Source organism: Heterodontus francisci, chromosome 5, assembly GCF_036365525.1.
Source record: "Heterodontus francisci isolate sHetFra1 chromosome 5, sHetFra1.hap1, whole genome shotgun sequence".
In the NCBI taxonomy this organism is placed as follows: Eukaryota; Metazoa; Chordata; class Chondrichthyes; order Heterodontiformes; family Heterodontidae; genus Heterodontus; species Heterodontus francisci.
Genome location: NC_090375.1, coordinates 207,315,960 through 207,388,048, shown reverse-complemented (window position 1 = coordinate 207,388,048; position 72,089 = coordinate 207,315,960).

Genomic DNA, 72,089 nt, shown 5'->3' with positions numbered 1-72,089 from the left:
GGCCTCGCTGCCGTAGAGCAAGGTACTGAGGACACAGGCCTGATACACTCGGACTTTTGTGTTCCGTGTCAGTGCGCCATTTTCCCACACTCTCTTGGCCAGTCTGAACATAGCAGTGGAAGCCTTACCCATGCACTTGTTGATTTCTGCATCTAGAGACAGGTTACTGGTGATAGTTGAGCCTAGGTAGGTGAACTCTTGAACCACTTCCAGAGCGTGGTCGCCAATATTGATGGATGGAGCATTTCTGACATCCTGCCCCATGATGTTCGTTTTCTTGAGGCTGATGGTTAGGCCAAATTCATTGCAGGCAGACGCAAACCTGTCGATGAGACTCTGCAGGCATTCTTCAGTGTGAGATGTTAAAGCAGCATCGTCAGCAAAGAGGAGTTCTCTGATGAGGACTTTCCGTACTTTGGACTTCGCTCTTAGACGGGCAAGGTTGAACAACCTGCCCCCTGATCTTGTGTGGAGGAAAATTCCTTCTTCAGAGGATTTGAACGCATGTGAAAGCAGCAGGGAGAAGAAAATCCCAAAAAGTGTGGGTGCGAGAACACAGCCCTGTTTCACACCACTCAGGATAGGAAAGGGCTCTGATGAGGAGCCACCATGTTGAATTGTGCCTTTCATATTGTCATGGAATGAGGTGATGATACTTAGTAGCTTTGGTGGACATCCGATGGAACACTGCACTCTCAGAGGATCAGTACTGAAGGAACACTGCACTCTCAGAGGATGAGTACTGATGGAACACTGCTCTCTCAGATGATGAGTACTGATGGAACACTGCACTGTTAGATGTTCGGTACTGATGGAACACTGCTCTCTCAGAGGATCAGTACTGATGGAACACTGCACTCTCAGAGGATGAGTACTGATGGAACACAGCAATGTCAGATGATCAGTACTAATGGAACACTGCTCTCTCAGAGAATCAGGACTGATGGAACACAGCACTGATAGAGGATCATTACTGATGGAACACAGCAATGTCAGTTGATCAGTACTGATGGAACACTGCTCTCTCAGAGGATCAGGACTGATGGAATACTGCACTCTCAGAGGATCAGGACTGATGGAACACTGCACTCTCAGAGGATGAGTACTGATGGAACACTGCTCTCTCAGAGGATGAGTAATGATGGAACACTGCACTCTCAGAGGATCAGTACTGATGGAACACTGCACTGTCAGAGGATCAGTACTGTTGGAAAACTGCACTGTCAGAGGATCAGTACTGATGGAACAGTGCACTCTCAGAGGATCAGTACTGATGGAAAACTGCACTGTCAGAGGATCAGTACTGATGGAACACAGCAATGTCAGAGGATCAGGACTGATGGAACACTGCACTCTCAGAGGATGAGTACTGATGGAACACAGCAATGTCAGCTGATCAGTACTGATGGAACACTGCTCTCTCAGAGGATCAGTACTGATGGAACACAGCAATGTCAGATGATCAGTACTGATGGAACACTGCACTGATAGAGGATCATTACTGATGGAACACTGCACTCTCAGAGGATCAGTACTGATGGAACACTGCACTGTCAGAGGATCAGTACTGTTGGAAAACTGCACTGTCAGAGGATCAGTACTGATGGAACACTGCACTCTCAGAGGATCAGTCCTGATGGAACACTGCACTGTCAGAGGATCAGTACTGATGGAAAACTGCACTCTCAGAGGATGAGTACTGATGGAACACTGCACTGTTAGAGGATCAGTACTGATGGAACACTGCACTCTCAGAGGATCAGTACTGAAGGAACACTGCACTCTCAGAGGATGAGTACTGATGGAACACTGCTCTCTCAGATGATGAGTACTGATGGAACACTGCACTGTTAGATGTTCGGTACTGATGGAACACTGCTCTCTCAGAGGATCAGTACTGATGGAACACTGCACTCTCAGAGGATGAGTACTGATGGAACACAGCAATGTCAGATGATCAGAACTAATGGAACACTGCTCTCTCAGAGAATCAGGACTGAGGGAACACTGCACTGATAGAGGATCATTACTGATGGAACACAGCAATGTCAGTTGATCAGTACTGATGGAACACTGCTCTCTCAGAGGATCAGGACTGATGGAATACTGCACTCTCAGAGGATCAGGACTGATGGAACACTGCACTCTCAGAGGATGAGTACTGATGGAACACTGCTCTCTCAGAGGATGAGTACTGATGGAACACTGCACTCTCAGAGGATCAGTACTGATGGAACACTGCACTGTCAGAGGATCAGTACTGTTGGAAAACTGCACTGTCAGAGGATCAGTACTGATGGAACAGTGCACTCTCAGAGGATCAGTACTGATGGAAAACTGCACTGTCAGAGGATCAGTACTGATGGAACACAGCAATGTCAGAGGATCAGTACTGATGGAACACTGCACTCTCAGAGGATGAGTACTGATGGAACACAGCAATGTCAGCTGATCAGTACTGATGGAACACTGCTCTCTCAGAGGATCAGTACTGATGGAACACAGCAATGTCAGATGATCAGTACTGATGGAACACTGCACTGATAGAGGATCATTACTGATGGAACACTGCACTCTCAGAGGATCAGTACTGATGGAACACTGCACTGTCAGAGGATCAGTACTGTTGGAAAACTGCACTGCCAGAGGATCAGTACTGATGGAACACTGCACTCTCAGAGGATCAGTACTGATGGAACACTGCACTGTCAGAGGATCAGTACTGATGGAACACTGCACTCTCAGAGAATCAGTACTGATGGAACACAGCAATGTGAGAGGATCAGTACTGTTGGAACACTGCACTCTCAGAGGATCAGTACTGATGGAACACTGCACTCTCAGAGGATCAGTACTGATGGAAAACTGCACTCTCAGAGGATCAGTACTGATGGAACACAGCAATGTCAGATGATCAGTACTGATGGAACACTGCTCTCTCAGAGGATCAGTACTGATGGAAAACTGCACTCTCAGAGGATGAGTACTGATGGAACACTGCACTGTTAGAGGATCTTTTGGGCCTCCTTATCTCGAGAGACAATGGATACGCGCCTGGAGGTGGTCAGTGGTTTGTGAAGCAGCGCCTGGAGTGGCTATAAAGGCCAATTCTGGAGTGACAGGCTCTTCCACAGGTGCTGCAGAGAAATTTGTTTGTTGGGGCTGTTGCACAGTTGGCTCTCCCCTTGCGCCTCTGTCTTTTTTCCTGCCAACTACTAAGTCTCTTCGACTCGCCACAATTTAGCCCTGTCTTTATGGCTGCCCGCCAGCTCTGGCGAATGCTGGCAACTGACTCCCACGACTTGTGATCAATGTCACACGATTTCATGTCGCGTTTGCAGACGTCTTTATAACGGAGACATGGACGGCCGGTGGGTCTGATACCAGTGGCGAGCTCGCTGTACAATGTGTCTTTGGGGATCCTGCCATCTTCCATGCGGCTCACATGGCCAAGCCATCTCAAGCGCCGCTGACTCAGTAGTGTGTATAAGCTGGGGATGTTGGCCGCTTCAAGGACTTCTGTGTTGGAGATATAGTCCTGCCACCTGATGCCAAGTATTCTCCGAAGGCAGCGAAGATGGAATGAATTGAGACGTCGCTCTTGGCTGGCATACGTTGTCCAGGCCTCGCTGCCGTAGAGCAAGGTACTGAGGACACAGGCCTGATACACTCGGACTTTTGTGTTCCGTGTCAGTGCGCCATTTTCCCACACTCTCTTGGCCAGTCTGAACATAGCAGTGGAAGCCTTACCCATGCACTTGTTGATTTCTGCATCTAGAGACAGGTTACTGGTGATAGTTGAGCCTAGGTAGGTGAACTCTTGAACCACTTCCAGAGCGTGGTCGCCAATATTGATGGATGGAGCATTTCTGACATCCTGCCCCATGATGTTCGTTTTCTTGAGGCTGATGGTTAGGCCAAATTCATTGCAGGCAGACGCAAACCTGTCGATGAGACTCTGCAGGCATTCTTCAGTGTGAGATGTTAAAGCAGCATCGTCAGCAAAGAGGAGTTCTCTGATGAGGACTTTCCGTACTTTGGACTTCGCTCTTAGACGGGCAAGGTTGAACAACCTGCCCCCTGATCTTGTGTGGAGGAAAATTCCTTCTTCAGAGGATTTGAACGCATGTGAAAGCAGCAGGGAGAAGAAAATCCCAAAAAGTGTGGGTGCGAGAACACAGCCCTGTTTCACACCACTCAGGATAGGAAAGGGCTCTGATGAGGAGCCACCATGTTGAATTGTGCCTTTCATATTGTCATGGAATGAGGTGATGATACTTAGTAGCTTTGGTGGACATCCGATGGAACACTGCACTCTCAGAGGATCAGTACTGAAGGAACACTGCACTCTCAGAGGATGAGTACTGATGGAACACTGCTCTCTCAGATGATGAGTACTGATGGAACACTGCACTGTTAGATGTTCGGTACTGATGGAACACTGCTCTCTCAGAGGATCAGTACTGATGGAACACTGCACTCTCAGAGGATGAGTACTGATGGAACACAGCAATGTCAGATGATCAGTACTAATGGAACACTGCTCTCTCAGAGAATCAGGACTGATGGAACACAGCACTGATAGAGGATCATTACTGATGGAACACAGCAATGTCAGTTGATCAGTACTGATGGAACACTGCTCTCTCAGAGGATCAGGACTGATGGAATACTGCACTCTCAGAGGATCAGGACTGATGGAACACTGCACTCTCAGAGGATGAGTACTGATGGAACACTGCTCTCTCAGAGGATGAGTAATGATGGAACACTGCACTCTCAGAGGATCAGTACTGATGGAACACTGCACTGTCAGAGGATCAGTACTGTTGGAAAACTGCACTGTCAGAGGATCAGTACTGATGGAACAGTGCACTCTCAGAGGATCAGTACTGATGGAAAACTGCACTGTCAGAGGATCAGTACTGATGGAACACAGCAATGTCAGAGGATCAGGACTGATGGAACACTGCACTCTCAGAGGATGAGTACTGATGGAACACAGCAATGTCAGCTGATCAGTACTGATGGAACACTGCTCTCTCAGAGGATCAGTACTGATGGAACACAGCAATGTCAGATGATCAGTACTGATGGAACACTGCACTGATAGAGGATCATTACTGATGGAACACTGCACTCTCAGAGGATCAGTACTGATGGAACACTGCACTGTCAGAGGATCAGTACTGTTGGAAAACTGCACTGTCAGAGGATCAGTACTGATGGAACACTGCACTCTCAGAGGATCAGTCCTGATGGAACACTGCACTGTCAGAGGATCAGTACTGATGGAAAACTGCACTCTCAGAGGATGAGTACTGATGGAACACTGCACTGTTAGAGGATCAGTACTGATGGAACACTGCACTCTCAGAGGATCAGTACTGAAGGAACACTGCACTCTCAGAGGATGAGTACTGATGGAACACTGCTCTCTCAGATGATGAGTACTGATGGAACACTGCACTGTTAGATGTTCGGTACTGATGGAACACTGCTCTCTCAGAGGATCAGTACTGATGGAACACTGCACTCTCAGAGGATGAGTACTGATGGAACACAGCAATGTCAGATGATCAGAACTAATGGAACACTGCTCTCTCAGAGAATCAGGACTGAGGGAACACTGCACTGATAGAGGATCATTACTGATGGAACACAGCAATGTCAGTTGATCAGTACTGATGGAACACTGCTCTCTCAGAGGATCAGGACTGATGGAATACTGCACTCTCAGAGGATCAGGACTGATGGAACACTGCACTCTCAGAGGATGAGTACTGATGGAACACTGCTCTCTCAGAGGATGAGTACTGATGGAACACTGCACTCTCAGAGGATCAGTACTGATGGAACACTGCACTGTCAGAGGATCAGTACTGTTGGAAAACTGCACTGTCAGAGGATCAGTACTGATGGAACAGTGCACTCTCAGAGGATCAGTACTGATGGAAAACTGCACTGTCAGAGGATCAGTACTGATGGAACACAGCAATGTCAGAGGATCAGTACTGATGGAACACTGCACTCTCAGAGGATGAGTACTGATGGAACACAGCAATGTCAGCTGATCAGTACTGATGGAACACTGCTCTCTCAGAGGATCAGTACTGATGGAACACAGCAATGTCAGATGATCAGTACTGATGGAACACTGCACTGATAGAGGATCATTACTGATGGAACACTGCACTCTCAGAGGATCAGTACTGATGGAACACTGCACTGTCAGAGGATCAGTACTGTTGGAAAACTGCACTGCCAGAGGATCAGTACTGATGGAACACTGCACTCTCAGAGGATCAGTACTGATGGAACACTGCACTGTCAGAGGATCAGTACTGATGGAACACTGCACTCTCAGAGAATCAGTACTGATGGAACACAGCAATGTGAGAGGATCAGTACTGTTGGAACACTGCACTCTCAGAGGATCAGTACTGATGGAACACTGCACTCTCAGAGGATCAGTACTGATGGAAAACTGCACTCTCAGAGGATCAGTACTGATGGAACACAGCAATGTCAGATGATCAGTACTGATGGAACACTGCTCTCTCAGAGGATCAGTACTGATGGAACACAGCAATGTCAGATGATCAGTACTGATGGAACACTGCACTCTCAGAGGATCAGTACTGATGGAACACTGCACTCTCAGAGGATCAGTACTGATGGAACACTGCACCGTCAGAGGATCAGTACTGATGGAAAACTGCACTCTCAGAGGATCAGTACTGATGGAACACAGCAATGTCAGATGATCAGTACTGATGGAACACTGCTCTCTCAGAGGATCAGGACTGATGGAACAATGAACTTCTAGAGGATCATTACTGATGGAACACTGCACTCTCAGAGGATCAGTACTGCTGGAACACTGCACTCTCAGATGATCAGGACTGATGGAGCACTGCACTGTTAGATGGTCAGTACTGATGGAACACTGTACTGTTAGAGGATTTGTACTGATGGAACACTGCACTGTCAGAGGATGAGTACTGATGGAACACTGCACTGATAGATGATCAGGACTGATGGAGCACTGCACTGTTAGATGGTCAGTACTGATGGAACACTGTACTGTTAGAGGATTAGTACTGATGGAACACTGCACTGTCAGATGATCAGTACTGATGGAACACTGCACTGTCAGAGGATTAGTACTGATGGAACACTGCACTGTCAGAGGATCAGTACTGATGGAACACTGTACTGTTAGAGGATCTGTACTGATGGAACACTGCACTCTCAGAGGATCAGTACTGATGGAACACTGCACTGTCAGAGGATCAGTACTGATGGAACACTGCACTGTCAGAGGATCAGTACTGATAGAACACTGCACAGTCAGAGGATCAGTACTGATGGAACACTGCACTGTTAGAGGATCAGTGCTGATGGACCACTGCACTGTGACAGGATCTGTACTGATGGAAGACGGCACTATCAGAGGATCAGTACTGATGGAACACTGCACTGTGACAGGATCAGTACTGATGGAAAACTGCACTCTCAGAGGATCAGTACTGATGGAACACTGCACTGTGACAGGATCTGTACTGATGGATCACTGCACTGTCAGAGGATCAGTACTGATGGAACACTGCACTGTCAGACGATCAGTACTAATGGAACACTGCACTGTCAGAGGATCAGTACTGATGGAACACTGCACTGTGACAGGATCTGTACTGATGGATCACTGCACTGTCAGAGGATCAGTACTGATGGAACACTGCACTGTCAGACGATCAGTACTAATGGAACACTGCACTGTCAGAGAATCAGTACTAATGGAACACTGCACTCTCAGAGGATGAGTACTGATGGAACACTGCTCTCTCAGATGATGAGTACTGATGGAACACTGCACTGTTAGATGTTCGGTACTGATGGAACACTGCTCTCTCAGAGGATCAGTACTGATGGAACACTGCACTCTCAGAGGATGAGTACTGATGGAACACAGCAATGTCAGATGATCAGAACTAATGGAACACTGCTCTCTCAGAGAATCAGGACTGAGGGAACACTGCACTGATAGAGGATCATTACTGATGGAACACAGCAATGTCAGTTGATCAGTACTGATGGAACACTGCTCTCTCAGAGGATCAGGACTGATGGAATACTGCACTCTCAGAGGATCAGGACTGATGGAACACTGCACTCTCAGAGGATGAGTACTGATGGAACACTGCTCTCTCAGAGGATGAGTACTGATGGAACACTGCACTCTCAGAGGATCAGTACTGATGGAACACTGCACTGTCAGAGGATCAGTACTGTTGGAAAACTGCACTGTCAGAGGATCAGTACTGATGGAACAGTGCACTCTCAGAGGATCAGTACTGATGGAAAACTGCACTGTCAGAGGATCAGTACTGATGGAACACAGCAATGTCAGAGGATCAGTACTGATGGAACACTGCACTCTCAGAGGATGAGTACTGATGGAACACAGCAATGTCAGCTGATCAGTACTGATGGAACACTGCTCTCTCAGAGGATCAGTACTGATGGAACACAGCAATGTCAGATGATCAGTACTGATGGAACACTGCACTGATAGAGGATCATTACTGATGGAACACTGCACTCTCAGAGGATCAGTACTGATGGAACACTGCACTGTCAGAGGATCAGTACTGTTGGAAAACTGCACTGCCAGAGGATCAGTACTGATGGAACACTGCACTCTCAGAGGATCAGTACTGATGGAACACTGCACTGTCAGAGGATCAGTACTGATGGAACACTGCACTCTCAGAGAATCAGTACTGATGGAACACAGCAATGTGAGAGGATCAGTACTGTTGGAACACTGCACTCTCAGAGGATCAGTACTGATGGAACACTGCACTCTCAGAGGATCAGTACTGATGGAAAACTGCACTCTCAGAGGATCAGTACTGATGGAACACAGCAATGTCAGATGATCAGTACTGATGGAACACTGCTCTCTCAGAGGATCAGTACTGATGGAACACAGCAATGTCAGATGATCAGTACTGATGGAACACTGCACTCTCAGAGGATCAGTACTGATGGAACACTGCACTCTCAGAGGATCAGTACTGATGGAACACTGCACCGTCAGAGGATCAGTACTGATGGAAAACTGCACTCTCAGAGGATCAGTACTGATGGAACACAGCAATGTCAGATGATCAGTACTGATGGAACACTGCTCTCTCAGAGGATCAGGACTGATGGAACAATGAACTTCTAGAGGATCATTACTGATGGAACACTGCACTCTCAGAGGATCAGTACTGCTGGAACACTGCACTCTCAGATGATCAGGACTGATGGAGCACTGCACTGTTAGATGGTCAGTACTGATGGAACACTGTACTGTTAGAGGATTTGTACTGATGGAACACTGCACTGTCAGAGGATGAGTACTGATGGAACACTGCACTGATAGATGATCAGGACTGATGGAGCACTGCACTGTTAGATGGTCAGTACTGATGGAACACTGTACTGTTAGAGGATTAGTACTGATGGAACACTGCACTGTCAGATGATCAGTACTGATGGAACACTGCACTGTCAGAGGATTAGTACTGATGGAACACTGCACTGTCAGAGGATCAGTACTGATGGAACACTGTACTGTTAGAGGATTTGTACTGATGGAACACTGCACTCTCAGAGGATCAGTACTGATGGAACACTGCACTGTCAGAGGATCAGTACTGATGGAACACTGCACTGTCAGAGGATCTGTACTGATGGAACACAGCAATGTCAGATGATCAGTACTGATGGAACACTGCACTGTTAGAGGATCAGTACTGATGGACCACTGCACTGTGACAGGATCAGTACTGATGGAACACTGCACTGTCAGAGGATCAGTCCTGATGGAACACTGCACTGTTAGAGGATCAGTACTGATAGAACACTGCACTGTCAGATGATCAGTACTGATGGAATACTGCACTGTCAGAGCATCAGTGCTGATGGAACACTGCACTGTCAGATTATCAGTACAGATAGAGCACTGCACTGTCAGAGGATCAGGACTGATGGAACACGGCACTTTCAGAGGATCAGTACTGATGGAACACTGCACTCTCAGAGGATCAGTACTGATGGAACATAGCACTGTCATAGGATCAGTCCTGATGGAATACTGCACTGGTAGAGGATCAGTACTAATGGAAAACTGCACTGTCAGAGGATCAGTACTGATGGAACACTGCACTCTCAGAGGATCAGTACTGAAGGAACACTGCACTCTCAGAGGATGAGTACTGATGGAACACTGCTCTCTCAGATGATGAGTACTGATGGAACACTGCACTGTTAGATGTTCAGTACTGATAGAACACTGCACTGTCAGAGGATCAGTACTGATAGAACACTGCACTGTGAGAAGATCAGTACTGATAGAACACTGCACTGTGAGAGGATCAGTACTGATAGAACACTGCACTGTGAGAGGATCAGTCCTGATGGAACACTGCACTGTGAGAGGATCAGTACTGATGGAACACTGCACTGTCAGATGATCAGTACTGATGGAACACTGCACTGTTAGAGGATCAGTACTGATGAAACACTGCACTCACAGAGGATCAGTACTGATGGTGCTATGCACTTTTAGAGGATCAGTACTGATGGACCACTGCACTGTTAGAGGATCAGTACTGATGGAACACTGCACTGTTGGATGATCAGGACTGAAGGAACACTGCACTCACAGAGCATCAATACTGGTGGAGCTATGCACTGTTAGAGGATCAGTACTGATGGACCACTGCACTGTTAGAGGATTAGTACTGAGGGAACACTGCACTGTTGGATGATAAGTACTGAGGGAACACAGCAATGTCAGAAGATCAGTCCTGATGGACCACTGCACTCTCAGAGGATGAGTACTGATGGAACACTGCTCTCTCAGAGGATCAGGACTGATGGAGCACTGCACTGATAGAGGATCAGTACTGAAGGAAAACTGCACTCTCAGAGGATCAGTACTGATGGAACACTGCACTCTCAGAGGATCAGTACTGATGGAAAACTGCACTGTCAGAGGATCTGTACTTATGGAACACTGCACCATCAGAAGATCTGTACTGATGGAGCAATGCACTGTTAGATGATCAGTACTGATGGAGCAATGCACTGTTAGAGGATCAGTACTGATGGAACACAACAATGTCAGAGCCTCAGTCCTGATGGAACACTGCACTGTCAGAGGATCAGTACTGATGGAACACTGCACTCTCAGAGGATCAGTACTGATGGAACACTGCACTGTTCGAGGATCAGTACTGATGGAACACTGCACTCTCAGAGGATCAGTACTGAAGGAACACTGCACTCTCAGAGGATGAGTACTGATGGAACACTGCTCTCTCAGATGATGAGTACTGATGGAACATTGCACTGTTAGATGTTCAGTACTGATAGAACACTGCACTGTCAGAGGATCAGTACTGATAGAACACTGCACTGTGAGCAGATCAGTACTGATAGAACACTGCACTGTGAGAGGATAAGTACTGATAGAACACTGCACTGTGAGAGGATCAGTCCTGATGGAACACTGCACTGTGAGAGGATCAGTACTGATGGAACACTGCACTGTCAGATGATCAGTACTGATGGAACACTGCACTGTCAGAGGATCAGTACTGATGGAACACTGCACTGTCAGAGGATCAGTACTGATGGAACACTGCGATGGCAGAGGATCAGTCCTGATGGAACAGTGCACTGTTAGAGGATCAGTACTGATGGAAAACTGCGATGGCAGAGGATCATTCCTGATGGAACACTGCACGGTTAGAGGAACAGTACTGATGGAACACTGCACTCTCAGAGGATCAGTACTGATGGAGCAATGCACTGTTAGATGATCAGTACTGATGGAGCAATGCACTGTTAGAGTATCAGTACTGATGGAACACTGCACTGTTAGAAGATCAGTACTGATGGAACACAACAATGTCAGAGGATCAGTCCTGATGGAACACTGCACTGTCAGAGGATCAGTACTGATGGAAAACTGCACTCTCAGAGGATGAGTACTGATGGAACACTGCACTGTTAGAGGATCAGTACTGATGGAACACTGCACTCTCAGAGGATCAGTACTGAAGGAACACTGCACTCTCAGAGGATGAGTACTGATGGAACACTGCTCTCTCAGATGATGAGTACTGATGGAACACTGCACTGTTAGATGTTCGGTACTGATGGAACACTGCTCTCTCAGAGGATCAGGACTGATGGAGCACTGCACTGATAGAGGATCAGTACTGAAGGAAAACTGCACTCTCAGAGGATCAGTACTGATGGAACACTGCACTCTCAGAGGATCAGTACTGATGGAAAACTGCACTGTCAGAGGATCTGTACTTATGGAACACTGCACCATCAGAAGATCTGTACTGATGGAGCAATGCACTGTTAGATGATCAGTACTGATGGAGCAATGCACTGTTAGAGGATCAGTACTGATGGAACACAACAATGTCAGAGCCTCAGTCCTGATGGAACACTGCACTGTCAGAGGATCAGTACTGATGGAACACTGCACTCTCAGAGGATCAGTACTGATGGAACACTGCACTGTTCGAGGATCAGTACTGATGGAACACTGCACTCTCAGAGGATCAGTACTGAAGGAACACTGCACTCTCAGAGGATGAGTACTGATGGAACACTGCTCTCTCAGATGATGAGTACTGATGGAACATTGCACTGTTAGATGTTCAGTACTGATAGAACACTGCACTGTCAGAGGATCAGTACTGATAGAACACTGCACTGTGAGCAGATCAGTACTGATAGAACACTGCACTGTGAGAGGATAAGTACTGATAGAACACTGCACTGTGAGAGGATCAGTCCTGATGGAACACTGCACTGTGAGAGGATCAGTACTGATGGAACACTGCACTGTCAGATGATCAGTACTGATGGAACACTGCACTGTCAGAGGATCAGTACTGATGGAACACTGCACTGTCAGAGGATCAGTACTGATGGAACACTGCGATGGCAGAGGATCAGTCCTGATGGAACAGTGCACTGTTAGAGGATCAGTACTGATGGAAAACTGCGATGGCAGAGGATCATTCCTGATGGAACACTGCACGGTTAGAGGAACAGTACTGATGGAACACTGCACTCTCAGAGGATCAGTACTGATGGAGCAATGCACTGTTAGATGATCAGTACTGATGGAGCAATGCACTGTTAGAGTATCAGTACTGATGGAACACTGCACTGTTAGAAGATCAGTACTGATGGAACACAACAATGTCAGAGGATCAGTCCTGATGGAACACTGCACTGTCAGAGGATCAGTACTGATGGAAAACTGCACTCTCAGAGGATGAGTACTGATGGAACACTGCACTGTTAGAGGATCAGTACTGATGGAACACTGCACTCTCAGAGGATCAGTACTGAAGGAACACTGCACTCTCAGAGGATGAGTACTGATGGAACACTGCTCTCTCAGATGATGAGTACTGATGGAACACTGCACTGTTAGATGTTCGGTACTGATGGAACACTGCTCTCTCAGAGGATCAGTACTGATGGAACACAGCAATGTCAGATGATCAGTACTAATGGAACACTGCTCTCTCAGAGAATCAGGACTGATGGAACACTGCACTGATAGAGGATCATTACTGATGGAACACAGCAATGTCAGTTGATCAGTACTGATGGAACATTGCTCTCTCAGAGGATCAGGACTGATGGAATACTGCACTCTCAGAGGATCAGGACTGATGGAACACTGCACTCTCAGAGGATGAGTACTGATGGAACACTGCTCTCTCAGAGGATGAGTACTGATGGAACACTGCACTCTCAGAGGATCAGTACTGTTGGAAAACTGCACTGTCAGAGGATCAGTACTGATGGAACAGTGCACTCTCAGAGGATCAGTACTGATGGAAAACTGCACTGTCAGAGGATCAGTACTGATGGAACACAGCAATGTCAGAGGATCAGTACTGATGGAACACTGCACTCTCAGAGGATGAGTACTGATGGAACACAGCAGTGTCAGCTGATCAGTACTGATGGAACACTGCTCTCTCAGAGGATCAGTACTGATGGAACACAGCAATGTCAGATGATCAGTACTGATGGAACACTGCACTGATAGAGGATCATTACTGATGGAACACTGCACTCTCAGAGGATCAGTACTGATGGAACACTGCACTGTCAGAGGATCAGTACTGTTGGAAAACTGCACTGTCAGAGGATCAGTACTGATGGAACACTGCACTCTCAGAGGATCAGTACTGATGGAACACTGCACTGTCAGAGGATCAGTACTGATGGAACACTGCACTCTCAGAGAATCAGTACTGAAGGAACACAGCAATGTGAGAGGATCAGTACTGTTGGAACACTGCACTCTCAGAGGATCAGTACTGATGGAACACTGCACTCGCAGAGGGTCAGTACTGATGGAAAACTGCACTCTCAGAGGATCAGTACTGATGGAACACAGCAATGTCAGAGGATCAGTACTGATGGAACACTGCTCTCTCAGAGGATCAGTACTGATGGAACACAGCAATGTCAGATGATCAGTACTGATGGAACACTGCACTCTCAGAGGATCAGTACTGATGGAACACTGCACTCTCAGAGGATCAGTACTGATGGAACACTGCACTCTCAGAGGATCAGTACTGATGGAACACAGCAATGTCAGATGATCAGTACTGATGGTACACTGCTCTCTCAGAGGATCAGGACTGATGTAACAATGAACTTCTAGAGGATCATTACTGATGGAACACTGCACTCTCAGAGGATCAGTACTGCTGGAACACTGCACTCTCAGATGATCAGGACTGATGGAGCACTGCACTGTTAGATGGTCAGTACTGATGGAACACTGTACTGTTAGAGGATTTGTACTGATGGTACACTGCACTGTCAGAGGATTAGTACTGATGGAACACTGCACTGATAGATGATCAGGACTGATGGAGCACTGCACTGTTAGATGGTCAGTACTGATGGAACACTGTACTGTTAGAGGATTAGTACTGATGGAACACTGCACTGTCAGATGATCAGTACTGATGGAACACTGCACTGTCAGAGGATCAGTACTGATGGAACACTGCACTGTTAGAGGATCTGTACTGATGGAACACTGCACTCTCAGAGGATCAGTACTGATGGAACACTGCACTGTCAGAGGATCAGTACTGATGGAACACTGCACTGTCAGAGGATCAGTGCTGATGGACCACTGCACTGTGACAGGATCTGTACTGATGGAAGACGGCACTATCAGAGGATCAGTACTGATGGAACACTGCACTGTGACAGGATCTGTACTGATGGATCACTGCACTGTCAGAGGATCAGTACTGATGGAACACTGCACTGTTAGAGGATCAGTACTGATGGAACACTGCACAGTCAGAGGATCAGTACTGATGGAACACTGCACTGTTAGAGGATCAGTGCTGATGGACCACTGCACTGTGACAGGATCTGTACTGATGGATCACTGCACAGTCAGAGGATCAGTACTGATGGAACACTGCACTGTCAGAGGATCAGTACTGATGGAACACTGCACTGTTAGAGGATCAGTACTGATGGAACACTGCACTGTCAGAGGATCAGTACTGATGGAACACTGTACTGTTAGAGGATCTGTACTGATGGAACACTGCACTCTCAGAGGATCAGTACTGATGGAACACTGCACTGTCAGAGGATCAGTACTGATGGAACACTGCACTGTCAGAGGATCAGTACTGATGGAACACTGCACAGTCAGAGGATCAGTACTGATGGAACACTGCACTCTCAGAGGATCAGTACTGATGGAACAGTGCACTGTCAGAGGATCAGTACTGATGGAACACTGCACTGTCAGAGGATCAGTACTGATGGAACACTGCACAGTCAGAGGATCAGTACTGATGGAACACTGCACTGTCAGAGGATCAGTACTGATGGAACACTGCACTGTCAGAGGATCAGTACTGATGGAACACTGCACTGTCAGAGGATCAGTACTGATGGAACACTGCACTGTCAGAGGATCAGTCCTGATGGAACACTGCACTGTTACAGGATCAGTACTGATGGAACACTGCACTGTCAGAGGATCAGTACTGATGGAACACTGTACTGTTAGAGGATCTGTACTGATGGAACACTGCACTCTCAGAGGATCAGTACTGATGGAACACTGCACTGTCAGAGGATCAGTACTGATGGAACACTGCACTGTCAGAGGATCAGTACTGATGGAACACTGCACAGTCAGAGGATCAGTACTGATGGAACACTGCACTGTTAGAGGATCAGTGCTGATGGACCACTGCACTGTGACAGGATCTGTACTGATGGAAGACGGCACAATCAGAGGATCAGTACTGATGGAACACTGCACTGTGACAGGATCAGTACTGATGGAACACTGCACTGTGACAGGATCAGTACTGATGGATCACTGCACTGTCAGAGGATCAGTACTGATGGAACACTGCACTGTCAGACGATCAGTACTGATGGAACACTGCACTGTCAGACGATCAGTACTAATGGAACAAAGCACTGTCAGAGGATCAGTACTAATGGAACACTGCACTGTTAGAGGATCAGTACTAATGGAACAAAGCACTGTCAGAGGATCAGTACTGATGGAATACTGCACTGTCAGAGCATCAGTGCTGATGGAACACGGCACTGTCAGAGGATCAGTACTGATGTAGCACTGCACTGTCAGAGGATCAGGACTGATGGAACACGGCACTTTCAGAGGATCAGTACTGATGGAACACTGCACTCTCATAGGATCAGTCCTGATGGAATACTGCACTGGTAGAGGATCAGTACTAATGGAAAACTGCATTGTCAGAGGATCAGTACTGATGGAACAGTGCACTCTCAGAGGATCAGTACTGATGGAACACTGCACTGTTAGAGGATCAGTACTGAAGGAACACTGCACTCTCAGAGGATGAGTACTGATGGAACACTGCTCTCTCAGATGATGAGTACTGATGGAACACTGCACTGTTAGATGTTCAGTACTGATAGAACACTGCACTGTCAGAGGATCAGTACTGATAGAACACTGCACTGTGAGAAGATCAGTACTGATAGAACACTGCACTGTGAGAGGATCAGTACTGATAGAACACTGCACTGTGAGAGGATCAGTCCTGATGGAACACTGCACTGTGAGAGGATCAGTACTGATGGAACACTGCACTGTCAGATGATCAGTACTGATGGTGCTATGCACTGTTAGAGGATCAGTACTGATGGACCACTGCACTGTTAGAGGATCAGTACTGATGGAACACTGCACTGTTGGATGATCAGGACTGAAGGAACACTGCACTCACAGAGCATCAATACTGGTGGAGCTATGCACTGTTAGAGGATCAGTACTGATGGACCACTGCACTGTTAGAGGATTAGTACTGAGGGAACACTGCACTGTTGGATGATAAGTACTGAGGGAAGACAGCAATGTCAGAGGATCAGTCCTGATGGACCACTGCACTCTCAGAGGATGAGTACTGATGGAACACTGCTCTCTCAGAGGATCAGTACTGATGGAAAACTGCACTCTCAGAGGATCAGTACTGATGGAAAACTGCACTGTCAGAGGATCTGTACTTATGGAATACTGCACCATCAGAAGATCTGTACTGATGGAGCAATGCACTGTTAGATGATCAGTACTGATGGAGCAATGCACTGTTAGAGGATCAGTACTGATGGAACACAACAATGTCAGAGCCTCAGTCCTGATGGAACACTGCACTGTCAGAGGATCAGTACTGATGGAACACTGCACTCTCAGAGGATCAGTACTGATGGAACACTGCACTGTTAGAGGATCAGTACTGATGGAACACTGCACTCTCAGAGGATCAGGACTGATGGAGCACTGCACTGATAGAGGATCAGTACTGAAGGAAAACTGCACTCTCACAGGGTCAGTACTGATGGAACACAGCACTATCAGAGGATCAGTACTGATGGAAAACTGCACTATCAGAGGATCTGTACTTATGGAATACTGCACCATCAGAAGATCTGTACTGATGGAGCAATGCACTGTTAGATGATCAGTACTGATGGAGCAATGCACTGTTAGAGGATCAGTACTGATGGAACACAACAATGTCAGAGCCTCAGTCCTGATGGAACACTGCACTGTCAGAGGATCAGTACTGATGGAACACTGCACTCTCAGAGGATCAGTACTGATGGAACACTGCACTGTTAGAGGATCAGTACTGATGGAACACTGCACTCTCAGAGGATCAGTACTGAAGGAACACTGCACTCTCAGAGGATGAGTACTGATGGAACACTGCTCTCTCAGATGATGAGTACTGATGGAACATTGCACTGTTAGATGTTCAGTACTGATAGAACACTGCACTGTCAGAGGATCAGTACTGATAGAACACTGCACTGTGAGAAGATCAGTACTGATAGAACACTGCACTGTGAGAGGATAAGTACTGATAGAACACTGCACTGTGAGAGGATCAGTCCTGATGGAACACTGCACTGTGAGAGGATCAGTACTGATGGAACACTGCACTGTCAGATGATCAGTACTGATGGAACACTGCACTGTCAGAGGATCAGTACTGATGGAACACTGCACTGTCAGAGGATCAGTACTGATGGAACACTGCGATGGCAGAGGATCAGTCCTGATGGAACAGTGCACTGTTAGAGGATCAGTACTGATGGAAAACTGCGATGGCAGAGGATCATTCCTGATGGAACACTGCACGGTTAGAGGAACAGTACTGATGGAACACTGCACTCTCAGAGGATCAGTACGGATTGAGCAATGCACTGTTAGATGATCAGTACTGATGGAGCAATGCACTGTTAGAGTATCAGTACTGATGGAACACTGCACTGTTAGAAGATCAGTACTGATGGAACACAACAATGTCAGAGGATCAGTCCTGATGGAACACTGCACTGTCAGAGGATCAGTACTGATGGAAAACTGCACTCTCAGAGGATGAGTACTGATGGAACACTGCACTGTTAGAGGATCAGTACTGATGGAACACTGCTCTCTCAGAGGATCAGGACTGATGGAATACTGCACTCTCAGAGGATCAGGACTGATGGAACACTGCACTCTCAGAGGATGAGTACTGATGGAACACTGCTCTCTCAGAGGATGAGTACTGATGGAACACTGCACTCTCAGAGGATCAGTACTGTTGGAAAACTGCACTGTCAGAGGATCAGTACTGATGGAACAGTGCACTCTCAGAGGATCAGTACTGATGGAAAACTGCACTGTCAGAGGATCAGTACTGATGGAACACAGCAATGTCAGAGGATCAGTACTGATGGAACACTGCACTCTCAGAGGATGAGTACTGATGGAACACAGCAATGTCAGCTGATCAGTACTGATGGAACACTGCTCTCTCAGAGGATCAGTACTGATGGAACACTGCACTGTCAGAGGATCAGTACTGTTGGAAAACTGCACTGTCAGAGGATCAGTACTGATGGAACACTGCACTCTCAGAGGATCAGTACTGATGGAACACTGCACTGTCAGAGGATCAGTACTGATGGAACACTGCACCCTCAGAGAATCAGTACTGAAGGAACACAGCAATGTGAGAGGATCAGTACTGTTGGAACACTGCACTCTCAGAGGATCAGTACTGATGGAACACTGCACTCGCAGAGGAGCAGTACTGATGGAAAACTGCACTCTCAGAGGATCAGTACTGATGGAACACAGCAATGTCAGAGGATCAGTACTGATGGAACACTGCACTCTCAGAGGATGAGTACTGATGGAACACAGCAATGTCAGCTGATCAGTACTGATGGAACACTGCACTCTCAGAGGATCAGTACTGATGGAACACTGCACTGTCAGAGGATCAGTACTGTTGGAAAACTGCACTGTCAGAGGATCAGTACTGATGGAACACTGCACTCTCAGAGGATCAGTACTGATGGAACACTGCACTGTCAGAGGATCAGTACTGATGGAACACTGCACTCTCAGAGAATCAGTACTGAAGGAACACAGCAATGTGAGAGGATCAGTACTGTTGGAACACTGCACTCTCAGAGGATCAGTACTGATGGAACACTGCACTCGCAGAGGATCAGTACTGATGGAAAACTGCACTCTCAGAGGATCAGTACTGATGGAACACAGCAATGTCAGATGATCAGTACTGATGGAACACTGCTCTCTCAGAGGATCAGTACTGATGGAACACAGCAATGTCAGATGATCAGTACTGATGGAACACTGCACTTTCAGAGGATCAGTACTGATGGAACACTGCACTCTCAGAGGATCAGTACTGATGGAAGACTGCACCGTCAGAGGATCAGTACTGATGGAAAACTGCACTCTCAGAGGATCAGTACTGATGGAACACAGCAATGTCAGATGATCACTACTGATGGTACACTGCTCTCTCAGAGGATCAGTACTGCTGGAACACTGCACTCTCAGATGATCAGGACTGATGGAGCACTGCACTGTTAGATTTTCAGTACTGATGGAACACTGTACTGTTAGAGGATTTGTACTGATGGAACACTGCACTGTCAGATGATGAGTACTGATGGAACACTGCACTGATAGATGATCAGGACTGATGGAGCACTGCACTGTTAGATGGTCAGTACTGATGGAACACTGTACTGTTAGAGGATTAGTACTGATGGAACACTGCACTGTCAGATGATCAGTACTGATGGAACACTGCACTGTCAGAGGATTAGTACTGATGGAACACTGCACTGTCAGAGGATCAGTACTGATGGAACACTGTACTGTTAGAGGATCTGTACTGATGGAACACTGCTCTCTCAGAGGATCAGTACTGATGGAACACAGCAATGTCAGATGATCAGTACTGATGGAACACTGCACTGATAGAGGATCATTACTGATGGAACACTGCACTCTCAGAGGATCAGTACTGATGGAACACTGCACTGTCAGAGGATCAGTACTGTTGGAAAACTGCACTGTCAGAGGATCAGTACTGATGGAACACTGCACTCTCAGAGGATCAGTACTGATGGAACACTGCACTGTCAGAGGATCAGTACTGATGGAACACTGCACTCTCAGAGAATCAGTACTGAAGGAACACAGCAATGTGAGAGGATCTGTACTGTTGGAACACTGCACTCTCAGAGGATCAGTACTGATGGAACACTGCACTCGCAGAGGATCAGTACTGATGGAAAACTGCACTCTCAGAGGATCAGTACTGATGGAACACAGCAATGTCAGATGATCAGTACTGATGGAACACTGCTCTCTCAGAGGATCAGTACTGATGGAACACAGCAATGTCAGATGATCAGTACTGATGGAACACTGCACTTTCAGAGGATCAGTACTGATGGAACACTGCACTCTCAGAGGATCAGTACTGATGGAAGACTGCACCGTCAGAGGATCAGTACTGATGGAAAACTGCACTCTCAGAGGATCAGTACTGATGGAACACAGCAATGTCAGATGATCACTACTGATGGTACACTGCTCTCTCAGAGGATCAGGACTGATGGAACAATGAACTTCTAGAGGATCATTACTGATGGAACACTGCACTCTCAGAGGATCAGTACTGCTGGAACACTGCACTCTCAGATGATCAGGACTGATGGAGCACTGCACTGTTAGATGGTCAGTACTGATGGAACACTGTACTGTTAGAGGATTTGTACTGATGGAACACTGCACTGTCAGATGATGAGTACTGATGGAACACTGCACTGATAGATGATCAGGACTGATGGAGCACTGCACTGTTAGATGGTCAGTACTGATGGAACACTGTACTGTTAGAGGATTAGTACTGATGGAACACTGCACAGTCAGATGATCAGTACTGATGGAACACTGCACTGTCAGAGGATTAGTACTGATGGAACACTGCACTGTCAGAGGATCAGTACTGATGGAACACTGTACTGTTAGAGGATCTGTACTGATGGAACACTGCACTCTCAGAGGATCAGTACTGATGGAACACTGCACTGTCAGAGGATCAGTACTGATGGAACACTGCACTGTCAGAGGTTCAGTACTGATGGAACACTGCACAGTCAGAGGATCAGTACTGATGGAACACTGCACTGTTAGAGGATCAGTGCTGATGGACCACTGCACTGTGACAGGATCTGTACTGATGGAAGACGGCACTATCAGAGGATCAGTACTGATGGAACACTGCACTGTCAGAGGATCAGTACTGATGGAACACTGTACTGTTAGAGGATCTGTACTGATGGAACACTGCACTCTCAGAGGATCAGTACTGATGGAAGACGGCACTATCAGAGGATCAGTACTGATGGAACACTGCACTGTGACAGGATCAGTACTGATGGAACACTGCACTGTTAGAGGATCAGTACTGATGGAACACTGCACTGTTAGAGGATCAGTACTGATGGAACACTGCACTGTCAGACGATCAGTACTGATGGAGCACTGCACTGTGACAGGATCAGTACTGATGGAACACTGCACTGTGACAGGATCAGTACTGATGGAACACTGCACTGTTAGAGGATCAGTACTGATGGAACACTGCACTGTTAGAGGATCAGTACTGATGGATCACTGCACTGTCAGAGGATCAGTACTGATGGAACACTGCACTGTTAGAGGATCAGTACTGATGGAACACTGCACTGTCAGACGATCAGTACTGATGGAACACTGCACTGTGACAGGATCTGTACTGATGGATCACTGCACTGTCAGAGGATCAGTACTGATGGAACACTGCACTGTCAGAGGATCAGTACTGATGGAACACTGCACTGTTAGAGGATCAGTACTGATGGAACACTGCACTGTCAGAGGATCAGTACTGATGGAACACTGTACTGTTAGAGGATCTGTACTGATGGAACACTGCACTCTCAGAGGATCAGTACTGATGGAACACTGCACTGTCAGAGGATCAGTACTGATGGAACACTGCACTGTTAGAGGATCAGTGCTGATGGACCACTGCACTGTGACAGGATCTGTACTGATGGAAGACGGCACTATCAGAGGATCAGTACTGATGGAACACTGCACTGTGACAGGATCAGTACTGATGGAACACTGCACTGTGACAGGATCTGTACTGATGGATCACTGCACTGTCAGAGGATCAGTACTGATGGAACACTGCACTGTCAGAGGATCAGTACTAATGGAACACTGCACTGTTAGAGGATCAGTACTGATGGAACACTGCACTGTCAGACGATCAGTAGTAATGGAACACTGCACTGTTAGAGGATCAGTACTGATGGAACACTGCACTGTCAGACGATCAGTACTAATGGAACAAAGCACTGTCAGAGGATCAGTACTGATGGAATACTGCACTGTCAGAGCATCAGTGCTGATGGAACACGGCACTGTCAGAGGATCAGTACTGATGTAGCACTGCACTGTCAGAGGATCAGTACTGATGGAACACTGCACTGTCAGATTATCAGTACAGATAGAGCACTGCACTGTCAGAGGATCAGGACTGATGGAACACGGCACTTTCAGAGGATCAGTACTGATGGAACACTGCACTCTCATAGGATCAGTCCTGATGGAATACTGCACTGGTAGAGGATCAGTACTAATGGAAAACTGCACTGTCAGAGGATCAGTACTGATGGACCACTGCACTCTCAGAGGATGAGTACTGATGGAAAACTGCACTGTCAGAGGATCTGTACTGATGGAACACTGCACTGTGACAGGATCAGTACTGATGGAACACTGCACTGTGACAGGATCTGTACTGATGGATCACTGCACTGTCAGAGGATCAGTACTGATGGAACACTGCACTGTCAGAGGATCAGTACTAATGGAACACTGCACTGTTAGAGGATCAGTACTGATGGAACACTGCACTGTCAGACGATCAGTAGTAATGGAACACTGCACTCTCAGAGGATGAGTACTGATGGAACACTGCTCTCTCAGATGATGAGTACTGATGGAACACTGCACTGTTAGATGTTCAGTACTGATAGAACACTGCACTGTCAGAGGATCAGTACTGATAGAACACTGCACTGTGAGAAGATCAGTACTGATAGAACACTGCACTGTGAGAGGATCAGTACTGATAGAACACTGCACTGTGAGAGGATCAGTCCTGATGGAACACTGCACTGTCAGATGATCAGTACTGATGGTGCTATGCACTGTTAGAGGATCAGTACTGATGGACCACTGCACTGTTAGAGGATCAGTACTGATGGAACACTGCACTGTTGGATGATCAGGACTGAAGGAACACTGCACTCACAGAGCATCAATACTGGTGGAGCTACGCACTGTTAGAGGATCAGTACTGATGGACCACTGCACTGTTAGAGGATTAGTACTGAGGGAACACTGCACTGTTGGATGATAAGTACTGAGGGAACACAGCAATGTCAGAGGATCAGTCCTGATGGACCACTGCACTCTCAGAGGATGAGTACTGATGGAACACTGCTCTCTCAGAGGATCAGGACTGATGGAGCACTGCACTGATAGAGGATCAGTACTGAAGGAAAACTGCACTCTCAGAGGATCAGTACTGATGGAACACTGCACTCTCAGAGGATCAGTACTGATGGAAAACTGCACTGTCAGAGGATCTGTACTTATGGAATGCTGCACCATCAGAAGATCTGTACTGATGGAGCAATGCACTGTTAGATGATCAGTACTGATGGAGCAATGCACTGTTAGAGGATCAGTACTGATGGAACACAACAATGTCAGAGCCTCAGTCCTGATGGAACACTGCACTGTCAGAGGATCAGTACTGATGGAACACTGCACTCTCAGAGGATCAGTACTGATGGAACACTGCACTGTTAGAGGATCAGTACTGATGGAACACTGCACTCTCAGAGGATCAGTACTGAAGGAACACTGCACTCTCAGAGGATGAGTACTGATGGAACACTGCTCTCTCAGATGATGAGTACTGATGGAACATTGCACTGTTAGATGTTCAGTACTGATAGAACACTGCACTGTCAGAGGATCAGTACTGATAGAACACTGCACTGTGAGAAGATCAGTACTGATAGAACACTGCACTGTGAGAGGATAAGTACTGATAGAACACTGCACTGTGAGAGGATCAGTCCTGATGGAACACTGCACTGTGAGAGGATCAGTACTGATGGAACACTGCACTGTCAGATGATCAGTACTGATGGAACACTGCACTGTCAGAGGATCAGTACTGATGGAACACTGCACTGTCAGAGGATCAGTACTGATGGAACACTGCGATGGCAAAGGATCAGTCCTGATGGAACAGTGCACTGTTAGAGGATCAGTACTGATGGAAAACTGCGATGGCCGAGGATCATTCCTGATGGAACACTGCACGGTTAGAGGAACAGTACTGATGGAACACTGCACTCTCAGAGGATCAGTACTGATTGAGCAATGCACTGTTAGATGATCAGTACTGATGGAGCAATGCACTGTTAGAGGATCAGTACTGATGGAACACTGCACTGTTAGAAGATCAGTACTGATGGAACACAACAATGTCAGAGGATCAGTCCTGATGGAACACTGCACTGTCAGAGGATCAGTTCTGATGGAAAACTGCACTCTCAGAGGATGAGTACTGATGGAACACTGCACTGTTAGAGGATCAGTACTGATGGAACACTGCACTCTCAGAGGATCAGTACTGAAGGAACACTGCACTCTCAGAGGATGAGTACTGATGGAACACTGCTCTCTCAGATGATGAGTACTGATGGAACACTGCACTGTTAGATGTTCGGTACTGATGGAACACTGCTCTCTCAGAGGATCAGTACTGATGGAACACTGCACTCTCAGAGGATGAGTACTGATGGAACACAGCAATGTCAGATGATCAGTACTAATGGAACACTGCTCTCTCAGAGAATCAGGACTGATGGAATACTGCACTCTCAGAGGATCAGGACTGATGGAACACTGCACTCTCAGAGGATGAGTACTGATGGAACACTGCTCTCTCAGAGGATGAGTACTGATGGAACACTGCACTCTCAGAGGATCAGTACTGATGGAACACTGCACTGTCAGAGGATCAGTACTGTTGGAAAACTGCACTGTCAGAGGATCAGTACTGATGGAACAGTGCACTCTCAGAGGATCAGTACTGATGGAAAACTGCACTGTCAGAGGATCAGTACTGATGGAACACAGCAATGTCAGAGGATCAGTACTGATGGAACACTGCACTCTCAGAGGATGAGTACTGATGGAACACAGCAATGTCAGCTGATCAGTACTGATGGAACACTGCTCTCTCAGAGGATCAGTACTGATGGAACACAGCAATGTCAGATGATCAGTACTGATGGAACACTGCACTGATAGAGGATCATTACTGATGGAACACTGCACTCTCAGAGCATCAGTACTGATGGAACACTGCACTGTCAGAGGATCAGTACTGTTGGAAAACTGCACTGTCAGAGGATCAGTACTGATGGAACACTGCACTCTCAGAGGATCAGTACTGATGGAACACTGCACTGTCAGATGATCAGCACTGATGGAACACTGCACTCTCAGAGAATCAGTACTGATGGAACACAGCAATGTGAGAGGATCAGTACTGTTCGAACACTGCACTCTCAGAGGATCAGTACTGATGGAACACTGCACTCTCAGAGGATCAGTACTGATGGAAAACTGCACTCTCAGAGGATCAGTACTGATGGAACACAGCAATGTCAGATGATCAGTACTGATGGAACACTGCACTCTCAGAGGATCAGTACTGATGGAACACTGCACTCTCAGAGGATCAGTACTGATGGAACACTGCACCGTCAGAGGATCAGTACTGATGGAAAACTGCACTCTCAGAGGATCAGTACTGATGGAACACAGCAATGTCAGATGATCAGTACTGATGGAACACTGCTCTCTCAGAGGATCAGGACTGATGGAACAATGAACTTCTAGAGGATCATTACTGATGGAACACTGCACTCTCAGAGGATCAGTACTGCTGGAACACTGCACTCTCAGATGATCAGGACTGATGGAGCACTGCACTGTTAGATGGTCAGTACTGATGGAACACTGTACTGTTAGAGGATTTGTACTGATGGAACACTGCACTGTCAGATGATCAGTACTGATGGAACACTGCACTGTCAGATGATCAGGACTGATGGAACACTGCACTGTCAGAGGATCAGTACTGATGGAACACTGCACTGTCAGATGATCAGTACTGATAGAACACTGCACTTTCAGATGATCAGTACTGATGGAACACTGCACTGTCAGAGGATCAGTACTGATGGAACACGGCACTATCAGAGGATCAGTACTGATGGAACACTGCACTGTTAGAGGATCAGTACTGATGGAACACTGCACTGTTCGATGATCAGTACTGATGGAACACTGCACTGTCAGAGGATCAGCACTGAAGAAACACGACACTGTCAGAGGATCAGCACTGATTGAATACTGCACTGTTAGAGGTTCAGTACTGATGGAACACGGCACTATCAGAGGATCAGTACTGATGGAAAACTGCACTGTTAGAGGATCAGTACTGATGGAACACAGCACTGTCAGAGGATCAGTACTGATGGAACACTGCACTGTCAGAGGAGCTGTACTGATGGAACACTGCACTGTCAGAGGATCAGTACTTATGCAGCACTGTTCTGTTAGAGGATCAGTACTGATGGAGCACTGCACTCTCAGAGGATCAGTCCTGATGGAACACTGCACTGTTAGAGGATCAGTACTGATGAAACACTGCACTCACAGAGCATCAGTACTGATGGAGCTGTGCACTGTTGGAGGATCAGTACAGATGGAGCACTGCACTCTCAGAGGTTCAGTACTGATGGACCACTGCAGTGTTTGATGATCAGTACTGATGGAACACTGCACTGTCGGAGGTTCAGTACAGTTGGAACACTGCACTGTCAGAGGATAAGTACTGATAGAATACTGCACTGTCAGAGGATCAGTACTGAAGGAACACTGCACTGTCGGAGGTTCAGTACAGTTGGAACACTGCACTGTCAGAGGATAAGTACTGATAGAATACTGCACTGTCAGAGGATCAGTAATGATAGAACACTGCACTGTGAGAGGATCAGTTCTGATAGAACACTGCTCTCTCAGAGGATCAGTACTGAAGGAACACTTCACTGTCAGAGGTTCAGTACAGTTGGAACACTGCACTCTCAGAGGATCAGTACTGATGGAACACTGCACTCTCAGAGGATCAGTACTGGTGGAACACTGCAATCTCAGAGGATGAGTACTGATAGAACACTGCTCTCTCAGAGGATCAGTACTGATGGAACACTGCACTGTCAGAGGATCAGGACTGATGGAACACTGCACTGTCAGAGGATCAGTACTGATAGAACACTGCAATGTCAGAGGATCAGGACTGATGGAACACTGCACTGTCAGAGGATCAGTACTGATGGAACACTGCACTGTCAGAGGATCTGTACTGATGGAACACTGCACTGTCAGAGAATCAGTACTGATGGAACACTGCACTGTCAGAGGATCAGTACTGATGGAACACGGCACTATCAGAGGATCAGTACTGATGGAACACTGCCCTGTTGGATGATCAGTACTGATAGAACACTGCACTGTTAGATGATCAGTACTGAAGGAACACTGCACTGTCGGAGGTTCAGTACAGTTGGAACACTGCACTGTCAGAGGATAAGTACTGATAGAATACTGCACTGTCAGAGGATCGGTAATGATAGAACACTGCACTGTGAGAGGATCAGTACTGATAGAACACTGCTCTCTCAGAGGATCAGTACTGAAGGAACACTTCACTGTCAGAGGTTCAGTACAGTTGGAACACTGCACTCTCAGAGGATCAGTACTGATGGAACACTGCACTCTCAGAGGATCAGTACTGGTGGAACACTGCAATCTCAGAGGATGAGTACTGATAGAACACTGCTCTCTCAGAGGTTCAGTACTGATGGAACACTGCATGTCAGAGGATAAGTACTGATAGAACACGGCACTGTCAGAGGATCAGTACTGATAGAACACTGCGCTGTGACAGGATCAGTACTGATAGAACAATGCACTGTCAGAGGATCAGTACTGATGGAACACTGTACTGTTAGAGGATCAGTAGTGATGGAACACTGCACTGTTAGATGATCAGTACTGATGGAACACTGCACTGTCAGATGATCAGTACTGATGGAACACTGCACTGTCAGGGGATCAGTACTGATGGAACAATGCACTGTCAGGGGATCAGTACTGATGGAACAATGCACTGTCAGAGGATCAGTACTGATGGAACACTGCACTGTCAGGGGATCAGTACTGATGGAACAATGCACTGTCAGGGGATCAGTACTGATGGAACACTGCACTGTCAGGGGATCAGTACTGATGGAACACGGCACTATCAGAGGATCAGTACTGATGGAACACAGCACTGTCAGAGGATCAGTACTGATGGAACATGGCACTGTCAGAGGATCAGTACTGATGGAACACGGCACTATCAGAGGATCAGTACTGATGGAACACAGCACTGTCAGAGGATCAGTACTGATGGAACACGGCACTGTCAGAGGATCAGTACTGATGGAACACGGCACTGTCAGAGGATCAGTACTGATGGAACACGGCACTGTCAGAGGATCAGTACTGATGGAACACGGCACTGTGAGAGGATCAGTACTGATGGAGCACTGCACTCTCAGAGGATCAGTACTGATGAAACAGTGCACTCACAGAGGATCAGTACTGATGGAGCTATGCACTGTTGGAGGATCAGTACTGATGGACCACTGCACTGTTAGATGATCAGTACTGATGGAACACTGCACTGTCAGGGGATCAGTACTGTTGGAACACTGCTCTGTCAGAGGATCAGTACTGATAGAACACTGCACTGTCAGAGGATCTGTACTGATGGAACATTGCACTGTTAGAGGATCAGTACTGATGGAACACTGCACTGTCAGAGGATCAGTACTGATGGAACACAGCAATGTCAGATGATCAGTACTGATGGAACACTGCACTGTCAGAGGATCAGTACTGATGGAACACTGCACTGTCAGAGGATCAGTACTGATGGAACACTGCACTGTTAGAGGATCAGTACTGATGGAGCACTGCACTGTTAGAGGATCAGTACTGATGGAACACTGCACTGTTCGATGATCAGTACTGATGGAACACTGCACTGTCAGAGGATCAGTACTGATGGAACACTGCACTGTCAGAGGATCAGTACTGATGGAGCACTGCACTGTTAGAGGATCAGTACTGATGGAACACTGCACTTTTAGAGGATCAGTACTGATGGAACACGGCACTATCAGAAGATCAGTACTGATGGAACACTGCACTGTCAGAGGATCAGTACTGATGGAACACTGCACTGTCAGAGGATCAGGACTGATGGAACACTGCACTGTCAGACGATCAGTACTGATGGAACACTGCAATGTCTGAGGATCAGTACTGATGGAACACAGCAATGTCAGAGGATCGGTACTAATGGAACACTGCACTGTCAGAGGATCAGGACTGATGGAACATTGCACTGTTAGAGGATCAGTACTGATGGAAAACTGCGATGGCAGAGGATCAGTCCTGATGGAACAGTGCACTGTTAGAGGATCAGTGCTGATTGAACACTGCACTGTTAGAGGAACAGTACTCATGGAACAGTGCACCCTAAGAGGATCAGTACTGATGGAGCAATGCACTGTTAGAGGATCAGTACTGATGGAACACTGCACTGTTCGATGATCAGTACTGATGGAACGCGGCACTGTCAGAGGATCAGCACTGAAGAAACACGACACTGTCAGAGGATCAGTACTGATGGAACACTGCACTATCAGAGGATCAGTACTGATGGAACACTGCACTGTCAGAGGATCAGTACTGATGGAACACTGCACTGTTAGAGGATCAGTACTGATGGAACACTGCACTTTCAGAGGATCAGTACTGATGGAACACTGCACTGTCAGAGGAGCTGTACTGATGGAACACTGCACTGTCAGAGGATCAGTACTTATGCAGCACTGTTCTGTTAGAGGATCAGTACTGATGGAGCACTGCACTGTTAGATGATCAGTACTGATGGAACACTGCACTCTCAGAGGATCAGACCTGATGGAGCACTGCACTGTTAGAGGATCAGTACTGATGAAACACTGCACTGTCAGAGGTTCAGTACAGTTGGAACACTGCACTCTCAGAGGATCAGTACTGATGGAACACTGCACTCTCAGAGGATCAGTACTGGTGGAACACTGCACTGTCAGAGGATGTGTACTGGTGGAACACTGCAATCTCAGAGGATGAGTACTGATAGAACACTGCTCTCTCAGAGGATCAGTACTGATGGAACACTGCACTGTCAGAGGATCAGGACTGATGGAACACTGCACTGTCAGAGGATCAGTACTGATGGAACACTGCACTGTCAGAGGATCAGTACTGATGGAACACTGCACTGTCAGAGGATCTGTACTGATGGAACACTTGACTGTCAGAGGATCAGTACTGATGGAACATTGCACTGTTAGAGGATCAGTACTGATGGAAAACTGCACTGTAAGAGGATCAGTACTGATGGAACACTGTACTGTCAGAGGATCAGTACTGATGGAACACTGCACTGTCAGAGGATCATTACTGATGGAACACTGCACTGTCAGAGGATCAGTACTGATGGAACACTGCACTGTCAGAGGATCAGTACTGATGGAACACTGCACTGTTAGAGGATCATTGCTGATGGAACACTGCATTGTTAGAGGAACTGTACTGATGGAACAGTGCACTCCAAGAGGATCAGTACTGATGGAGCAATGCACTGTTAGAGGATCAGTACTGATGGAACACTGCACTGTTAGAGGATCAGTACTGATGGAACACTGCACTGTCAGAGGATCAGTACTGATGGAACACTGCACTGTCAGAGGATCAGTACTGATGGAACACTGCACTGTTAGAGGATCATTGCTGATGGAACACTGCACTGTTAGAGGAACTGTACTGATGGAACAGTGCACTCCAAGAGTATCAGTACTGATGGAGCAATGCACTCTCAGAGGATCAGTACTGGTGGAACACTGCACTGTCAGAGGATGAGTACTGATAGAACACTGCTCTCTCAGAGGATCAGTACTGATGGAACACTGCACTGTCAGAGGATCAGGACTGATGGAACACTGCACTGTCAGAGGATCAGTACTGATGGAACACAGCAATGTCAGAGGATCAGTACTGATGGAACACAGCAATGTCAGAGGATCAGTACTGATGGAACACTGCAGTGTTAGGTGATCAGTACTGATGGAACACTGCACTGTTGGAGGATCAGTACTGAAGGAACACTGCACTGTTAGAGGATCAGTACTCATGGAACAGTGCACTGTTAGAGGATCAGTACTGATGGAACAGTGCACTGTTAGAGGATCAGTGCTGATTGAACACTGCACTGTTAGGGAACAGTACTCATGGAACAGTGCACTGTTAGAGGATCAGTACTGATGGAGCAATGCACTGTTAGAGGATCAGTACTGATGGAAAACTGCACTGTTAGAGGATCAGTACTGATGGAGCAATGCACTGTTAGAGGATCAGTACTGATGGAAAACTGCACTGTTCGATGATCAGTACTGATGGAACACGGCACTATCAGAGGATCAGTACTGATGGAACACTGCACTGTTAGAGGATCAGTAATGATGGAGCACTGCACTGTCAGAGGATCAGGACTGATGGAACACTGCACTGTCAGAGGATCAGTACTGATGGAACACTGCATTGTCAGAGGATCAGGACTGATGGAACACTGCACTGTCAGAGGATCAGTACTGATGGAACACTGCACTGTCAGAGGATCGGTACTGATGGAACAGTGCACTGTCAGAGGATCTGTACTGATGGAACACTGCACTGTCAGAGGATCAGTACTGATGGAACATTGCACTGTTAGAGGATCAGTACTGATGGAATACTGCACTGTAAGCGGATCAGTACTGATGGAACACAGCACTGTGAGAGGATCAGTAGTGATAGAACACTGCTCTCTCAGAGGATCAGTACTGAAGGAACACTGCACTGTCAGAGGTTCAGTACAGTTGGAACACTGCACTCTCAGAGGATCAGTACTGATGGAACACTGCACTCTCAGAGGATCAGTACTGGTGGAACACTGCAATCTCAGAGGATGAGTACTGATAGAACACTGCTCTCTCAGAGGATCAGTACTGATGGAACACAGCAATGTCAGAGGATCGGTACTGATGGAACACTCCAGTCTCAGAGGATGAGTACTGATAGAACACTGCACTGTCAGAGGATCAGTACTGATGGAACACTGCACTGTCATAGGATCAGGACTGATGGAACACTGCACTGTCAGAGGATCAGTACTGATGGAACACTGCACTGTCAGAGGATCGGTACTGATGGAACACTGCACTGTCAGAGGATCAGTACTGATGGAACATTGCACTGTTAGAGGATCAGTACTGATGGAACACTGCACTGTAAGAGGATCAGTACTGATGGAACACTGTACTGTCAGAGGATCAGTACTGATGGAACACTGCACTGTCAGAGGATCAGTACAGATGGAACAGTGCACTGTCAGAGGATCAGTACTGATGGAACACTTCACTGTCAGAGGATCAGTACTGATGGAACACTGCAGTGTCAGAGGATCAGTACTGATAGAACACTGCACTGTGAGAGGATCAGTACTGATAGAACACTGCACTGTCAGAGGATCAGTACTGATGGAACACTGTACTGTCAGAGGATCAGTACTGATGGAACACTGCACTGTCAGATGAACAGTACTGATGGAACACGGCACTGTCAGAGGATCAGTTCTGATGGAACACTGCACTGTCAGAGGATCAGTACAGATGGAACACTGCACTGTTAGAGGATCAGTACTGATGGAAAACTGCGATGGCAGAGGATCAGTCCTGATGGAACAGTGCACTGTTAGAGGATCAGTGCTGATTGAACACTGCACTGTTAGAGGAACAGTACTCATGGAACAGTGCACTCTAAGAGGATCAGTACTGATGGAGCAATGCACTGTTAGAGGATCAGTACTGATGGAACACTGCACTGTTCGATGTTCAGTACTGATGGAACATGGCACTATCAGAGGATCAGTACTGATGGAACACTGCACTGTTAGAGGATCACGACTGATGGAGCACTGCACTGTTAGAGGATCAGTACTGATGGAACACTGCACTGTTAGAGGATCAGTACTGATGGAACACTGCACTGTCAGAGGATCAGCACTGAAGAAACACGACACTGTCAGAGGATCAGTACTGATTGAATACTGCACTGTTAGAGGATCAGTACTGATGGAACACGGCACTATCAGAGGATCAGTACTGATGGAACAGTGCACTGTTAGAGGATCAGTACTGATGGAACACAGCACTGTCAGAGGATCAGTACTGATGGAACACTGCACTGTCAGAGGAGATGTACTGATGGAACACAGCACTGTCAGAGGATCAGTACTGATGGAACACTGCACTGTCAGAGGATCAGTTCTGATGCAACACTGCACTGTCAGAGGATCAGTACTGATGGAACACTGCACTATCAGAGGATCAGTACTGATGGAGCACTGCACTGTCAGAGGATCAGTACTGATGGAACACTGCACTGTTAGAGGATCAGTGCTGATGGAACACTGCACTGTCAGATGATCAGTGCTGATAGAACACTGCACTGTCAGAGGATCAGTACTGATGGAACACTGCATGGTGAGAGGATCAGTGCTGATGGACCACTGCACTGTTAGAGGAAAAGTACTGATGGAACACTGCACTGTCAGAGGATCAGTACTGATGGAACACTGCATGGTGAGAGGATCAGTAATAATGGAACACTGCACTGTCAGAGGATCAGTACTGATAGAACACTGCACTGTCAGAGTTTCAGTACTGATAGAACACTGCACTGTCAGAGGATCAGTACTGAGGAAAACTGCACTGTTAGAGGATCAGTACTGATGGAACACTGCACTGTCAGAGGATCAGTACTGATGGAACACTGCACTGTTAGAGGATCAGTACTGATAGAACACTGCACTGTCAGAGGATCAGTACTGATAGAACACTGCACTGTCAGAGGATAAGTACTGAAGGAACACTGCACTGTGACAGGATCTGTACTGATGGAACACGGCACTATCAGAGGATCAGTACTGATGGAACACTGCATGGTGAGAGGATCAGTAATGATGGAACACTGCACTGTCAGAGCATCAGTACTGATGGAACACTGCACTGTCAGAGGATCAGTACTGATGGAACACTGCACTATCAGATGATCAGTACTGATGGAACACTGCATGGTGAGAGGATCAGTAATGATGGAACACTGCACTGTCAGAGCATCAGTGCTGATGGAACACGGCACTTTCAGAGGATCAGTACTGATGGAACACTGCACTGTCAGAGGATCAGTGCTGATGGACCACTGCACTGTCAGAGGATCAGTACTGATGGAACACGGCACTATCAGAGGATCAGTACTGATGCAACACTGCACTGTTAGAGGATCAGTACTGATGGAACACTGCACTGTCAGAGGATCAGTACTGATGGGACACTGCACTGTCAGAGGATAGGTACTGATGGAACACAGCACTGGAAGAGGATCAGTACTGATGGAACATTGCACTGTTAGAGGATCAGTACTGATGGAACACTGCACTGTCAGAAGGTCAGTACTGATGGAACACTGCATTGGAAGATGATCAGTACTGATGGAACACTGCACTGTCAGATGATCTGTACTGATGGAACACTGCACTGTCAGATGATCAGTAGTGATGGAACACTGCACTGTCAGATGATCAGTACTGATGGAACATTGCACTGTCAGAGGATCTGTACTGATGGAACACTGCACTGTCAGAGGATCAGTACTGATGGAACACAGCACTGTCAGATGATCCGAAGTGATAGAACACTGCACTGTCAGAGGATCAGTACTGATAGAACACTGCACTGTCATAGGATCAGTACTGATGGAACACTGCACTGTCAGATGATCAGTACTGATGGAACACTGCACTGTCAGAGGATCAGTACTGATGGAACACTGCACTGTCAGAGGATCAGTACTGATGGAACACTGCACTGTCAGAGGATCAGTACTGATGGAACACTGCACTGTTAGAGGATCAGTACTGATGGAACACTGCACTGTCAGAGGATCAGTACTGATGGAACACTGCACTGTTAGAGGATCAGTACTGATGGAACACTCCACTGTTAGAGGATCAGTACTGATGGAACACTGCACGGTCAGAGGATCAGTACTGATGGAACACTGCACTGTTAGAGGATCAGTACTGATGTAACACTGCACAGTCTAAGGATCAGTACTGATGGAACACTGCACCTTTGGAGGATCAGTACTGATGGAACACTGCACTGTTAGAGGATCAGTACTGATGGAACACTGCACTGTCAGAGGATCAGTACTGATGGAACATGGCACTATCAGAGGATCAGTACTGATGGAACACTGCACTGTCAGTGGATCAGTACTGATGGAACACTGCACTGTTAGAGGATCAGTACTGATGGAACACTGCACAGTCTAAGGATCAGTACTGATGGAACACTGCACCTTTGGAGGATCAGGACTGATGGAACACTGCACTGTTAGAGGATCAGTATTGATGGAACACTGCACTGTCAGAGGATCAGTACTGATGGAACATGGCACTATCAGAGGATCAGTACTGATGGAAAACTGCACAGTCAGTGGATCAGTACTGATGGAAAACTGCACTGTTAGAGGATCAGTACTGATGGAACACTGCACTGTCAGAGGATCAGTACTGATGGAACACGGCACTTTCAAAGGATCAGTACTGATGGAACACTGCAGTGTTAGAGGATCAGTACTGATGGAACACTGCACTGTCAGAGGATCAGTACTGATGGAACACTGCACTGTCAGAGGATCAGTGCTGATGGAACACTGCACTTTTAGAGGATCAGTACTGATGGGACACTGCACTGTCAGAGGATCAGTGCTGATGGAACACTGCACAGTCTAAGGATCAGTACTGATGGAACACTGCACCTTTGGAGGATCAGTACTGATGGAACACTGCACTGTTAGAGGATCAGTACTGATGGAACACTGCACTGCCAGAGGATCAGTACTGATGGAACATGGCACTATCAGAGGATCAGTACTGATGGAACACTGCACTGTCAGAGGATCAGTACTGATGGAACACGGCACTTTCAAATGATCAGTACTGATGGAACACTGCAGTGTTAGAGGATCAGTACTGATGGAACACTGCACTGTCAGAGGATCAGTACTGATGGAACACTGCACTGTCAGAGGATCAGTGCTGATGGAACACTGCACTTTTAGAGGATCAGTACTGATGGGACACTGCACTGTCAGAGGATAGGTACTGATGGAACACTGCACTGGAAGAGGATAAGTACTGATGGAACATTGCACTGTTAGAGGATCAGTACTGATGGAACACTGCACTGTCAGAGGGTCAGTACTGATGGAACACTGCACTGGAAGAATGTCAGTACTGATGGAACACTGCACTGTCAGAGGATCAGAACTGATGGAAGATTGCACTGTCAGAGGATCAGTACTGATGGAACACTCACTGTTAGATGATCAGTACTGATGGAACACTGCACTGTCAGAGGATCAGTACTTATGCAGCACTGTTCTGGTGGAGGAACAGTACTGATTGAGCACTGCACTGTTAGAGGATCAGTCCTGATGCAACACTGCACTGTCAGACAATCAGTACTGATGGAACACTGCACTGTTAGAGGATCAGTACTGATGGGACACTGCACTCACAGAGGATCAGTAATGATGGAAAACTGCACTGTTAGAGGATCAGTACTGATGGAACACTGCACTGTCAGAGGATCAGTACTGATGGAACACGGCACTTTCAAATGATCAGTACTGATGGAACACTGCAGTGTTAGAGGATCAGTACTGATGGAACACTGCACTGTCAGAGGATCAGTACTGATGGAACACTGCACTGTCAGAGGATCAGTACTGATGGAACACGGCTCTTTCAAATGATCAGTACTGATGGAACACTGCACTGTCAGTGGATCAGTACTGATGGAACACTGCACTGTTAGAGGATCAGTAATGATGGAACACTGCACTGTCAGAGGATCAGTACTGATGGAACACGGCACTTTCAAATGATCAGTACTGATGGAACACTGCACTGTCAGAGGATCAGTACTGATGGAACACTGCACTGTTGGAGGATCAGTACTGATGGAACACTGCACTGTTAGAGGATCAGTACTGATGGAACACTGCACTGTTAGAGGATCAGATCTGATGGAACACTGCACTGTTAGAGGATCAGTACTGATGGAACACTGCACTGTCAGAGGATCAGTACTGATGGAACATTGCACTGTTAGAGGATCAGTACTGATGGAACACTGCACTGTCAGAGGGTCAGTACTGATGGAACACTGCACTGGAAGATGATCAGTACTGATAGAACACTGCACTGTCAGAGGATCAGAACTGATGGAAGATTGCACTGTCGGAGGATCAGTACTGATGGAAAACAGCACTGTCAGAGGATCAGTACTGATGGAAAACTGCACTGTCAGATGATCAGTACTGATGGAACACTGCACTGTCAGTTGATAAGTACTGATGGAATACTGCACTGTCAGAGGATCAATACTGATGGAACACTGCACTTTCAGATAGTCAGTACTGATGGAACACTGCACTGTTAGAGGATCAGTAGTGATGGAACACTGCAATGTCAGAGGATCTGTACTGATGGAACACTGCACTGTCAGATGATCAGTACTGATGCAGCACTGTTCTGGTGGAGGAACAGTACTGATTGAGCACTGCACTGTTAGAGGATCAGTCCTGATGGAACACTGCACTGTCAGACAATCAGTACTGATGGAACACTGCACTGTTAGAGGATCAGTACTGATGGGACACTGCACTCACAGAGGATCAGTAATGATGGAACACTGCACTGTTAGAGGATCAGTACTGATGGAACACAGCAATGTCAGAGGATCAGTACTGATGGAACACAGCAATGTGACAGGATCAGTACTGATGGAAAACTGCACTGTCAGAGGATCAGTACTGATGGAACACTGCACTGTGAGAGGATCAGGACTGATGGAACACTGCACTGTCAGAGGATCAGTACTGATGGAACACTGCACTGTTAGAGGATCAGTACTGATGGAACACTGCACTGTCAGAGGATCAGTACTGATGGAAAACTGCACTGTCAGAGGATCAGTACTGATGGAACATGGCACTATCAGAGGATCAGTACTGATGGAACACTGCACTGTCAGAGGATCAGTACTGATGGAACACTGCACTGTTAGAGGATCAGTACTGATGGAACACTGCACTGTCAGAGGATCAGTACTGATGGAACACTGCACTGTCAGAGGATCAGTACTGATGGGACACTGCACTGTCAGAGGATAGGTACTGATGGAACACAGCACTGGAAGAGGATCAGTACTGATGGAACATTGCACTGTTAGAGGATCAGTACTGATGGAACACTGCACTGTCAGAAGGTCAGTACTGATGGAACACTGCATTGGAAGATGATCAGTACTGATGGAACACTGCACTGTCAGATGATCTGTACTGATGGAACACTGCACTGTCAGATGATCAGTAGTGATGGAACACTGCACTGTCAGATGATCAGCACTGATGGAACATTGCACTGTCAGAGGATCTGTACTGATGGAACACTGCACTGTCAGAGGATCAGTCCGTATGCAGCACTGTTCTGGTGGAGGAACAGTACTGATTGAGCACTGCACTGTTAGAGGATCAGTCCTGATGGAACACTGCACTGTCAGTCAATCAGTACTGATGGAACACTGCACTGTCAGAGGATCAGTACTGATGGAACACTGCACTGTCAGAGGATCAGTACTGATGGAACACTGTTCTGGTGGAGGAACAGTACTGATTGAGCACTGCACTGTTAGAGGATCAGTCCTGATGGAACACTGCACTGTCAGACAATCAGTACTGATGGAACACTGCACTGTTAGAGTATCAGTACTGATGGGACACTGCACTCACAGAGGATCAGTAATGATGGAACACTGCACTGTCAGAGGATCAGTACTGATGGAACACTGCACTGTTAGAGGATCAGTACTGATGGGACACTGCACTGTCAGAGGATAGGTACTGATGGAACACTGCACTGGAAGAGGATCAGTACTGATGGAACATTGCACTGTTAGAGGATCAGTACTGATGGAACACTGCACTGTCAGAGGGTCAGTACTGATGGAACACTGCACTGGAAGATGATCAGTACTGATGGAACACTGCACTGTCAGATGATCTGTACTGATGGAACACTGCACTGTCAGATGATCAGTACTGATGGAACACTGCACTGTCAGAGGATCAGTACTGATGGAGCACTGCACTGTGAGAGGATCAGGACTGATGGAACACTGCACTGTCAGAGGATCAGTACTGATGGAACACTGCACTGTTAGAGGATCAGTACTGATGGAACACTGCACTGTCAGAGGATCAGTACTGATGGAAAACTGCACTGTCAGAGGATCAGTACTGATGGAACATGGCACTATCAGAGGATCAGTACTGATGGAACACTGCACTGTCAGAGGATCAGTACTGATGGAACACTGCACTGTTAGAGGATCAGTACTGATGGAACACTGCACTGTCAGAGGATCAGTACTGATGGAACACTGCACTGTCAGAGGATCAGTACTGATGGGACACTGCACTGTCAGAGGATAGGTACTGATGGAACACAGCACTGGAAGAGGATCAGTACTGATGGAACATTGCACTGTTAGAGGATCAGTACTGATGGAACACTGCACTGTCAGATGGTCAGTACTGATGGAACACTGCATTGGAAGATGATCTGTACTGATGGAACACTGCACTGTCAGATGATCAGTAGTGATGGAACACTGCACTGTCAGATGATCAGTACTGATGGAACATTGCACTGTCAGAGGATCTGTACTGATGGAACACTGCACTGTCAGAGGATCAGTACGTATGCAGCACTGTTCTGGTGGAGGAACAGTACTGATTGAGCACTGCACTGTTAGAGGATCAGTCCTGATGGAACACTGCACTGTCAGTCAATCAGTACTGATGGAACACTGCACTGTCAGAGGATCAGTACTGATGGAACACTGCACTGTCAGAGGATCAGTACTGATGGAACACTGTTCTGGTGGAGGAACAGTACTGATTGAGCACTGCACTGTTAGAGGATCAGTCCTGATGGAACACTGCACTGTCAGACAATCAGTACTGATGGAACACTGCACTGTTAGAGTATCAGTACTGATGGGACACTGCACTCACAGAGGATCAGTAATGATGGAACACTGCACTGTCAGAGGATCAGTACTGATGGAACACTGCACTGTTAGAGGATCAGTACTGATGGGACACTGCACTGTCAGAGGATAGGTACTGATGGAACACTGCACTGGAAGAGGATCAGTACTGATGGAACATTGCACTGTTAGAGGATCAGTACTGATGGAACACTGCACTGTCAGAGGGTCAGTACTGATGGAACACTGCACTGGAAGATGATCAGTACTGATGGAACACTGCACTGTCAGATGATCTGTACTGATGGAACACTGCACTGTCAGATGATCAGTACTGATGGAACACTGCACTGTCAGAGGATCAGTACTGATGGAGCACTGCACTGTCAGAGGATAAGTACTGATGGAACACTGCACTTTCAGATAGTCAGTACTGATGGAACACTGCACTGTTAGATGATCAGTACTGATGGAACACTGCACTGTCAGAGGATCAGTACTGATGGAACACTGCACTTTCAGTGGATCAGTACTGATGGAACACTGCACTGTCAGAAAATCCGTACTGATGGAACACTGCACTGTTAGAGGATCAGTACTGATGGGACACTGCACTCACAGAGGATCAGTAATGATGGAACACTGCACTGTTGGAGGATCAGTAGTGATGGAACACTGCACTGTCAGAGGATCTGTACTGATGGAACACTGCACTGTCAGATGATCAGTACTGATGGAACATTGCACTGTCAGAGCATCTGTACTGATGGAACACTGCACTGTCAGACGATCAGTAATTATGCAGCACTGTTCTGGTGGAGGAACAGTACTGATTGAGCACTGCACTGTTAGAGGATCAGTCCTGATGGAACACTGCACTGTCAGACAATCAGTACTGATGGAACACTGCACTGTCAGAGGATCAGTACTGATGGGACACTGCACTCACAGAGGATCAGTAATGATGGAACACTGCACTGTTAGAGGATCAGTACTGATGGAACACAGCAATGTCAGAGGATCAGTACTGATGGAACACTGCAATGTGACAGGATCAGTATAGATGGAAAACTGCGCTGTCAGAGGATCAGTCCTGATGGAACACTGCACTCTCAGAGGATCAGTACTGATGGAACACTGCACTTTTGGATGATCAGTACTGAAGGAACACTGCACTGTCAGAGGATCAGTACTGATGGAGCACTGCACTGTCAGAGGATCAGTACTGATGGAGCACTGCACTGTCAGAGGATCAGTACTGATGGAACACTGCACTGTCAGAGGATCAGTACTGATGAAACACTGCACTCACAGATGATCAGTACTGATGGAGCTATGCACTGTTAGAGGATCAGTACTGATGGACCACTACACTGTTAGAGGATCAGTACTGATGGAACTCTGCACTGTTGGAGGATCAGTACTGAAGGAACACAGCACTGTCAGAGGTTCAGTACTGATGGATCGCTGCACTGTTAGAGGATCAGTACTGATGTCACACTGCACTGTCAGAGGATCAGTACTGATGGAACACTCCACTGTTAGAGGATCAGTACTGATGGAACACTGCTCTGTCAGAGGATCAGTGCTGATGGTACACTGCACTGTTAGAGGATCAGTACTGATGGAACACTGCACAGTCAGAGGATCAGTACTGATGGAACACTGCACTGTTGGTGGATCAGTACTGATGGAACACTGCACTGTTAGAGGATCAGTACTGATGGAACACTGCACTGTCAGAGGATCAGTAGTGATGGAACACTGCACTGTCAGATGATCAGTACTGATGGAACATTGCACTGTCAGAGGATCTGTACTGATGGAACACTGCACTGTCAGAGGATCAGTACTTATGCAGCACTGTTCTGGTGGAGGAACAGTACTGATTGAGCACTGCACTGTTAGAGGATCAGTCCTGATGGAACACTGCACTGTCAGACAATCAGTACTGATGGAACACTGCACTGTTAGAGGATCAGTACTGATGGGACACTGCACTCACAGAGGATCAGTAATGATGGAACACTGCACTGTTAGAGGATCAGTACTGATGGAACACAGCAATGTCAGAGGATCAGTACTGATGGAACACAGCAATGTGACAGGATCAGTACTGATGGAAAACTGCACTGTCAGAGGATCAGTACTGATGGAACACTGCACTGTGACAGGATCAGTACTGATGGAACACTGCACTCTCAGAGGATCAGTACTGATGGAACACTGCACTGTCAGAGGATCAGTACTGATGGAACACTGCACTGTCAGAGGATCAGTACTGATGGAACACTGCACTGTCAGAGGATCAGTACTGATGGAACACTGCACTGTCAGAGGATCAGTCCTGATGGAACACTGTTCTGGTGGAGGAACAGTACTGATTGAGCACTGCACTGTTAGAGGATCAGTCCTGATGGAACACTGCACTGTCAGACAATCAGTACTGATGGAACACTGCACTGTTAGAGGATCAGTACTAATGGGACACTGCACTCACAGAGGATCATTAATGATGGAACACTGCACTGTTAGAGGATCAGTACTGATGGAACACAGCAATGTCAGAGGATCAGTACTGATGGAACACAGCAATGTGACAGCATCAGTACTGATGGAAAACTGCACTGTCAGAGGATCAGTACTGATGGAACACTGCAGTGTGACAGGATCAGTACTGATGGAACACTGCACTCTCAGAGGATCAGTACTGATGGAACACTGCACTGTCAGAGGATCAGGACTGATGGAACACTGCACTGTCAGAGGATCAGTACTGATGGAACACTGCACTGTTAGAGGATCAGTACTGATGGAACACTGCACTGTCAGAGGATCAGTACTGATGGAACATGGCACTATCAGAGGATCAGTACTGATGGAACACTGCACTGTCAGAGGATCAGTACTGATGGAACACTGCACTGTTAGAGGATCAGTACTGATGGAACACTGCACTGTCAGAGGATCATAACTGATGGAACACTGCACTGTTAGAGGATCAGTACTGATGGGACACTGCACTGTCAGAGGATAGGTACTGATGGAACACTACACTGGAAGAGGATCAGTACTGATGGAACATTGCACTGTTAGAGGATCAGTACTGATGGAACACTGCACTGTCAGAGGGTCAGTACTGATGGAACACTGCACTGGAAGATGATCAGTACTGATGGAACACTGCACTGTCAGATGATCTGTACTGATGGAACACTGCACTGTCAGATGATCAGTAGTGATGGAACACTGCACTGTCAGATGATCAGTACTGATGGAACATTGCACTGTCAGAGGATCTGTACTGATGGAACACTGCACTGTCAGAGGATCAGTACTTATGCAGCACTGTTCTGGTGGAGGAACAGTACTGATTGAGCACTGCACTGTTAGAGGATCAGTCCTGATGGAACACTGCACTGTCAGACAATCAGTACTGATGGAACACTGCACTGTCAGAGGATCAGTACTGATGGAACACTGCACTGTCAGAGGATCAGTACTGATGGAACACTACACTGTCAGAGGATCAGTCCTGATGGAACACTGTTCTGGTGGAGGAACAGTGCTGATTGAGCACTGCACTGTTAGAGGATCAGTCCTGATGGAACACTGCACTGTCAGACAATCAGTACTGATGGAACACTGCACTGTTAGAGGATCAGTACTGATGGGACACTGCACTCACAGAGGATCAGTAATGATGGAACACTGCACTGTCAGAGGATCAGTACTGATGGAACACTGCACTGTTAGAGGATCAGTACTGATGGAACACTGCACTGTCAGAGGATCAGTACTGATGGAACACTGCACCGTTAGAGGATCAGTACTGATGGGACACTGCACTGTCAGAGGATAGGTACTGATGGAACACTGCACTGGAAGAGGATCAGTACTGATGGAACATTGCACTGTTAGAGGATCAGTACTGATGGAACACTGCACTGTCAGAGGGTCAGTACTGTTGGAACACTGCACTGGAAGATGATCAGTACTGATGGAACACTGCACTGTCAGATGATCAGTACTGATGGAACACTGCACTGTCAGAGGATCAGTACTGATGGAGCACTGCACTGTCAGAGGATAAGTACTGATGGAACACTGCACTGTCATAGGATCAATACTGATGGAACACTGCACTTTCAGATAGTCAGTACTGATGGAACACTGCACTGTTAGATGATCAGTACTGATGGAACACTGCACTGTCAGAGGATCAGTACTGATGGAACACTGCACTTTCAGTGGATCAGTACTGATGGAACACTGCACTGTCAGAAAATCCGTACTGATGGAACACTGCACTGTTAGAGGATCAGTACTGATGGGACACTGCACTCACAGAGGATCAGTAATGATGGAACACTGCACTGTTGGAGGATCAGTAGTGATGGAACACTGCACTGTCAGAGGATCTGTACTGATGGAACACTGCACTGTCAGATGATCAGTACTGATGGAACATTGCACTGTCAGAGCATCTGTACTGATGGAACACTGCACTGTCAGAGGATCAGTACTTATGCAGCACTGTTCTGGTGGAGGAACAGTACTGATTGAGCACTGCACTGTTAGAGGATCAGTCCTGATGGAACACTGCACTGTCAGACAATCAGTACTGATGGAACACTGCACTGTCAGAGGATAGGTACTGATGGGACACTGCACTCACAGAGGATCAGTAATGATGGAACACTGCACTGTTAGAGGATCAGTACTGATGGAACACAGCAATGTCAGAGGATCAGTACTGATGGAACACTGCAATGTGACAGGATCAGTATAGATGGAAAACTGCGCTGTCAGAGGATCAGTCCTGATGGAACACTGCACTCTCAGAGGATCAGTACTGATGGAACACTGCACTTTTGGATGATCAGTACTGAAGGAACACTGCACTGTCAGAGGATCATTACTGATGGAGCACTGCACTGTCAGAGGATGAGTACTGATGGAGCACTGCACTGTCAGAGGATCAGTACTGATGGAACACTGCACTGTTAGAGGATCAGTACTGATGAAACACTGCACTCACAGATGATCAGTACTGATGGAGCTATGCACTGTTAGAGGATCAGTACTGATGGAACACTGCACAGTCAGAGGATCAGTACTGATGGAACTCTGCACTGTTGGAGGATCAGTACTGAAGGAACACAGCACTGTCAGAGGATCAGTACTGATGGATCGCTGCACTGTTAGAGGATCAGTACTGATGTAACACTGCACTGTCAGAGGATCAGTAGTGATAGAACACTGCACTGTCATAGGATCAGTACTGATGGAACACTGCACTGTCAGAGGATCAGTACTGATGGAACGCTGCACTGTTAGAGGATCAGTACTGATGTAACACTGCACTGTCAGAGGATCAGTACTGATGGAACACTCCACTGTTAGAGGATCAGTACTGATAGAACACTGCTCTGTCAGAGGATCAGTACTGATGGAACACTGCGCTGTTAGAGGATCAGTACTGATGGAACACTGCACAGTCAGAGGATCAGTATTGATGGAACACTGCACTGTTGGAGGATCAGTACTGATGGAACACTGCACTGTTAGAGGATCAGTACAGATGGAACACTGCACTGTTAGAGGATCAGTACTGATGGAACACTGCACTGTCAGAGGATCAGTACTGATGGAACATGGCACTATCAGAGGATCAGTACTGATGGAACACTGCACTGTCAGAGGATCAGTACTGATGGAACACGGCACTTTCAAATGATCAGTACTGATGGAACACTGCACTGTTAGAGGATCAGTACTGATGGAACACTGCACTGTCAGAGGATCAGTACTGATGGAACACTGCACTGTTAGAGGATCAGTACTGATGGGACACTGCACTGTCAGAGGATAGGTACTGATGGAACACTGCACTGGAAGAGGATCAGTACTGATGGAACATTGCACTGTTAGAGGATCAGTACTGATGGAACACTGCACTGTCAGAGGGTCAGTACTGATGGAACACTGCACTGGAAGATGATCAGTACTGATGGAACACTGCACTGTCAGAGGATAAGTACTGATGGAACACTGCACTGTCAGAGGATAAATACTGATGGAACACTGCACTTTCAGATAGTCAGTACTGATGGAACACTGCACTGTTAGATGATCAGTACTGATGGAACACTGCACTGTCAGAGGATCAGTACTGATGGAACACTGCACTTTCAGTGGATCAGTACTGATGGAACACTGCACTGTCAGAAAATCAGTACTGATGGAACACTGCACTGTTAGAGGATCTGTTCTGATGGAACACTGCACTGTCAGACAATCAGTACTGATGGAACACTGCACTGTTAGAGGATCAGTACTGATGGGACACTGCACTCACAGAGGATCAGTAATGATGGAACACTGCACTGTTGGAGGATCAGTAGTGATGGAACACTGCACTGTCAGAGGATCTGTACGGATGGAACACTGCACTGTCAGATGATCAGTACTGATGGAACATTGCACTGTCAGAGCATCTGTACTGATGGAACACTGCACTGTCAGAGGATCAGTACTTATGCAGCACAGTTCTGGTGGAGGAACAGTACTGATGAGCACTGCACTGTTAGAGGATCAGTCCTGATGGAACACTGCACTGTCAGACAATCAGTACTGATGGAACACTGCACTGTCAGAGGATCAGTACTGATGGGACACTGCACTCACAGAGGATCAGTAATGATGGAACACTGCACTGTTAGAGGATCAGTACTGATGGAACACAGCAATGTCATTGGATCAGTACTGATGGAACACTGCAATGTGACAGGATCAGTATAGATGGAAAACTGCGCTGTCAGAGGATCAGTCCTGATGGAACACTGCACTCTCAGAGGATCAGTACTGATGGAACACTGCACTTTTGGATGATCAGTACTGAAGGAACACTGCACTGTCAGAGGATCAGTACTGATGGAGCACTGCACTGTCAGAGGATCAGTACTGATGGAACACTGCACTGTCAGAGGATCAGTAATGATGAAACACTGCACTCACAGATGATCAGTACTGATGGAGCTATGCACTGTTAGAGGATCAGTACTGATGGACCACTACACTGTTAGAGGATCAGTACTGATGGAACTCTGCACTGTTAGAGGATCAGTACTGATGGAACACTGCACTGTCAGAGGATCAGTACTGATGGAACATGGCACTATCAGAGGATCAGTACTGATGGAACACTGCACTGTCAGTGGATCAGTACTGATGGAACACTGCACTGTTAGAGGATCAGTACTGATGGAACACTGCACTGTCAGAGGATCAGTACTGATGGAACACGGCACTTTCAAATGATCAGTACTGATGGAACACTGCACTGTCAGAGGATCAGTACTGATGGAACACTGCACTGTCAGAGGATCAGTACTGATGGAACACTGCACTGTCAGAGGATCAGTACTGATGGAACACTGCACTGTCAGAGGATAGGTACTGATGGAACACTGCACTGGAAGAGGATCAGTACTGATGGAACATTGCACTGTGAGAGGATCAGTACTGATGGAACAATGCACTGTCAGAGGGTCAGTACTGATGGAACACTGCACTGGAAGATGATCAGTACTGATGGAACACTGCACTGTCAGAGGATCAATACTGATGGAACACTGCACTTTCAGATAGTCAGTACTGATGGAACACTGCACTGTTAGATGATCAGTACTGATGGAACACTGCACTGTCAGAGGATCAGTACTGATGGAACACTGCACTTTCAGTGGATCAGTACTGATGGAACACTGCACTGTCAGACAATCAGTACTGATGGAACACTGCACTGTCAGAGGATCAGTACTGATGGGACACTGCACTGTCAGAGGATAGGTACTGATGGAACACTACACTGGAAGAGGATCAGTACTGATGGAACATTGCACTGTTAGAGGATCAGTACTGATGGAACACTGCACTGTCAGAGGGTCAGTACTGATGGAACACTGCACTGGAAGATGATCAGTACTGATGGAACACTGCACTGTCAGATGATCTGTACTGATGGAACACTGCACTGTCAGATGATCAGTAGTGATGGAACACTGCACTGTCAGATGATCAGTACTGATGGAACATTGCACTGTCAGAGGATCTGTACTGATGGAACACTGCACTGTCAGAGGATCAGTACTTATGCAGCACTGTTCTGGTGGAGGAACAGTACTGATTGAGCACTGCACTGTTAGAGGATCAGTCCTGATGGAACACTGCACTGTCAGACAATCAGTACTGATGGAACACTGCACTGTCAGAGGATCAGTACTGATGGAACACTGCACTGTCAGAGGATCAGTACTGATGGAACACTACACTGTCAGAGGATCAGTCCTGATGGAACACTGTTCTGGTGGAGGAACAGTGCTGATTGAGCACTGCACTGTTAGAGGATCAGTCCTGATGGAACACTGCACTGTCAGACAATCAGTACTGATGGAACACTGCACTGTTAGAGGATCAGTACTGATGGGACACTGCACTCACAGAGGATCAGTAATGATGGAACACTGCACTGTCAGAGGATCAGTACTGATGGAACACTGCACTGTTAGAGGATCAGTACTGATGGAACACTGCACTGTCAGAGGATCAGTACTGATGGAACACTGCACCGTTAGAGGATCAGTACTGATGGGACACTGCACTGTCAGAGGATAGGTACTGATGGAACACTGCACTGGAAGAGGATCAGTACTGATGGAACATTGCACTGTTAGAGGATCAGTACTGATGTAACACTGCACTCTCAGAGGATCAGTACTGATGGAACACTGCACTCTCAGAGGATCAGTACTGATGTACCACTGCACTGTTAGAGGATCAGTACTGATGGAACACTGCACTGTCAGAGGATCAGTACTGATGGAACACTGCACTATCAGAGGATCAGTACTTATGCAGCACTGTTCTGTTGTGGATCAGTACTGATGTAGCACTGCACTGTCAGAGGATCTGTACAGATGGAACACTGCACTGTCAGAGGATCAGTACTTATGCTGCACTGTTCTGTTAGAGGATCAGTACTGATGTAGCACTGCACTGGTAGAGGATCAGTCCTGATGGAACACGGCAATGTCAGAGGATCAGTACTTATGCAGCACAGCTCTGTTAGAGGATCAGTACTGATGGAACACGGCACTATCTGAGGATCTGTACTGACGGAACACTGCAATGTCAGAGGATCAGGACTGATGGAACACTGCACTGTCAGAGGATCTGTACTGATGGAACACTGCGCTGTCAGAGGATCAGTACTGATGGAACACTGCACTGTCAGATAATCAGTACTGATGGAACACGGCACTATCTGAGGATCAGTACTGATGGAACACTGCAATGTCAGAGGATCAGTACTGATGGAACACGGCACTGTCTGAGGATCAGTACTGATGGAACACTGCACTGTCATATAATCAGTCCTGATGGAACACGGCACTATCTGAGGATCAGTACTGATGGAACACTGCAATGTCAGAGGATCAGTACTGATGGAACACGGCACTGTCAGAGGATCAGTACTGATGGAACACTGCACTGTCAGAGGATCAGTACTGATGGAACACTGCAATGTCAGAGCATCAGTACTGATGGAACACGGCACTGTCTGAGGATCAGTACTGATGGAACACTGCACTGTCAGAGGATCAGTACTGATGGAACACTGCACTGTCAGAGGATCAGTACTTATGCAGAACTGATCTGTTAGAGGATCAGTACTGATGGAACACTGCACTGTCAGAGGATCAGTACTGATGGAACACTGCACTGTCAGAGGATCAGTACTGATGGAACAATGCACTGTCAGAGGATCAGTACTTATGCAGCACTGTTCTGTTGTGGATCAGTACTGATGTAGCACTGCACTGTCAGAGGATCTGTACTGATGGAACACTGCACTGTCTGAGGATCAGTACTGATGGAACACTGCACTGTCAGAGGATCAGTACTGATGCAGCACTGTTCTGTTAGAGGATCAGTACTGATTGAACACTGCACTGTTAGAGGATCAGTACTGATGGAACACTGCACTGTTAGAGGATCAGTACTGATGGAACACTGCACTGTTAGAGGATCAGTACTGATGGAACACTGCACTGTTCGATGATCAGTACTGATGGAACACTGCACTGTCAGATGATCAGTACTGATGGAACACTGCACTCTCAGAGGATCAGTACTGATGAAACTCTGCACTCACAGAGGATCAGTCCTGATGGAACACTGCACTGTCAGAGGATCAGTACTGATGGAACACTGCAGTGTTAGAGGATCAGCACTGATGGAGCACTGCACTGTCAGAGGATCAGTACTGATGGAACATTGCACTGTTCGAGGATCAGTACTGATGGAACACTGCACTCACAGAGGATCAGTACTGATGGAACACTGCACTGAGAGGATCATTACTGATGGAACACTGCACTCTCAGAGGATCAGTACTGATGGAACACTGCACTGTCAGAGGATCAGTACGGTTGTAAAACTGCACTGTCAGAGGATCGGTACTGATGGAACACTGCACTCTCAGAGGATCAGTACTGATGGAACACTGCACTGTCAGAGGATCAGTACGGTTGTAAAACTGCACTGTCAGAGGATCGGTACTGATGGAACACTGCACTCTCAGAGGATCAGTACTGATGGAAAACTGCACTGTCAGAGGATCAGTACTGATGGAAGACTGCACTCTCAGAGGATCAGTACTGATGAAACACTGCACTGTCAGAGGATCAGTACTGATGGAACACTGCACTGTCATATAATCAGTACTGATGGAACACGGCACTGTCTGAGGATCAGTACTGATGGAACACTGCAATGTCAGAGGATCAGTACTGATGGAACACGGCACTGTCTGAGGATCAGTACTGATGGAACACTGCACTGTCAGAGGATCAGTACTGATGGAACACTGCACTGTCAGAGGATCAGTACTGATGGAACACTGCACTGTCAGAGGATCAGTACTGATGGAACACTGCACTGTCAGAGGATCTGTACTGATGGAACACTGCACTGTCAGAGGATCAGTACTGATGGAACACTGCACTGTCAGAGGATCAGTACTTATGCAGCACTGTTCTGTTAGAGGATCAGTACTGATGGAACACTGCACTGTCAGAGGATCTGTACTGATGAAACACTGCACTGTCAGAGGTTCAGTACTTATGCAGCACTGTTCTGTTAGAGGATCAGTACTGATGGAACACTGCACTGTGAGAGGATCAGTACTGATGGAACACTGCACTGTCAGAGGATCAGTACTTATGCAGCACTGTTCTGTTGTGGATCAGTACTGATGTAGCACTGCACTGTCAGAGGATCTGTACTGTTGGAACACTGCACTGTCTGAGGAACAGTACTGATGGAACACTGCACTGTCAGAGGATCAGTACTTATGCAGCACTGTTCTGTTAGAGGATCAGTACTGATGCAGCACTGTTCTGTTAGAGGATCAGTACTGATGGAACACTGCACTGTTAGAGGATCAGTACTGATGGAACACTGCACTGTTAGAGGATCAGTACTGATGGAACACTGCACTGTTAGAGGATCAGTACTGATGGAACACTGCACTGTTAGATGATCAGTACTGATGGAACACTGCACTGTCAGATGATCAGTACTGATGGAACACTGCACTCTCAGAGGATCAGTACTGATTAAACACTGCACTCACAGAGGATCAGTACTGATGGAACACTGCACTGTCAGAGGATCAGTACTGATGGAACACTGCACTGTTAGAGGATCAGCACTGATGGAGCACTGCACTGTCAGAGGATCAGTACTGATGGAACACTGCACTGAGAGGATCATTACTGATGGAACACTGCACTCTCAGAGGATCAGTACTGATGGAACACTGCACTGTCAGAGGATCAGTACGGTTGTAAAACTGCACTGTCAGAGGATCGGTACTGATGGAACACTGCACTCTCATAGGATCAGTACTGATGGAACACTGCACTGTCAGAGGATCAGTACGGTTGTAAAACTGCACTGTCAGAGGATCGGTACTGATGGAACACTGCACTCTCAGAGGATCAGTACTGATGGAAAACTGCACTGTCAGAGGATCAGTACTGATGGAACACAGCACTCTCAGAGGATCAGTACTGATGAAACACTGCACTGTCAGAGGATCAGTACTGATGGAACACAGCAATGTCAGAGAATCAGTACTGATGGAACACTGCACTCTCAGAGGATCAGTACTGATGAAACACTGCACTCTCAGAGGATCAGTACTGATGGAACACAGCAATGTCAGATAATCAGTACTGATGGAACACTGCTCTCTCAGAGGATCAGGACTGATGGAACACTGCACTGTCAGAGGATCAGTACTGATGTACCACTGCACTGTTAGAGGATCAGTACTGATGGAACACTGCACTCTCAGAGGATCAGTACTGATGAAACACTGCACTCTCAGAGGATCAGTACTGATGGAACACAGCAATGTCAGATAATCAGTACTGATGGAACACTGCACTCTCAGAGGATCAGTACTGATGGAAAACTGCACTATCAGAGGATCAGTACTGATGGAACACTGCACTGTTAGAGGATCAGTACTGATGGAACACTGCACTCTCAGAGGATCAGTACTGATGGAACACTGCACTCTCAGAGGATCAGTACTGATGTACCACTGCACTGTTAGAGGATCAGTACTGATGGAACACTGCACTGTCAGAGGATCAGTACTGATGGAACACTGCACTGTCAGAGGATCAGTACTTATGCAGCACTGTTCTGTTGTGGATCAGTACTGATGTAGCACTGCACTGTCAGAGGATCTGTACTGATGGAACACTGCACTGTCAGAGGATCAGTACTGATGGAACACTGCACTGTCAGAGGATCAGTACTTATGCAGCACTGTTCTGTTAGAGGATCAGTACTGATGTAGCACTGCACTGTTAGAGGATCAGTCTTGATGGAACACGGCAATGTCAGAGGATCAGAACTGATGGAACACTGCACTGTCAGAGGATCTGTACTGATGGAACACTGCGCTATCAGAGGATCAGTACTTATGCAGCACTGTTCTGTTAGAGGATCAGTACTGATGGAACTCTGCACTGCTAGAGGATCAGTACTGATGGAACAGTGCACTGTTAGAGGATCAGTACTGATGGAACACTGCACTGTCAGATAATCAGTACTGATGGAACACGGCACTATCTGAGGATCAGGACTGATGGAACACTGCAATGTCAGAGGATTAGTACTGATGGAACACGGCACTGTCTGAGGATCTGTACTGATGGAACACTGCACTGTCAGAGGATCAGTACTGATGCAGCACTGTTCTGTTAGAGGATCAGTACTGATGGAACACTGCACTGTCAGATAATCAGTACTGATGGAAGACGGCACTATCTGAGGATCAGTACTGATGGAACACTGCACTGTCAGATAATCAGTGCTGATGGAACACGGCACTGTCTGAGGATCTGTACTGATGAAACACTGCACTGTCAGAGGATCAGTACAGTTGTCAAACTGCACTATCAGAGGATCGGTACTGATGGAACACTGCACTCTCAGAGGATCAGTACTGATGGAACACTGCACTGTCATATAATCAGTACTGATGGAACACGGCACTGTCTGAGGATCAGTACTGATGGAACACTGCACTGTCAGAGGATCAGTACTGATGGAACACTGCACTGTCAGAGGATCAGTACTTATGCAGAACTGTTCTGTTAGAGGATCAGTACTGATGGAACACTGCACTGTCAGAGGATCTGTACTGATGGAACACTGCACTGTCAGAGTATCAGTACTGATGGAACACTGCACTGTCAGAGGATCAGTACTTATGCAGCACTGTTCTGTTAGAGGATCAGTACTGATGGAACACTGCACTGTCAGAGGATCTGTACTGATGAAACACTGCACTGTCAGAGGTTCAGTACTTATGCAGCACTGTTCTGTTAGAGGATCAGTACTGATGGAACACTGCACTGTCAGAGGATCAGTACTGATGGAACACTGCACTGTCAGAGGATCAGTACTTATGCAGCACTGTTCTGTTGTGGATCAGTACTGATGTAGCACTGCACTGTCAGAGGATCTGTACTGTTGGAACACTGCACTGTCTGAGGAACAGTACTGATGGAACACTGCACTGTCAGAGGATCAGTACTTATGCAGCACTGTTCTGTTAGAGGATCAGTACTGATGCAGCACTGTTCTGTTAGAGGATCAGTACTGATGGAACACTGCACTGTTAGAGGATCAGTACTGATGGAACACTGCACTGTTAGAGGATCAGTACTGATGGAACACTGCACTGTTAGAGGATCAGTACTGATGGAACACTGCACTGTTAGATGATCAGTACTGATGGAACACTGCACTGTCAGATGATCAGTACTGATGGAACACTGCACTCTCAGAGGATCAGTACTGATGAAACACTGCACTCACAGAGGATCAGTACTGATGGAACACTGCACTGTCAGAGGATCAGTACTGATGGAACACTGCACTGTTAGAGGATCAGTACTGATGGAACATTGCACTGTTCGAGGATCAGTACTGATGGAACACTGCACTCACAGAGGATCAGTACTGATGGAACACTGCACTGAGAGGATCATTACTGATGGAACACTGCACTCTCAGAGGATCAGTACTGATGGAACACTGCACTGTCAGAGGATCAGTACGGTTGTAAAACTGCACTGTCAGAGGATCGGTACTGATGGAACACTGCACTCTCAGAGGATCAGTACTGATGGAACACTGCACTGTCAGAGGATCAGTACGGTTGTAAAACTGCACTGTCAGAGGATCGGTACTGATGGAACACTGCACTCTCAGAGGATCAGTACTGATGGAAAACTGCACTGTCAGAGGATCAGTACTGATGGAACACTGCACTCTCAGAGGATCAGTACTGATGAAACATGCACTGTCAGAGGATCAGTACAGTTGTCAAACTGCACTATCAGAAGATCGGTACTGATGGAACACTGCACTCTCAGAGGATCAGTACTGATGGAACACTGCACTGTCAGAGGATCAGTACTGATGGAACACAGCAATGTCAGAGGATCAGTACTGATGGAACACTGCACTCTCAGAGGATCAGTACTGATGGAACACTGCACTCTCAGAGGATCAGTACTGATGGAACACAGCAATGTCAGATAATCAGTACTGATGGAACACTGCTCTCTCAGAGGATCAGGACTGATGGAACACTGCACTGTCAGAGGATCAGTACTGATGGAACACTGCACTCTCAGAGGATCAGTACTGATGGAAAACTGCACTATCAGAGGATCAGTACTGATGGAACACTGCACTGTTAGAGGATCAGTACTGATGGAACACTGCACTCTCTGAGGATCAGTACTGATGGAACACTGCACTCTCAGAGGATCAGTACTGATGTACCACTGCACTGTTAGAGGATCAGTACTGATGGAACACTGCACTGTCAGAGGATCAGTACTGATGGAACACTGCACTGTCAGAGGATCAGTACTTATGCAGCACTGTTCTGTTGTGGATCAGTACTGATGTAGCACTGCACTGTCAGAGGATCTGTACTGATGGAACACTGCACTGTCAGAGGATCAGTACTGATGGAACACTGCTCTGTCAGAGGATCAGTACTTATGCAGCACTGTTCTGTTAGAGGATCAGTACTGATGTAGCACTGCACTGTTAGAGGATCAGTCCTGATGGAACACGGCAATGTCAGAGGATCAGAACTGATGGAACACTGCACTGTCAGAGGATCTGTACTGATGGAACACTGCGCTGTCAGATGATCAGTCCTTATGCAGCACTGTTCTGTTAGAGGATCAGTACTGATGGAACACTGCACTGTTAGAGGATCAGTACTGATGGAACAGTGCACTGTTAGAGGATCAGTACTGATGGAACACTGCACTGTCAGATGATCAGTACTGATGGAACACTGCACTGTCAGAGGATCAGTACTTATGCAGCACTGTTCTGTTAGAGGATCAGTACTGATGGAACACAGCAATGTCAGAGGATCTGTACTGATGGAACGCTGCACTGTCAGAGGATCAGTACTGATGCAGCACTGTTCTGTTAGAGGATCAGTACTGATGGAACACTGCACTGTCAGATAATCAGTACTGATGGAACACGGCACTATCTGAGGATCAGGACTGATGGAACACTGCACTGTCAGAGGATCAGTACTGATGGAACACTGCACTGTCAGAGGATCAGTACTTATGCAGCACTGTTCTGTTGTGGATCAGTACTGATGTAGCACTGCACTGTCAGAGGATCTGTACTGATGGAACACTGCACTGTCTGAGGATCAGTACTGATGGAACACTGCACTGTCAGAGGATCAGTACTGATGCAGCACTGTTCTGTTAGAGGATCAGTACTGATGGAACACTGCACTGTCAGATAATCAGTACTGATGGAACACGGCACTATCTGAGGATCAGGACTGATGGAACACTGCAATGTCAGAGGATCAGTACTGATGAAACACTGCACTGTCAGAGGATCAGTACAGTTGTCAAACTGCACTATCAGATGATCGTTACTGATGGAACACTGCACTCTCAGAGGATCAGTACTGTTGGAACACTGCACTGTCAGAGGATCAGTACTGATGGAACATTGCACTGTCAGAGGATCAGTACTGATGGAACACTGCACTCTCAGAGGATCAGTACTGATGGAAAACTGCACTCTCATAGGATCAGTACTGATGGAACACAGCAATGTCAGATGATCAGTACTGATGGAACACTGCTCTCTCAGAGGATCAGGACTGATGGAACACTGCACTGTCAGAGGATCAGTACTGATGGAACACTGCACTATCAGAGGATCAGTACTGATGGAACACTGCACTGTTAGAGGATCAGTACTGATGGAACACTGCACTCTCAGAAGATCGGTACAGATGGAACACTGCACTGTCTGAGGATCAGTACTGATGGAACACTGCACTGTCAGAGGATCAGTACTGATGGAGCACTGCACTGTCAGAGGATCAGTACTTATCCAGCACTGTTCTGTTAGAGGATCAGTACTGATGTAGCACTGCACTGTTAGATGATCAGTCCTGATGGAACACGGCACTATCTGAGGATCAGTACTGATGGAACACTGCAATGTCAGAGGATCAGGACTGATGGAACACTGCGCTGTCAGAGGATCAGTACTGATGCAGCACTGTTCTGTTAGAGGATCAGTACTGATGGAACACTGCACTGTCAGATAATCAGTACTGATGGAACACGGCAATGTCAGAGGATTAGTACTGATGGAACACGGCACTGTCTGAGGATCAGTACTGATGGAACACTGCACTGTCAGAGGATCAGTGCTGATGGAACACGGCACTGTCTGAGGATCAGTACTGATGGAACACTGCACTGTCAGAGGATCAGTACTGATGGAACACTGCACTGTCAGAGGATCAGTACTTATGCAGAACTGTTCTGTTAGAGGATCAGTACTTATGGAACACTGCACTGTCAGATGATCTGTACTGATGGAACACTGCACTGTCAGAGGATCAGTACTGATGGAACACTGCTCTGTCAGAGGATCAGTACTTATGCAGCACTGTTCTGTTAGAGGATCAGTACTGATGGAACACTGCACTGTCAGAGGATCTGTACTGATGGAACACTGCACTGTCAGAGGTTCAGTACTTATGCAGCACTGTTCTGTTAGAGGAGCAGTACTGTTGGAACACTGCACTGTCAGAGGATCAGTACTGATGTAGCACTGCACTGTCAGAGGATCTGTACTGATGGAACACTGCACTGTCTGAGGGTCAGTACTGATGGAACACTGCACTGTCAGAGGATCAGTACTTATGCAGCACTGTTCTGTTAGAGGATCAGTACTGATGCAGCACTGTTCTGTTAGAGGATCAGTACTGATGGAACACTGCACTGTTAGAGGATCAGTACTGATGGAACACTGCACTGTTAGATGATCAGTACTGATGGAACACTGCACTGTTAGATGATCAGTACTGATGGAACACTGCACTGTCAGATGTTCAGTACTGATGGAACACTGCACTCTCAGAGGATCAGTACTGATGAAACACTGCACTCACAGAGGATCAGTACTGATGGAACACTGCACTGTTAGAGGATCTGTACTGATGGAACACTGCACTGTTAGGGGATCAGTACTGATGGAACACTGCACTGTTGGATGATCAGTACTGAAGGAACACTGCACTGTCAGAGGTTCAGTACTGATGGAACACTGCACTGTCAGAGGATAAGTACTGATAGAACACTGCGCTGTCAGAGGATTGGTACTGATAGAACACTGCACTGTGAGAGGATCAGTACTGATGGAACACTGCACTGTCAGAGGATCAGTACTGATGGAACACTGTTCTGTTAGAGGATCAGTACTGATGGAACACTGCACTGTCAGAGGATCAGTACTGATGGAACACTGCACTGTCAGAGGATCAGTACTTTTGCAGCACTGTTCTGTTAGAGGATCAGTACTGATGGAACACTGCACTGTCAGAGGATCTGTACTGATGAAACACTGCACTGTCAGAGGTTCAGTACTGATGCAGCACTGTTCTGTTAGAGGATCAGTACTGATGGAACACTGCACTGTCAGAGGATCAGTACTGATGGAACACTGCACTGTCAGGGGATCAGTACTTATGCAGCACTGTTCTGTTGTGGATCAGTACTGATGTAGCACTGCACTGTCAGAGGATCTGTACTGATGGAACACTGCACTGTCTGAGGATCAGTACTGATGGAACACTGCACTGTCAGAGGATCAGTACTTATGCAGCACTGTTCTGTTAGAGGATCAGTACTGATGCAGCACTGTTCTGTTAGAGGATCAGTACTGCTGGAACACTACACTGTTAGAGGATCAGTACTGATGGAACACTGCACTGTTAGAGGATCAGTACTGATGGAACACTGCACTGTTAGAGGATCAGTACTGATGGAACACTGCACTGTTAGATGATCAGTACTGATGGAACACTGCACTGTCAGATGATCAGTACTGATGGAACACTGCACTGTCAGAGGATAAGTACTGATGGAACACTGCGCTGTCAGAGGATTGGTACTGATAGAACACTGCACTGTGAGAGGATCAGTACTGATAGAACACTGCACTGTCAGAGGATCAGTACTGATGGAACACTGCACTGTCAGAGGATCAGTACTGATGGAACACTGTGCTGTTAGAGGATCAGTACTGATGGAACACTGCACTGTCAGAGGATCAGTACTGATGGAACACTGCACTGTCAGAGGATCAGTACTTTTGCAGCACTGTTCTGTTAGAGGATCAGTACTGATGGAACACTGCACTGTCAGAGGATCTGTACTGATGAAACACTGCACTGTCAGAGGTTCAGTACTGATGCAGCACTGTTCTGTCAGAGGATCAGTACTGATGGAACACTGCACTGTCAGAGGATCAGTACTGATGGAACACTGCACTGTCAGGGGATCAGTACTTATGCAGCACTGTTCTGTTGTGGATCAGTACTGATGTAGCACTGCACTGTCAGAGGATCTGTACTGATGGAACACTGCACTGTCTGAGGATCAGTACTGATGGAACACTGCACTGTCAGAGGATCAGTACTTATGCAGCACTGTTCTGTTAGAGGATCAGTACTGATGCAGCACTGTTCTGTTAGAGGATCAGTGCTGATGGAACACTACACTGTTAGAGGATCAGTACTGATGGAACACTGCACTGTTAGAGGATCAGTACTGATGGAACACTGCACTGTTAGAGGATCAGTACTGATGGAACACTGCACTGTTAGATGATCAGTACTGATGGAACACTGCACTGTTAGAGGATCTGTACTGATGGAACACTGCACTGTTAGGGGATCAGTACTGATGGAACACTGCACTGTTGGATGATCAGTACTGAAGGAACACTGCACTGTCAGAGGTTCAGTACTGATGGAACACTGCACTGTCAGAGGATAAGTACTGATAGAACACTGCGCTGTCAGAGGATTGGTACTGATAGAACACTGCACTGTGAGAGGATCAGTACTGATGGAACACTGCACTGTCAGAGGATCAGTACTGATGGAACACTGTGCTGTTAGAGGATCAGTACTGATGGAACACTGCACTGTCAGAGGATCAGTACTGATGGAACACTGCACTGTCAGAGGATCAGTACTTTTGCAGCACTGTTCTGTTAGAGGATCAGTACTGATGGAACACTGCACTGTCAGAGGATCTGTACTGATGAAACACTGCACTGTCAGAGGTTCAGTACTGATGCAGCACTGTTCTGTTAGAGGATCAGTACTGATGGAACACTGCACTGTCAGAGGATCAGTACTGATGGAACACTGCACTGTCAGGGGATCAGTACTTATGCAGCACTGTTCTGTTGTGGATCAGTACTGATGTAGCACTGCACTGTCAGAGGATCTGTACTGATGGAACACTGCACTGTCTGAGGATCAGTACTGATGGAACACTGCACTGTCAGAGGATCAGTACTTATGCAGCACTGTTCTGTTAGAGGATCAGTACTGATGCAGCACTGTTCTGTTAGAGGATCAGTACTGATGGAACACTACACTGTTAGAGGATCAGTACTGATGGAACACTGCACTGTTAGAGGATCAGTACTGATGGAACACTGCACTGTTAGAGGATCAGTACTGATGGAACACTGCACTGTTAGATGATCAGTACTGATGGAACACTGCACTGTCAGATGATCAGTACGGATGGAACACTGCACTGTCAGAGGATAAGTACTGATGGAACACTGCGCTGTCAGAGGATTGGTACTGATAGAACACTGCACTGTGAGAGGATCAGTACTGATAGAACACTGCACTGTCAGAGGATCAGTACTGATGGAACACTGCACTGTCAGAGGATCAGTACTGATGGAACACTGTGCTGTTAGAGGATCAGTACTGATGGAACACTGCACTGTCAGAGGATCAGTACTGATGGAACACTGCACTGTCAGAGGATCAGTACTTTTGCAGCACTGTTCTGTTAGAGGATCAGTACTGATGCAGCACTGTTCTGTTAGAGGATCAGTACTGATGGAACACTACACTGTTAGAGGATCAGTACTGATGGAACACTGCACTCACAGAGGATCAGTACTGATGGAACACTGCACTGTTAGAGGATCAGTACTGATGGAACACTGCACTGTTAGATGATCAGTACTGATGGAACACTGCACTGTCAGATGATCAGTACTGATGGAACACTGCACTCTCAGAGGATCAGTACTGATGAAACACTGCACTCACAGAGGATCAGTACTGATGGAACACTGCACTGTCAGAGGATCAGTACTGATGGAACACTGCACTGTTAGAGGATCAGCACTGATGGAGCACTGCACTGTCAGAGGATCAGTACTGATGGAACACTGCACTCACAGAGGATCAGTACTGATGGAACACTGCACTGAGAGGATCATTACTGATGGAACACTGCACTGTCAGAGGATCAGTACTGATGGAACACTGCACTGTCAGAGGATCAGTACGGTTGTAAAACTGCACTGTCAGAGGATCGGTACTGATGGAACACTGCACTCTCAGAGGATCAGTACTGATGGAACACTGCACTGTCAGAGGATCAGTACGGTTGTAAAACTGCACTGTCAGAGGATCGGTACTGATGGAACACTGCACTCTCAGAGGATCAGTACTGATGGAAAACTGCACTGTCAGAGGATCAGTACTGATGGAACACTGCACTCTCAGAGGATCAGTACTGATGAAACACTGCACTGTCAGAGGATCAGTACAGTTGTCAAACTGCACTATCAGAGGATCGGTGCTGATGGAACACTGCACTCTCAGAGGATCAGCACTGATGGAACACTGCACTGTCAGAGGATCAGTACTGATGGAACACAGCAATGTCAGAGGATCAGTACTGATGGAACACTGCACTCTCAGAGGATCAGTACTGATGGAACACTGCACTCTCAGAGGATCAGTACTGATGGAACACTGCAATGTCAGATAATCAGTACTGATGGAACACTGCTCTCTCAGAGGATCAGGACTGATGGAACACTGCACTGTCAGAGGATCAGTACTGATGGAACACTGCACTTTCAGAGGATCAGTACTGATGGAAAACAGCACTATCAGAGGATCAGTACTGATGGAACACTGCACTGTTAGAGGATCAGTACTGATGGAACACTGCACTCTCAGAGGATCAGTACTGATGGAACACTGCACTCTCAGAGGATCAGTACTGATGTACCACTGCACTGTTAGAGGATCAGTACCAATGTAACACTGCACTGTCAGAGGATCAGTACTGATGGAACACTGCACTGTCAGAGGATCAGTACTTATGCAGCACTGTTCTGTTGTGGATCAGTACTGATGTAGCACTGCACTGTCAGAGGATCTGTACTGATGGAACACTGCACTGTCAGAGGATCAGTACTTATGCAGCACTGTTCTGTTAGAGGATCAGTACTGATGTAGCACTGCACTGTTAGAGGATCAGTCCTGATGGAACACGGCAATGTCAGAGGATCAGAACTGATGGAACACTGCACTGTCAGAGGATCTGTACTGATGGAGCACTGCGCTGTCAGAGGATCAGTACTTATGCAGCACTGTTCTATTAGAGGATCAGTACTGATGGAACACTGCACTGTTAGAGGATCAGTACTGATGGAACAGTGCACTGTTAGAGGATCAGTACTGATGGAACACTGCACTGTCAGATGATCAGTACTGATGGAACACTGCACTGTCAGAGGATCAGTACTTATGCAGCACTGTTCTGTTAGAGGATCAGTACTGATGGAACACTGCACTGTCAGAGGATCTGTACTGATGGAACACTGCACTGTCAGAGGATCAGTACTGATGCAGCACTGTTCTGTTAGAGGATCAGTACTGATGGAACACTGCACTGTCAGATAATCAGTACTGATGGAACACGGCACTATCTGAGGATCAGGACTGATGGAACACTGCAATGTCAGAGGATTAGTACTGATGGAACACGGCACTGTCTGAGGGGCTGTACTGATGGAACACTGCACTGTCAGAGGATCAGTACTGATGCAGCACTGTTCTGTTAGAGGATCAGTACTGATGGAACACTGCACTGTCAGATAATCAGTACTGATGGAACACGGCACTATCTGAGGATCAGGACTGATGGAACACTGCAATGTCAGAGGATCAGTACTGATGGAACACGGCACTATCTGAGGATCAGTACTGATGGAACACTGCAATGTCAGAGGATCAGTACTGATGGAACAAGGCACTGTCTGAGGATCAGTACTGATGGAACACTGCACTGTCAGAGGATCAGTACTGATGGAGCACTGCACTGTCAGAGGATCAGTACTTATGCAGAACTGTTCTGTTAGAGGATCAGTACTTATGGAACACTGCACTGTCAGAGGATCTGTACTGATGGAACACTGCACTGTCAGAGGATCAGTACTGATGGAACACTGCACTGTCAGAGGATCAGTACTTATGCAGCACTGTTCTGTTAGAGGATCAGTACTGATGGAACACTGCACTGTCAGAGGATCTGTACTGATGGAACACTGCACTGTCAGAGGTTCAGTACTTATGCAGCACTGTTCTGTTTGAGGAGCAGTACTGATGGAACACTGCACTGTCAGAGGATCAGTACTGATGTAGCACTGCACTGTCAGAGGATCTGTACTGATGGAACACTGCACTGTCTGAGGATCAGTACTGATGGAACACTGCACTCTCAGAGGATCAGTACTTATGCAGCACTGTTCTGTTAGAGGATCAGTACTGATGCAGCACTGTTCTGTTAGAGGATCAGTACTGATGGAACACTGCACTGTTAGAGTATCAGTACTGATGGAACACTGCACTGTTAGAGGATCAGTACTGATGGAACACTGCACTGTTAGAGGATCAGTACTGATGGAACACTGCACTGTTAGATGTTCAGTACTGATGGAACACTGCACTGTTAGATGATCAGTACTGATGGAACACTGCACTGTCAGATGATCAGTACTGATGGAACACTGCACTGTTAGAGGATCAGTACTGATGAAACACTGCACTCACAGAGGATCAGTACTGATGGAACACTGCACTGTTAGTGGATCTGTTCTGATGGAACACTGCACTGTTAGGGGATCAGTACTGATGGAACACTGCACTGTTGGAGGATCAGTACTGAAGGAACACTGCACTGTCAGAGGTTCAGTACTGATGGAACACTGCACTGTCAGAGGATAAGTACTGATAGAACACTGCACTGTCAGAGGATCAGTACTGATAGAACACTGTGCTGTTAGAGGATCAGTACTGATAGAACACTGTGCTGTTAGAGGATCAGTACTGATGGAACACTGCACTGTCAGATGATCAGTACTGATGGAACACTGCACTGTCAGAGGATCAGTACTGATGGAACACTGCACTGTCAGAGGATCAGTACTGATAGAACACTGTGCTGTTAGAGGATCAGTACTGATGGAACACTGCACTGTCAGATGATCAGTACTGATGGAACACTGCACTGTCAGAGGATCAGTACTAATGGAACACTGCACTGTTAGAGGATCAGTACTGATGGAAAACTGCGATGGCAGAGGATCAGTCCTGATGGAACAATGCACTGTTAGAGGATCAGTACTGATGGAAAACAGCGATGGCAGAGGATCATTCCTGATGGAACACTGCACGGTTAGAGGAACAGTACTGATGTAACACTGCACTCTCAGAGGATCAGTACTGATGGAGCAATGCACTGTTAGATGATCAGTACTGATGGAGCAATGCACTGTTAGAGGATCAGTACTGATGGAACACTGCACTGTTAGAGGATCAGTACTGATGGAACACTGCACTGTTAGAGGATCAGTACTGATGGAACACTGCACTCACAGAGGATCTGTACTGATGGAACACTGCACTGTTAGAGGATCAGTACTGATGGAACACAACAATGTCAGAGGATCAGTCCTGATGGAACACTGCACTGTCAGAGGATCAGTACTGATGGAACACTGCACTCTCAGAGGATGAGTACTGATGAAACACTGCACTCACAGAGGATCTGTACTGATGGAACACTGCACTGTTCGGGGATCAGTACTGATGGAACACTGCACTGTCAGGGGATCAGTACTGATGGAACACTGCACTGTCAGAGGATCAGTACTGATGGAACACTGCACTGTCAGAGGATCAGTACTGATGGAACACTGCACTGTCAGAGGATCAGTCCTGATGGAACACTGCACTGTCAGAGGATCAGTACTGATGGAACACTGCACTCTCAGAGGATGAGTACTGATGGAACACTGCACTGTTAGAGGATCAGTACTGATGAAACACTGCACTCACAGAGGATCTGTACTGATGGAACACTGCACTGTTCGGGGATCAGTACTGATGGAACACTGCACTGTCAGGGGATCAGTACTGATGGAACACTGCACTGTCAGAGGATCAGTACTGATGGAACACTGCACTGTCAGAGGATCAGTACTGATGGAACACTGCACTGTCAGATGATCAGTACAGATGGACCACTGCACTGTCAGAGGATCAGTACTGATGGAACACTGCATTGTTAGAGGATCAGTACTGATGGAACACTGCATTGTCAGAGGATCAGTCCTGATGGAACAATGCACTGTTAGAGGAACAGTACTGATGTAACACTGCACTCTCAGAGGATCAGTACTGATGGAGCAATGCACTGTTAGATGATCAGTACTGATGGAACACTGCACTGTTAGAGGATCAGTACTGATGTAACACTGCACTCTCAGAGGATCAGTACTGATGGAGCAATGCACTGTTAGATGATCAGTACTGATGGAACACTGCACTGTTAGAGGATCAGTACTGATGGAACACAACAATGTCAGAGGATCAGTACTGATGGAACACTGCACTGTCAGAGGATCAGTACTGATGGAACACTGCACTGTTAGAGGATCAGTACTGATGAAACACTGCACTCACAGAGCATCTGTACTGATGAAAGACTGCACTGTTAGGGGATCAGTACTGATGGAACACTGCACAGTCAGAGGATCAGTACTGATAGAACACTGCACTGTGAGAGGATCAGTACTGATAGAACAGTGCACTGTCAGAGGATCAGTACTGATGGAACACTGTACTGTTAGAGGATCAGTACTGATGGAACACTGCTCTCTCAGAGGATCAGTACTGATGGAACACTGCACTGTTAGGGGATCAGTACTGATGGAACACTGCACTGTCAGAGGATCAGTACTGATAGAACACTGCACTGTGAGAGGATCAGTACTGATAGAACACTGCACTGTGAGAGGATCAGTACTGATAGAACACTGCACTGTCAGAGGATCAGTACTGATGGAACACTGTACTGTTAGAGGATCAGTACTGATGGAACACTGCTCTCTCAGAGGATCAGTACTGATGGAACACTGCACTGTCAGAGGATCAGTACTGATAGAACACTTCACTGTGAGAGGATCAGTACTGATAGAACACTGCACTGTCAGAGGATCAGTACTGATGGAACACTGTACTGTTAGAGGATCAGTACTGATGGAACACTGCTCTCTCAAAGGATCAGTACTGATGGAACACTGCACTGTCAGAGGATAAGTACTGATAGAACACTGCACTGTCAGAGGATCAGTACTGATAGAACACTGCACTGTGAGAGGATCAGTACTGATAGAACACTGCACTGTCAGAGGATCAGTACTGATGGAACACTGTACTGTTAGAGGAACTGTACTGATGGAACACTGCTCTCTCAGAGGATCAGTACTGATGGAACACAGCAATGTCAGATGATCAGTATTGATGGAACACTGCACTGATAGAGGATCATTACTGATGGAACACTGCACTCTCAGAGGATCAGTACTGATGGAACACTGCACTGTCAGAGGATCAGTACGGTTGTAAAACTGCACTGTCAGAGGATCGGTACTGATGGAACACTGCACTCTCAGAGGATCAGTACTGATGGAACACTGCACTGACAGAGGATCAGTACGGTTGTAAAACTGCACTGTCAGAGGATCGGTACTGATGGAACACTGCACTGTGAGAGGATCAGTACTGATGGAACACTGCACTGTCAGAGGATCAGGACTGATGGAACACTGCACTGTCAGAGGATCTGTACTGATGGAACACTGCGCTGTCAGAGGATCAGTACTTATGCAGCACTGTTCTGTTAGAGGATCAGTACTGATGGAACACTGCACTGTTAGTGGATCAGTACTGATGGAACACTGCACTGTTAGAGGATCAGTACTGATGGAACACTGCACTGTTAGTTGATCAGTACTGATGGAACACTGCACTGTCAGAGGATCAGTACTGATGAAACACTGCACTGTCAGAGGATCAGTACAGTTGTCAAACTGCACTATCAGAGGATCGGTGCTGATGGAACACTGCACTCTCAGAGGATCAGCACTGATGGAACACTGCACTGTCAGAGGATCAGTACTGATGGAACACAGCAATGTCAGAGGATCAGTACTGATGGAACACTGCACTCTCAGAGGATCAGTACTGATGGAGCACTGCATTCTCAGCGGATCAGTACTGATGGAACACTGCAATGTCAGATAATCAGTACTGATGGACACTGCTCTCTCAGAGGATCAGGACTGATGGAACACTGCACTGTCAGAGGATCAGTACTGATGGAACACTGCACTTTCAGAGGATCAGTACTGATGTAAAACAGCACTATCAGAGGATCAGTACTGATGGAACACTGCACTGTTAGAGGATCAGTACTGATGGAACACTGCACTCTCAGAGGATCAGTACTGATGGAACACTGCACTCTCAGAGGATCAGTACTGATGTACCACTGCACTGTTAGAGGATCAGTACCAATGTAACTCTGCACTGTCAGAGGATCAGTACTGATGGAACACTGCACTGTCAGAGGATCAGTACTTATGCAGCACTGTTCTGTTGTGGATCAGTACTGATGTAGCACTGCACTGTCAGAGGATCTGTACTGATGGAACACTGCACTGTCAGAGGATCAGTACTTATGCAGCACTGTTCTGTTAGAGGATCAGTACTGATGTAGCACTGCACTGTTAGAGGATCAGTCCTGATGGAACACGGCAATGTCAGAGGATCAGAACTGATGAAACACTGCACTGTCAGAGGATCTGTACTGATGGAGCACTGCGCTGTCAGAGGATCAGTACTTATGCAGCACTGTTCTATTAGAGGATCAGTACTGATAGAACACTGTGCTGTTAGAGGATCAGTACTGATGGAACACTGCACTGTCAGATGATCAGTACTGATGGAACACTGCACTGTCAGAGGATCAGTACTAATGGAACACTGCACTGTTAGAGGATCAGTACTGATGGAAAACAGCGATGGCAGAGGATCATTCCTGATGGAACACTGCACGGTTAGAGGAACAGTACTGATGTAACACTGCACTCTCAGAGGATCAGTACTGATGGAGCAATGCACTGTTAGATGATCAGTACTGATGGAGCAATGCACTGTTAGAGGATCAGTACTGATGGAACACTGCACTGTTAGAGGATCAGTACTGATGGAACACAACAATGTCAGAGGATCAGTCCTGATGGAACACTGCACTGTCAGAGGATCAGTACTGATGGAACACTGCACTCTCAGAGGATGAGTACTGATGGAACACTGCACTGTTAGAGGATCAGTACTGATGAAACACTGCACTCACAGAGGATCTGTACTGATGGAACACTGCACTGTTCGGGGATCAGTACTGATGGAACACTGCACTGTCAGGGGATCAGTACTGATGGAACACTGCACTGTCAGAGGATCAGTACTGATGGAACACTGCACTGTCAGAGGATCAGTACTGATGGAACACTGTACTGTTAGAGGATCAGTACTGATGGAACACTGTACTGTTAGAGGATCAGTACTGATGGAACACTGCACTGTCAGATGATCAGTACTGATGGACCACTGCACTGTCAGAGGATCAGTACTGATGGAACACTGCATTGTTAGAGGATCAGTACTGATGGAACACTGCACTGTCAGAGGATCAGTACTGATGGAACACTGTACTGTTAGAGGATCAGTACTGATGGAACACTGTACTGTTAGAGGATCAGTACTGATGGAACACTGCACTGTCAGATGATCAGTACTGATGGACCACTGCACTGTCAGAGGATCAGTACTGATGGAACACTGCATTGTTAGAGGATCAGTACTGATGGAACACTGCACTGTCAGATGATCAGTACTGATGGACCACTGCACTGTCAGAGGATCAGTACTGATGGAACACTGCATTGTTAGAGGATCAGTACTGATGAAACACTGCACTCACAGAGGATCTGTACTGATGAAACACTGCACTGTTAGGGGATCAGTACTGATGGAACACTGCACAGTCAGAGGATCAGTACTGATGGAACACTGCACTCTCAGAGGATGAGTACTGATGGAACACTGCACTGTTAGAGGATCAGTACTGATGAAACACTGCACTCACAGAGGATCTGTACTGATGAAACACTGCACTGTTAGGGGATCAGTACTGATGGAACACTGCACAGTCAGAGGATCAGTACTGATGGAACACTGCACTCTCAGAGGATGAGTACTGATGGAACACTGCACTGTTAGAGGATCAGTACTGATGAAACACTGCACTCACAGAGGATCTGTACTGATGAAACACTGCACTGTTAGGGGATCAGTACTGATGGAACACTGCACAGTCAGAGGATCAGTACTGATGGAACACTGCACTCTCAGAGGATGAGTACTGATGGAAAACTGCACTGTTAGAGGATCAGTACTGATGGAACACTGCACTGTCAGAGGATCAGTACTGATGGAACACTGCACTCTCAGAGGATGAGTACTGATGGAACACTGCACTGTTAGAGGATCAGTACTGATGAAACACTGCACTCACAGAGGATCTGTACTGATGAAACACTGCACTGTTAGGGGATCAGTACTGATGGAACACTGCACAGTCAGAGGATCAGTACTGATAGAACACTGCACTGTGAGAGGATCAGTACTGATAGAACACTGCACTGTCAGAGGATCAGTACTGATGGAACACTGTACTGTTAGAGGATCAGTACTGATGGAACACTGCTCTCTCAGAGGATCAGTACTGATGGAACACTGCACTGTTAGGGGATCAGTACTGATGGAACACTGCACTGTCAGAGGATCAGTACTGATAGAACACTGCACTGTGAGAGGATCAGTACTGATAGAACACTGCACTGTGAGAGGATCAGTACTGATAGAACACTGCACTGTCAGAGGATCAGTACTGATGGAACACTGTACTGTTAGAGGATCAGTACTGATGGAACACTGCTCTCTCAGAGGATCAGTACTGATGGAACACTGCACTGTCAGAGGATCAGTACTGATAGAACACTTCACTGTGAGAGGATCAGTACTGATAGAACACTGCACTGTCAGAGGATCAGTACTGATGGAACACTGTACTGTTAGAGGATCAGTACTG